Source organism: Pinus tabuliformis, chromosome 2_1, assembly GCF_031772625.1.
Source record: "Pinus tabuliformis cultivar Carrire ecotype Pingquan chromosome 2_1, CPIR1, whole genome shotgun sequence".
NCBI lineage: Eukaryota > Viridiplantae > Streptophyta > Pinopsida > Pinales > Pinaceae > Pinus > Pinus tabuliformis.
The window spans coordinates 434,029,863-434,101,951 of NC_142299.1; positions in this window are offsets into that span (position 1 = coordinate 434,029,863).

A 72,089-nucleotide genomic window follows, 5' to 3' on the forward strand; every position below is an offset into this window, starting at 1 on the left:
GTGTTCCAACCATAGATGCAACTTTTGAGATGATTGACCATACCTCCTGAGTAGCTCATGTATTTGTCTAAGAGGGCTTTGAAATGATGAGCTATTATATTGGAGGCTCCTCCCATTAACAAAGTATCATCAGTAAATTGAGAGTGATTTATGTTTTTAACTCCATTCCCAAACTTAATACCTGTGATAAGACCGACATGCCGATTGTAGTCCAAGGCCTTACTAAAGGACTCAGCCATCAAGATGAACAGGTAAGGAGAAAGGGGACAACCTTGTCTTAGCCCTCAAGAGGATTGAAAGGATGGCCCTGGTGTGTTATTACTGAGAGGAGAGATCCAAGGACCTGAAATGCAAGCTTTGATGAGGTCAAGGAAGGGCACAACAAACCCCATTTTTTGAAGAACAACAAGGAGGAATGAGTGTCTAACTCTGTCGAAGGCATTGGTTAAGTCCAATTTAAGAATGAACCCTTTTTCCTTTCTAGATTGGCTGGAATGGATAGCTTCTTGGATGAGGAGAATTGAGTCGGAAATTTGCCTATTGGCCAGGAAGCCTCCTTGATTTTCAGAGATGAGCGAGGGGAGGAGAGGTTTAAGACGAGAGGTGAGGATTTTGGTCAGAATTTTGTAAGATGAATTGCAAAGAGAAATAGGTCGAAATCGGGAAAAGGATGAAGGTCGATTCTCTTTGGGAAGGAGGGCAAGATGGGTGGCATTGGTGAAACCTCCAATTTTACCCTTGCATTGGGTCCAATTTATCATTTTGACAAGATCTTTTTTGATAATTCTCCAATAAGCGCAGAAGAAGCAAATGGGGAAACCATCTGGGCTAGGAGCTTTGTCAAGTTGGAGTGTCCAAATAACTCTTATTATTTCTTCTTCCTTGATCTCCTTGATCAGGCTTTCATTGATTTTCTTACTGATCTCAGTGGGGAAGTGTTGCAAAAGATCTGATTAATCTTCCACCTCTTTCGTTTCTGTTAAAAGATCTCTATAATGATCTGAGGCTGCCTTTCTAATAGTACCTTGAGTGGTTTGAAGATTTCCTTCAATGTCGATGATGGAGGTAACATTGTTCCTAATTTTCCTGACAGTGGCCTACTTATGAAAGAAAGCAGAGTTTTTGTCTCCTCCTTGCAACCATAGCTGCCTAGATTTAATTCTCCACTTTTGCTCCTCCGCTCTATTGGCACAATATAGCTAGACGTAGAGGTCGCCTTCAAGTGCTTTATATTCCTGGGAAAGCCCTCGTTCCTCTGTTATGCTGTGAATCTTTTCCAATTTGTTCTTAATCTCAATTTTTTCCTTCTCAGGGTCCGTGTAGTGGTTTTTTTCCCATTCCTTCAAGGCCTATTTGGTCCTTTTTAACTTGTTTTCCCATATGTATCCTGATGATCCTTCTATGTGATGACACCATGTGTTTTTGACAATCTCTTTGACAGTAGGAATGCTGCTCCACAATGGGTTGTATTTAAAAGGTATGGGCCCTAAAGGGCAATGTGCTTCAAGAACAAGAGTTGTGGGATAATGGTCAGATGCTGAGTATGGGAGAATGATGGCGTAAGCAGTGGAGTAAGATGAGAGGAGTGTGACATTCACCAAAATCCTGTCAAGCCTTTCCATGATATTACCTTTGCCCAATCTGTGATTATTCCAAGTGAATCTGTGATTTTTTGGAACAACGTCAACTAGATCATGATCCTGCATGATGGTCTCCAACTGTGATCTGTAGGGGTCATGAGAAAAATAGCCTCCTCTTTTCTCATTGGAGTGGAGTATGAGATTGAGGTCTCCACCGAGAATAATATTGCTACTTCCTTCTTCATCTATGTTTGTTTTGAGGGAAGTCCAACACTGCTCTTTGTCTCTATAGTGTATTGGTGCATAGATGTTATAGATGACAATCCTTTGGTTATCTGTTAATCTCTCTAGAGCGATTTTAATCCAGTACTGGCTGACTATATCTGTTATGTGTTTCCAAATGCTGTGATTCTAGAGGGTTGCAATTCCCCTGGAGGCACCCCTTGATTCGCTTATGCATCCATTATACTGCTTTAGCTGACCAATGATTCCTTTCATTTCTTGGTGTCCTTGTTTTGTTTCTTGTAGCAATAGGATTTCTGGTTTTTCATGTATTATTAGATCTTTTAGGGCAACAATTTTGGAGGGGTGCCCTAGTCCCCTGCTATTCCAGGATAGAACTTTCATCATTGAGTGTGAGGGGTACGGAGAGTTGCTCGCCCTCCTTGTTCCTTGTGCACTGCTTCTTTATTATTTTTCCCCAAAATGTAGGTTTCTATGGGGTTCTGCGTACCCATGGCAATATCCTTTTGAGCATTTTCATCTCTCTGTTGCTTTGAAGACTTCCTTCCTGGCCCTTGTTTTTTTGTGTGTCCATAGTTACACCGTGCTCTTTAGAAGAACTCCTGGTAGATCTAGAAGAGGGAGGATCGTGGGAAAAGGAGGAGGAGATAAGCAGGGGGGTGGGTTCAATGGCATCAGCTTGGGACATGGAAGGGGGGTTGTCTTCAGGGGGGGAAATGGCGAAAAAAGGATTGGATGAAGAAGGGGGAGGGAGTGGATGGGCAAGGGAGGGGGTGGAAGAGTTTAGGAGGGATGAGGTGGAGGGGATAGCTGTATTAGTTTTGGGAGGGGCAACTTCAGGGTTTGCCTTGGGGTTGGGGGCAGTCTTCTTTTTCTTGACCGTTTCCCATTGCTCATCTTTTGAAACATTTTCAACATCAACTAATTTAGAGCAGCGATTGGCAAAATGGCCATATTCATGACATACCTTGCATTTGAACGTGATCTGCTCATAGTCCAATTGTTGGATGTGCATCTAGTCGTCCACTTTGAGTTTGATGGCCTCAGGAAGGCCTTTGTCGAGATCAACTTCAACACATATGCGGGCACAAGTTTGCATGTTATCTTTTGGCTCACTACGATCTATAAATCTTCCAATAAAATTCCCAATGGCTCGAACCGATTTGTCTCCCCAACAGTGGAGAAGAAGGTGAAGGAGCCAAACCCAGATCGGAACTGCACTAGGGACATCCAATTCAGGGTCGAAATCCGGAGTCCATTTGTTGAGGTATAAGCCTCTGGAGTCCATGAAATATGGTTTGTTTCTAAATATTAAATCCTTATCTTCTCTTGATTCAAAATGGAAGGTGAAGTACCCTTTACCACATAAGCGGATGGAGATTTTGTCTTGGATTTTATTAGACCAGTTTCGTTCGACCCACCTTTGCACTGTCTTTGGAGAGGGCTAGAGACCAGTGAATTATCCGATGAGACCTTGTTCTGCTAATGAAAGAGTTGCCATGCGAGGAAGAGCTGGAGGAAGGATCACCTCTTGCAAAACATCTAGCTTCTTCACAAACTTAGAGATTGCTGGGTGAGGGCGTTGAGGGGGTAAGGATTTGACAAGGGCGGAGAAGGCCTGTTGAGTAGCAGTCGCCTCCGGGGTTGCATCCAGAGGGGCCATAGCTAAGGGCCAAGATCGAAGATTAGTAGCGGTGCGACCTAGTAGCGATTGTAGAGCTCAAGCCTCGAACTAGATTTTTTTACTGCCATTTTTAAAAAATGTTGAAAATGTACAAAAAAAATGTTATTCCAACATCAATACTTTTTGTTTTCGGTATGTTTTTTGGGGTTTTTGTGCTAGAGTACCTGTTTTGAGGTAATAGTTCTCGTTTGATCAGTAACTATGTTATAAGGAGGCATTTGATAGGACACAATGTTTTGACTACAAATATAAAGTAATTGGAGGGAACCATTCAACATATGCCAAAAGACAATAGATCGAGGAATATCCTAGAAACTATCTTTTTGAAACAGTGAAATGCATCATTTATGCTGGTTTAATAGAAACAGAGGCAAAGTTATTAGCATGGGATCATAATGCAGGTAATGAGTATAGAATGTCTATGACTTTCACCCAAAGGGTTAGATTTATTCATAATGAATTTGTAGAAAAATGTGGCGAGGATAAGACAAAGGTCATTTTAAGCTTTCGAAAGGAATGTTGTATGGAAACAAGTTATCAAATTGAGGATATAATCAAATCAAAAGGTGGAAAAGTAAATTCATAACTATTCAGAGGCATAGATAACATTTTCTAGTTGGCATTTAGAACAGGGGAGATATGGGAATTGATTGATGACATTTTCGACATGTGGGAGAATATTGCCATAAAAAATCAGAAGGTTAAAAAGTCTAAACCCATAATATGTACCAACAGTAAGACAGATCCTAAAATGAAGCAACTTCCAGATAATATGACTATCACACCTTGGAGAACATTGCAAGGAGTGAAGGATGAGAAACTAGTCAAATAGATATTATGTTGTGTGAAGTCAGGTGAATTATCATTGGCGGAAATGTGCTCAGAGTTTCAAAAGCAAGTTTGTTGAATACTTTTTATTTTTTCTTGGATTATAATTTTATTTTAAATATAACATATTGTTGTTGGTATTATTTGTTATACATATCACTATATTAACAATTTTTACTTTATTTATTCAGTCATAAGATTTATATGAAAATACAAGAACATATGGCTAAAATGTTGAATGAAGTGAGTTTGAATGATGTTGTACTCAACTACCCAGAATCAAGTTCTACAACAACACTTAAAGATTTTTATTTTGCATTAAAAAATGTATGTTGATTTTTACATTCAGTTTATTCATATCATTTTTTATTTTATTTTATTACTTATACTTATATTTGTTTATTTCATTAAAGATGTCGAAGAATGATGCGAATGGAGTACCAAATAATTTCAAAAGCTTCATTGAAAAAATTAAGTTGGAAAGGCTGAGAAAGCAACGTCTTAGGAATGTTGAACTTGATCCTACTCTTATTCATTTCATTTGGAATGGGATGGAAATATCCAATATCAAATAATACAAGGTGACTGTGAAGACATTGCAAAACTTATACCTAAAAGGGAATATGCCCTAGTTATTGCAGACATTACTCATGGTTTCAGTTTCCTAGACATTGGATATGATAGTGAGCCTTACACTTATCAAGCTTTTAATAAAGTGGTTACGGGATTTCAAGAAGTCACAACATCACCACTTTGGAGATTTGTAACATTTCATTAAGACACACAATTTGCAATGTTATTAACAAGCTTCAAGGGAAAATCAAATTCAAGGATGTAACTTACATGGTAATACATTGAAATTGTATGTTTGATTAAAGTAATTTTTTTTTAATTTTTTATGTACAAGTGGATTGAACTTTTACTAAGTCATGTTACATGCAAAAGTCAAATCTTATTTCCTCAAGAGATCAACCAATTACAAGTGATTGTGAGTTCATCTATGTTGAATGTTGGGCAAAAGATGTTAGCTATAAGTCTATTCTTCTGAACCAAGTAGATGGAAAGAGTCATAGCCAAGTATTGGTTCATGATGCAGTTGTAAAAAAGTTAACATATGAGGATAAAGATGCAAAAGGAGAGATAGTTAACATTTATTAAAAACTGCAAACATTGATTAACTATCTTATAGATTTATGTTCAAATGAAGGAGATTGAGTTTGGATTTATTTTTAGGTTCAGGTAAGTTTTATTATATAAAATTGAATTTTAATATTTTTTTTTGTTTTGTTTTTATGTGTTTATACTAATTTACATACTTAATTGTTTTTGTGCTTGATGATTAGGTGCAACACTAGTATGTTACCTACAAAAAAGAAGAAATTGCATTGCGATTGAAAGAGGCCCACTACAATGCAATTATATTCAACAAATAAATAATGCTCTTCAATTTCTTCCAGATGCAATGCAAGAACTTGGTTTGAGGAAATAAGATTTTAATGAATCACATGTGGAAAAAAGGCAAAGGAACCTCAACCACCATTATATTGAATGATATGAGAGATTTGTAGACATGAAAGATCCATTAGAAGAGGAAAATGAGGAAACTCAAGCAGGAAATATTGTGGAAGAAAAAAATAATGAAGTTGAAGAAGACAATGAACATGGATTATATGATATTGTTGATGACATTTAAGTTATGATTGCAAATCGAGCTCAATTTTGATAGATCTTCATTAATTTTACTTGTAATGTTTTGAATTTGAGATTTTATGAGAAGAGTGAGCATTTGATTATTTTTGTTATATGTTCAATATTTGTATTATCTAATTTTCATTTTAATTTTTATGTGAATCATTTTTGTTTTTGTAAAAAAACTGTGATTACTGTTAATTTTTAACATAAAATTCATAAAAAATGCTATTTTTTAAAGTTTTTTTTGTTAGGATTTTCCCATAAAAATCGTTTTTTTGACATGTCATTTTTGACAAAAGGTCTGAAAATGTGTATTTTTTTCATTATATTTATATTGAAAATGTGTTTTCTTTTGTCAAATGTTTAAAATTATTGTTTTTTTAGTGACAAATATTTAATGTCCATTGAAATATTAATTAACATTACATAAACATATAGAAAATACTAACTTTAAAATATTAACCATTTTTTTAACTTTTTTTTTTTAACTACGCGAAAAAATTAAGATTTCATTACATAAAAATTGAAAAGAAAAATGAAAACACACAAATACATAAATATACTTAATTTTTTTTTTTTTGGGAAGAAGAAGGCATTAGAAAATTGAAAGTGTCAAAAATCAACCCTCTAAAAAAAAGGGTTTGATGCTACATCAACACTTTTCAAAATCAGCATGAAAATCACTAACATCTAAAAAAAATGTGCATACTTGATACATAAGACAATTTAAAGTGCTGAAAATATGCTAAAAAAAGAAGAAGGTGTATTCTGCATGATCACTTTTCAAAATCAGGTGATTTTTTGCTACCTCAAAAAAACGGGTACTAGGTCATTTTCTCGTTTAATCGGTAACTATGTTGAGCCTGAAAAGGGCTTAAAGAGAACTCCATGGTTTTGCTTTTTCATAAATTTTAACAAAACTTTCGAAAAGGTGATAAAATGTACTCATCGCCAAAATGATTCATTTTCATAAATACCTGTGTTCTGCACCTTTAAACTCAAAAAATATTGCAACTACTCGAAAACATAGTAAAAACATTAAAAATTTGGATTTTTAGAAGCTAAAGGCAAAAAATAATATTTTAATGGGCCTAAGAAGCTTATAAAATGCCAAAGTAAAAAAAATGTTACCATTTGAGAGTGATTGAGAGAGCTTTTCACTCTGAATTTAGTTTTTTTTGGTGGTTTTATTAATTCAAAAATTGCCCTTGGTGTGCGTAGTTGCTCTTCGTCAAGTTTGCGTACACCGAACCAATTTTTTACATAGAAAATCAAGATTTGCACAGTGTTGGACACTAGAACTGTGTAAATTCGCTTTGTGCTTAAAAGGGACCCGCACACAACACTGTTGGCTTTGAAAAATATAAATAAAACACCCAAATTTCTTCACAAAAATTATCACAATGTTTTCTAATGATCTTCCATGTTTATTTGCAGGGTTTTGATCTACAAAAAGGGAGTGGAGGGAGAGAGAATATGAAGAACAAGATGCAACAGCTTTGAATTATCTAGAAACACTACAGGCTTTAAGAGGATGTGGCTTATACACATTTTTTGTGATCCCGGGCATGTAGGCCTAGCTAGATTTGCTGGAACGGATGGCGAGAAGATGGAATGTGCAGGAAGAGTGCTTCCATATTGGGGATCATAGAATCACCATAGATTTAAATGACATCTATTCCTTGATGGGGCTCTCATGCCATGGAGTTGACATTTCTTTGTATGGGTGCAGATGAGGTGATGAAACAATTTCCACTTACCAATTGAAACATTGTTTTCTAGGGTCCGAGCTCAAAGACGGACGAATTGACATCAAAACCATTAAGAGGTTCCCTTTGATGACTATTGCTTTTACTGTTGCATGATTTTGTGGGAGTGCAACACTTCATTTACTCACCAAGGCTCAAATTCAAATTTCTGTAGAGTGTTCACAACCTACCATATTTAACTGGTGTGAAGGGGTTGTTGTCAAACTCAAAGGGTAACTAACTAGAGTGAAAACTGGCAAACTCCAAAACTTTGGATATGATTCCATTGTGATCTCATTCACTCTAGAGAGGATCCCCCTCCTTTCTCCACATATATCCATATATGCAGGAAGACTGCGAGATCCTCGTATGCTAGAGTGGGTTATGTTGATGGCATGCCACAAAGGTGGTGATGGTCCAACTATTAGATATACTCCTGACTTATTTGGATGGTTGTAACGTTAGATCATCATGATCAAGGACTTTCCACATGTAGACATGGATTACACTAGTGATCCAGATATCCCACTTCCTGCTAGAATGCAATGGGGAGACCTAGGTAAAAATTTCACATTTTGGTTGTTTTGTGTTTTTCATTTTTGTTTTTTGGCATAAAAAACTAACTATCCAAAATAATCATGCATATGTGGGCCCGGTGAGACCAACAGGACTATGTTGATTCAACAGACGCGGTAAGCAGCCAAAAACTCCCACGGTACAGAACCCCGATGCAATAGAGGCTTTAAATGAGATGTAGCATAACCTGAAGAGGTTGTTTATGGACATCCCAGATGTTAGGATTAATGATTTTCCTCTTTGTTACCAGAGGCATATCATGGGAGTTCCTGGACTGATTAGTCACTTTCTATGATGAGTAGCTCACGCTATTGTCTATTACCATGATCATTATGCGTAGATTCTAGTCATAGGGATAGATTTTTTTGTTTTGTTTTTTTTTTTATGTATTAGCTTGTTCGAATGATAAAGGCCACGGGGCCTCATGTCTTGGATGACATTTTGTAAAGCCACACTTTTTACAGACATTTTAACTAATGAAAAATACTACTTATTATCTCAGTTTATCTTGTACAATATGTGGATGGATATTGTTTTTCCTTTTTACAGATGTTACAAATGCCAATTTAACACATAATTAGCCAATGCATCAGTTAATGTGCTTAAATGTATTGGAATGTGTTGATATTCGATGTAATCAAACTCTCTTTCCAAGTTACGAACCTGCAAAATCATTCTTAACATTGTGGAACTTCTTACTGAATAGACACCATTTAAATGTAATACTACGAGTTGAGAATCTAACCTAATGATCAATTGATGAATACCAAATGAAATAATGTCAAATAATATCTTAATAACTGCACTATATTCTGTGATGTTATTCATTGTTCAACCAAGACATATTCCATGGATAGAAACTAACTCATCAGTGGGTGAATAAATAGCCCAAGATGCGGAGGACAAATTCTGAGTACTACGACTAGCACCATCGATAAAGCCAATGTAAGTTTGAGGGAGCATCAACATCTGCAAATCAAGTGTAGCACAAGATAAGTAGGAGAAGTAGTAGAAAATCGTAAAAATATGTTAAAATTTCCAAACAAAAATATGATACAATAATATACAAATTCTTGAAAGAGTGAATTAAGCATAGTATTTCTTCAGGTAAATATTATTTCTAGGCTTCCTAAAGAAATGCTGTCACAATCAACTAGCTCATAAGCTCCTTTTGATAGTACACATTTTACAATATAAGGACCATGTCACATGGGCTCGAATTTACCGACACCTAATTTATCATGCTCTTGATCATAAACCAATGCTAGGTCACCTTCTGAATATGAGCGAGGATTTACATTTTGATCAAAATGCACCTTAACTCATTTCTTATGAGTCTCACTAACTAATGCAACATCACGATGAGTCTCATCTAATCGTGCTAAGTACAAAAAGCGTTCCTCCTCTGCAGAAGTGGCTGGTAATAATTCGATTGCCAATTTTAATGACGATATTTCACATTCAATAGGAAATACTACTTCCAGATCGTAAACCAACTAGAAGGGAGTAAAACCAGTTGAAGTTTTTGCTGAGGTATGATATGCCCACAAGGTTGGAAAAAGTATCAGATGCCAATTTTGTTTATGAATTCCGAAAATTCATTTAATCATGGTAGTAAATTTTTTTTTTACAACTTCTATTTGGCCATTTTCTTGCACGTAATATGGAGTAGAACTATCATGATGCAAGCCTAGCTTCACAGTAAGTTCGGTCATCATAAAATTTTGAAAATGGCTACCATGGTCCATGACGATGGCTTGTGGAACACCAAACCTAACAATCACATGATTGAATATGAAAATAATTGTCATTTCACCATCATCCTTATATGTAGGCATCACCTCGGCCCATTTCGTAAAATAATCCACTGCTGTGATAATATACCCATGCCCCCTAGCCGAGTGACGATTACATGTAAGGAAATCGATGCCCCATTTTGTAAAAGGAGCGACAAAAATGATTGGGTGAATAGAAGTTGGAGGTGCATGCATTTTGCGATTGTAAATTTGACAATTGTGGCATTTCTATATTGCAGTTATAAAATATTTGAACATTGAAGGTCATAAATACCCAACACGTAAGATATTTTGGGCAATGACAAACTGTGACATATCACTGCGACAAGCTCCAGAATGGTAGTCATTTAAATATTTTTTAGCTTCCTCGTGAGTCAAACATCGTTTGAAGATGGAATCAACACCATGACGATCAAGTATATCACCAACAATATTGTATTGTTGGGATTGGTACCGAATATGATGACAGTCGGTTCGAGTCAATTTTGGCCGAAAAGTTTGAGTTTGAAGATACACGATAATATCTCCATACTAAGGGTCTAAAGTACTGATAAGAAAGAGGGATTCATCTGGAAGAGAATCCTTTGCCATGGTTTCTGTCTCAGTATAGGGAAAGTCACATAACAATTTGACAAACACCAATGATTTCTTGGACTTAGATTTTATGAATTCTAAATCAAATTCTTATAGGATAACTATCCATTTAGAATATTTCCCCCCTAGAAATTGTCTCGTAAGAATGTAAACCATAGGGTTGCAGTCTGAAATCACTGTTGTTTTATGTAAGAGAATGTAGTGACAAAATCTTTGGACAACTTGAACGGCTGCCAAGGCCAATTTCTCCACATGTGCGTATTTTATCTCAGTTTTCGTAAGATTTCTGCTCAAATAATATATCACATGTTCATCATTCAACTTGTCTTCCTGAACTAAAACCATGCCAATGGTGACATCAAATGCAACTAAATACAAAAAGTAGTCTTGATGATAATCGAGAGGATGCAACAACGACGTATGAGTCAATGTGTGTTTGAGTGCATTAAAAGATTTTTGAGCAACTTCATCACATGTAAATGAGATGTCCTCTTTCAACAGTCGAGAAAAACCATTAGTTAGCTTAGCATAGTTCGAGATGAATCGAAGTAGAAAATTTGTGTTACCTTGCAAATTTTGGAGTTAGAGCAAGTTGGAAGGAGGAGACAAATTTAGAATAGCCTCTACCTTAAGTGGATCGAAACAAATGTCATCCTTTGATATGACAAATCCCAGTAATTGGCCAAATTGTACACAAAAAACACATTTGTGAGGATTCAAGCGTATGTTGTAGTTTCGACACCTGATAAAGATAGCTCTCAGATGCATTGGATGATCTTCCCATTTCAGTGAATGAGCTGGTAAATCATCCAAATAGGGTTGTGCAATATGTTTGATATTGTAAAATGCGTAAGACATGGTTTGTTGAAAGGTCTTGCCGATATTCTTTAATACAAATGGGAGGTTCCGATAAGGAAAAAGTCCCCCATGGATAGATGAATTCAGTTTTATGTTGATTAATAGGGAATATGATGATTTGGTTGTAGCTAGAAAATCTGTCCATGAAAGAAAATATTTCATTATCGACACAATTGTCAATGATTTGGTCGATATAGGGGGTAAGATAGTTGTCTTTGGGACAAGCCTTATTAACATATCTATAATCTATGCATAATCTGATGGTTCCTTGATTTTTGTTACCAAGAATAATATTGGAAACCCAATCATTTAAGGGAACATGATAGATAAACCCTACTTTAAGTAGTTTTTCAACCTCAGCTTTGGTAGCAACAGCCTTTCGTGGATACAATGGATGTAATCTTTGTCTAATAGGTTTAGCATTCGGGTAAGTCTTAATTTCGTGAACAACAATACTCAGGTCCCTATAAGAGGAAATTTCAACTAAAAAATAGCCACCTTAGAAAAAAAAGAAGTAAATAATAAAATAATACCAAGTAGAATTTTTTTTAATATATCATTTTTATTATTTTACTTTAATCAAAATTACCCAAACAAATGTCACGCTTATCGAAATAATTGTATATATATTTTATATTTAAATTAATTTATTAGCACAAGACTTAATACAATTTAAATTAAAAAGTAAATTACAAATTTAAATTAAATTTAAATTAGCCAAATAAACATCACTTTTATCAAAATAACCATATATATATATATATCTATTTTATATTTAAATTAATTTATTAACACAAGATTTAATAAAATTTAAATTACCCAAATAAATGCACTTTTATCAAAGTAATTGCATTTATATATTTTATATTTAAATTAATTTATTAACACAAGATTTAATAAGGTTTAAATTAAAAATGTTAATTTAAAATTAAAAAAGTAAATTTAAAATTTAAATTAGTTACACGTCATTAAAAATACACTCAACCCATATTTTACCCTTCATTAAAAATATTTTTGATATTACAACTTTTATAGAATAATATATTAATCTTATTTTTAATGTGGCTTTGGGTCACCTTGACACCATTCATGCTTAAGGTAAGTAAATTATATTATTAAAAAATTGTTGGTGCCTAGTCACACATGTATCTCTTTTGAATTTTAAAGGATTTTGATTGGCTTACACATTATGACATGGAAATTCAATGTTAACTATTTAAAATCAAATTTCCTCTAATTGGCAATTCTTGGCATTTCCTCATAGGACCAGGCAAAAATGTCATGAAATTCTTGAAATAGGGCTTTGTATGTTTGAATTTCTTCAAGTGAGCACGAAACACTTATGCGAATGTTCTTGATAATTCCTGATTTGATTGAGATATTAATTGAAATCATTGTATATTTCCTAAGTTCTTTTCAAATTTAGATTGAAGAACTGACATGGGCCATTCATGATTATCTACGATCTCAAGCAAAAATATGGTAGAAAAATCATTCTCGATTTTATCAAGGTTAGGAAGAAAAGATGAACAATTATGATAGTAATCCCATGGAATTTCATCCAAATTCATAATCTCCAAAAATAATTTCACCAGTTGGAAACGTATTATCGAAAGGATCAAGAAATGAAATTGGTTCTAACCAAGGTAATTGAGAATAGTCATAAGTGATCGCATTCACTAGATCAATTTCAAAAGGTGGTGGATTGGAAAATGTTTGAATTGCCCGATAAGTCAATTCAAGTGGATTTAAAGGAATATCATTCCCATACGAGGTCAATTCAGATTCTAAAGGCACAATCCAAGGATCAAAAGATTCCATAGTTCTTGATGAGATCATGTTAACCTGGGAAACATTAGAAGGAAAGTTCAGTGGAGGGAATGCAAAAGTTCCCATTAGTGATGAATCCTTAAGCAAACCAACACTAATACCCTCATAAGGAGTAATCATCTTCCCCAAAAAAGGTACAAGACCTGTAGAGTTAGGGTTAGAATTATAGTAAGACAACTGGTCTACTTTTACTATTCTCCCTTGATGAGGAAATAGTATCATGCGGAAAAGCAATGAGACGACTACAGACATAACATAGGTCAAACTTAGATCGAGTTGAAGGTTGTAATTAAGTTGGACATCAACAAATTCAACTTCGATTACCACTGTATCACGCTATAACTCTATGGGTAGTTAATTTAAGATCCCGTAAGGACGAAAACCTCTTCCATCAAAGGCTTTCAGAGTAGTAGGATATTGATTGATAGTTCGATAACCAAAAGCTTTCCAACAAGCAATAGAAATGATACACGTAGAGGCTCCTTCGTTAATAATTGTGCAAAACACTTGTTTTGTTTTGACAAAAACTGATATTAGGAATGCCAGTTGATGTGGGAGTCTAGGTGTATGAATCTAAAGATCATAGATGATAAGATTAGAATCCTCAGGGTCAATTTCCCTAATAGTTGACAAAAGTAACTTTCTTTGTGCTGGACATGTTTGCAACACTTCAAGAACTGATCTGATAATCACTCTGAGTGACCTTAGTTGAAGATTCATTAAACAAAAGGTATTACAGACTCATGTGCTAGTGTGTGTTCTGTGTTATTTAAGCAATGGATCGATCAGATTGCCAATACACAGACATTTTAAATGGAAAGACAGTAGAGAAATACAGTAAGCAACACAAAGACACAAACAATTTTTAATAAGGAGTTCACCCTATTCTCCAGGGTTACATCTCCGGTCTAGCTTCAGTGGTGGCCTAGTTTTATTGTGCCTTTCAGCAGAGAATTACAATACAGGGACTCAACATGAGTTCTCCTAAAGCAGATTTTGCTTGGTAGGGTGGTTCTTGGATTCCCTAAGCCACTAGGAGTACACAGACTGTTTTCTGCCTACCAGCTCTATGACTCTTGGTCTATAGTGGAAAAAGCAAACTATGATGCTCAATCCAGACAGATTCCTTGATGGTAAGGATTGAATCTTCAAGCTCTATGGTGCTCGATGCTGCCTGTGGTCAGCTCGGCCCTCTGTCTCCTCTGCTTGGTTTTACTGCTCTCTGTGTTTAGTCCTCCTCTCAGGGTTCACTGTCCACTGTCTCTCCTGGTCACTTGGATTCCTCCTAATTCGGGTTTCCAAAATCAACTCTGTTAATTCGACTGTCTCTGTTCATGGCTTTAGCCACTCGATCCTATGCCTGTTCGATTCTTCTCCTGCTGGTGTCAATTCTCCTTCTACAGCTGTGCTTGGCGTTCCCCTATTTGGCGTCAGCAAGAACGCTCGGGAAGTGGCCACGTGTCCCCATTTAACTAGTGCCAGCATGCTTGGTCGGTTCGTTCTTCGGTTGTCGTGGATACATTCTTTCTCCACCGTGGTGGTCAAACGGACTCCAAATCCCTTTAGGATGTAGCTTAATCCCCTGTCGATTCCGCTTCCTCCATCGGGCGCAATTTCAGCCTTTCAATCTGAGCTCCTCCAGATCCAACGTCATACACACGTCGAGCACGGTTGACTTGATCAACTGATAGCACACAATCCTTGTGGTTTTTCTCTCACCTCCACTGGCATGCGTCGATCGCTGAGTGGGATCGCTCCGCTCTCTTCCAAAACCTCTTACCGTTCAAGGGCGTCCCGGGGAAACCGCCGATTTTCAGAGCGTGGGTCTTGCCTTTGTACTTCAACGCCTTTACCTTTTTCTGCCCATGGTCCTCTGGTTCCCTCATGTGATTGAGTGCTTAAGGATTTTCCATTTTGGCCCTGTTCGCCCATCTTAAGCACTAATCGCGCATCAAAATCGCCTCCTTTTCCCGATTCGGGGCTCCCAGGGGCTATTTTGACCTCCTGCGCAATCTCCATGGGCCTCCATTAGCGCACTTTGACCGAGGTCCTCATCGTTCCACGTTGGCGGCGATTGCCACTGGTTCAAGGCATTTTTGATCACTATTTTGGAATTTTTAATGATTTGTTCTATCTGATTCAGTCATGGTTCTTGACAGTCTTTCTATGGATCCGATTTGGATCATGGCCTCCCAACTTAAAAAGCTTTTGGACCACCAAAAGTTGGTTTTCTTCAAGAATTGACTAAGTGAGGAAATTGCTGTCTCACCTGCCCAATCTCAATCCACTTCGCACTGCTCGGCTTCGAACCTTTAAGCCCAATCTTGAGGTATTCCACCTGTCCACTGTGCGTCATCCTTACCTTCCTATCCAGCACTGTATCTTCCTGCAACTCATTAAGATATTCAGGTAGCAGGTCATCAATAGAAGGTAATTGACTCTGCTCTTTAGGGTCCTCAATCATTGAGGGTTCAAACAACCTCAAGCAATCTGCGTTCATGACTGAGTAGATGTGCATGTAAGCTAGGAGATCAAGGCGAAAAGAATTTTCACCAATCTTCTCAAGTATCCTGAAGGGTCCATACCTGATAGGTTTTATCTTTTTACCTTCCCCTTGCATCCTGTCCTTGCTGATATATAGCCAGACTTGGTCTCCAACTTGAAAACTATGCTCCATCCGATGCTTATCATGCCTAGCCTTGTACTTGGCCTGGCTCTTCTCCAGCTATTCCTGTACTGCCTGGTGGATCTCCTGGATCTGTTCAATGAACCTAGTTTCCTTGTCCACATCATTGTGTACATCAACCATGGTATCTTTACCAAAGAAAAAATCCAAAGGAGACCTTGGCATGAAACCAAAACAGGTCTCAAAAGGAGATCTCTGTGTAGAAGAGTGTTTGGCTCTATTGTAAGCATGCTGCACATAACACAAGTGTTCATCCCAAAGCTTAGGATGTTTGCTGCAATATCCTCTCAGTAATTGGATCACCGTCCTGTTAACTACTTTTGTCTGGCCATCTATTTGTGGATGAAAAGCTGTGCTTTTCTTTAATTTGGTATCCATTAGTTCCCACAGACTTGACCAAAACTTCCCCACAAATCGGGTGTCTCGATAAGATACAATAGAAGTGGGTAATCCAAAATGAACCCATACATGTTCAAAGAACAATTTTACAGTTTGTTCAGCTGTAATCTGTTTACTACAGGGTATCAAGATACACATTTTGTTGAACCTATCCACAACAACATACAGATAATCACGACCTTTCCTAGATTTAGGCAGTCCTCCAACAAAATCCATGGAAGTGCTTTCCCAAGGGTGAGAAGGAAGTGGCAATGGAGTGTACAAGCCTAGTTTTCTATTGCTGGGCTTGCTTTTAGCACACATAGCACACCCCTTTACATATCTAGAAACTGTCTCACTCATTTTCAACCAATAGCAGAACCTTTGCAGCTGTTCAATTGTTTTTCTTACCCCAAAGTGACCTGATATCAGAGAAGTGTGTGCTTCTCTAATTATCTTTGCTCTCTCAGTTTGTGGAATGCAGAGTTTCCCACAATGATATAAGAGTTGGTCCTTCACATGATAGTCCAACTCTTCTACTCTTTTGCCTTGACTCAAAGTTGCATATACATCTTTAAAATCCATGTTCTGAGCATATTGTTCTATGTATCTTTCATGCAGCACAAAATTATGCTTAAGTATGGTAGATGAATTTATAATGGTCTAGATAACATGTCTGCAACCTTGTTATGTATGCCATTTTTATATCTGATGACCAAATGAAACTGTTGTAGAAAACCCATCCATCTGTAATGTCTTGATTACCGCAACTTAGTTTGGGAGTGTAAGTATTGAAGTGGCTGATGATCAATGTGTATTACTGTTTCTTTGTCCATTAGGTAATGTTTCCACTTTTTCACACTCTGAACTAATGCATACAATTCTTTATCATATGTAGGATTGTTATCTACTACAGGATTAAAAGTCTCGGAATGATAAAATATGGGTTTACCGTGCTATGTCAACACTGCTCCCATGGCATAGTCACTCGCATCAGTTTGGATCTCAAATGGTCATTGTAGATCTGGCAATGCTAGTAGAGGGGCTGTACTAATTTTTTCTTTCAAGGCGTCGAAGGCTTTTTGCTGTTTGCCTCCCCACTGAAACACCTTGTTCAATCCTGTCAAAGCATGTAAGGGAGCTGCAATTGAGGAAAAATTTGAAATGAACTTCCTCCAATACTGTGCTGCTCCTAAGAAGCTTCTCACTTTTGTAGCAGACTTGGGTTTAGGCCAGCTTACAATGACTGCCACTTTAGAGGGATCTATTTTCAATTCACCTCCCCCTACTATGTGACCCAAATAATTTAGAGAGGTTTTTCCAAATTCACATTTGGAGAGTTTAACATATAGTTTTTCTCTTTTCAAAACATCTAATGTCTGCTTAACATGCTTTAAATGTTCTTCCCATGTTTTACTAAAAATCAGAATGTCATCGAGATACACAATAACAAAATCATCAAGAAAAGGTCTGAGTACATCATTCATTAATCTCATGAAAGTAGTACGAGGAGCATTAGTTAAGCCAAAAGGCATAACCAACCATTCATACAATCCTTGCTTTGTTTTGAAAGCAGTATTCCATGCATCTTGCTCTGGAACTCTGACCTGATGGTATCCACTGTGCAAATGCAGCTTGGTGAAATAAACAACTTCCTTTAATTGATCTAAAAGATCATCTATGCGAGGAAGGGGATAACGATTTTTGATTGTTATATTATTCAGTGCTCGGTAATCAATGCACATTCTCCACGAGCCATCTTTCTTCCTCACCAAAATGATTGGTGACCCGCATGGTGATGTGCTGGGCCTGATGAACCCTTTCTCGAGCAACTCCTGCACCTGCTTCTTGATTTCAGCATTCTCTAAAGCAGACAACCTGTACATTCCAATGTTAGGCAAAGGAACATCTTGCTGCAAAATAATATCATGCACTATCCCATTTTTGGGTGGCATACCCTTAGGTTCTTGAAACAAGACATCATACTCTGAAACAATATTTTCTATATTAGCTTGCTGATCAGCATTACAACCCTCAAATACATTAGTTTTATCAAATTTCTTTTCCTTTACAACCATTAGTAAGAACTGTTTGCATGAATTTATCATTCTTTTCATCTGTCCTGAGTTTATGAGAGTATAATTATTCTTGTGCTTATGAGCTCTTACAAAGTATTCGATTCCATCTTTGATAAGTAGATACTTGTTCTCAGCTCTATAGAAAATAGCCTTTCTATCAAACAAGTAAGGGCTTCCTAAAACAATTCCACATATATCGAAAGGAATTACATCTAACTCAACCTCATCTACAAATGCTGACCCAAAAGAAAACTTGAGTTTGCACTGTCTAGTCACTTGTAGTTGTGCTTTATCATTTAACCATCCTAATGGGTATGGCTTCTTATGAGGTGTAGTTGCTAATCCCAATTTCTTTACAATTTCTTCAGAAATCAGATTTACTTGCGAGCCACTATCAAACAAACTATCAATCTTTTGATTTTTGGAAACAACTTGAATATGGAAAAGCTCATGCCTTTTTCTCTCATGTTCTTCATCAATAACAGATTGAGCAGAATTACTGGTAGATGCTTCAGAATTCTTACCTTTTATACCTGTGGCTGCAATGATTTTTTCATCTCCCGAGTTTGACCCCAAATATTTATGAATAGCTGCATCAGTATTTTTCTTCTTGCCCTCGGACTTCTTAGGTCTCATCTCTGGATGCAGAATCCAACAATGCTCGTCATCATGCCCCTCCTTTTTACAGTGGGTGCATGAAGCTTTGCCTTTTTGTGCAGTGTTAGCCTTCCTTGCTTTCCACTTATGCTTTCTTTTCTCCTTTCTCTTGCTTACAGTGGGTTGGGATGGTTCTCCAACTTCTGGATTTCCATTCCTTCCTCTAGCTTCTAGATGAGTAGCTTGTACAGATACCTCATCTATACTATTGGGATTAAACATGAGGATGGTATGCCTCATGTAGCTGTGTAGACCACCAATGTACTTCAAAAGAGTCTATGGTGAGTCTAATGAGATACCCAACATCAATGCTCTCTTTCTGAACTCTTGAGTATACCCTTGTACACTTTTCCCTTTCAATTGCTGAAGAGTTTGCCAACTCATCATGGCTTGTTGCATGTAGGCCAATGGATAGAACTGCTTTTTGATTGCAGCAACAAATTCACTCCAGACAGAGATGGCCTTACCATGTCTTTTCATATCAGCTTGGGTTCTGCCTTCCCACCAAACCAAGGCAGTGCCTCCTAGGCATAGGCTTGCCAGCTGAATCTTGCTCTTGTCTGAGTCTATGTTCTATACCCTGCAATACACATCAATTTGTCTAATCCAATTGTCCAAATTTTCAGCATTTAACTCTCCATCATATATAGGCAAATCAAATTTAACATCTAGTTTAATCAAAGATGCTTTCTTACTATGCACATGGCTATTTGGAGGTGTAGGGAAGCTTTCCTTTTTTCCCTTTCCCTTTGAGTAGTCATGGGAATGAGATTCACCTTCTTCTTTATCTTGTTTAGAGCCTGATGAATATTCATCCTTATGCTTTCTAAATTCTCTATACATTTATTCTACCATAGACTTTATAGCTAGGAAACTTTCTATGAATTGAGGGTTTGGCCCTATAGAACCTTCTTCTGACATTGTCTTCCGAGAATAGACTCTCCCAATTTCAGGATTAGTTTCCACCAACTCTCCTTCTCCTAATTTGAGCTTTGATCTAGTGAGCATTCATAGCTAAGACCAACACAAGCTTGTCTAACCTTACAACCTATGCTCTGATACCACTTGATCTGATAATCACCCTATGAGTGACCTTAGTTGAAGATTCTTTAAACAAAAGGTATTACACACTCATGTGCTGGTGTGTGTTCTGTGTTATTTAAGCAACGGATCAATCAGATTGCCAATACACAGACATTTTAAATGTAAAGACAATAGAGAAATACAGTAAGCAACACAAAGACACAAACAATTTTTAATAAGGAGTTCACCCTATTCTCCAAGGCTACGTCTCCGGTCCAGCTTCAGTGGTGGCCTAGTTTTATTGTGCCTTTCAGCAGAGAATTACAATACAGGGACTCAACATGAGTTTTCTTGAAGTAGATTTTGCTTGATAGGGTGGTTCTTGGATTCCCCAAGCCACTCGGAGTACAAAGACTCTTTTCTGTCTACCAGCCTTGTGACTCTTGGTTTACAGTGGAAAGAGCCAACTATGATGCTCAATCCAGACAGATTCCTCGATGGGAAGGCTTGAATCTTCAAGCTCTATGGTGCTCGATGTTGCCTGTGGTCAGCTCGACCCTCTGTCTCCTCTGCTTGGATTTACTGCTCTCTGTGTTCAGTCCTCCTCTCAGGGTTCACTGTCCACTGTCTCTCCTAGTCGCTTGGATTCCTCCCAATTCGGGTTTCCAAAATCAACTCTGTTAATTCGACTGTCTCTGTTCATGGCTTTAGCCACTCGATCCTATGCCTGTTCGGTTCTTCTCCCGCCAGTGTCGATTCTCCTTCTGCATCTGTGCTTGGCGTTCCCCTGTTTGGTGTCAGCAAGAACACTCGGGAAGTGGCCACATGTCCCCATCTAACTGGTGCTAGCATGCTTCGTCGATTCGTTCTTCTGTTGTCGTGGATACGTTCTTTCTCCACCGTGGCTGTCAAATGGACTCCAAATCCCTTTAGGATGTGGCTTAATCCCTCGTCGATTCCGCTTCCTCGATCAGGCATAATCTCAGCCATCCGATTTGAGCTCCTCCAGATCCAATGTCATACGCACGTCGAGCGTGGTTGACTTGCTTGACCTATAGCGTGCGATCACTATGGTTTTTCTCTCACCTCCACTGCCACGCATCGATCGTTGAGTGGGATCGCTCCGCTCTCTTCCAAAACCTCTTACCGTTCAAGGGCATCCCAGGGAAACCACCGGTTTTCAGAGCGTGGGTCCTGCCTTTGTACTTTAGTGCTTTTACCTTTTTCCGCCTGCGGTCCTTTGGTTCCCTCATGCAACCAGGTGCTTAAGGATTTTCCATTTTGGCCCTGTTCTCCCAGGTGCTAATCGCGCATCAAAATCGCCTCCTTTTCCCGACCCGGGGCTCCCAGTGGCTATTTTGACCTCTTGTGTAGTCTCCATGGGCCTCGGTCAGCGCGCTTTGGCCGAGGTCCTCGTCGTTCCACGTTGGCAGCCATTGCCACTGGTTTAAGGCGTTTTTGATTGTTGTTTTGGATTTTTTAAGGATTTGTTCAATCTGATTCGGTCATGGTTCTTGGCAATATTTCTATGGATCCTATTCGGATCAAGAGCTGACATTGCTGAAGGATACATCGCTAAGTCTTCGCACTATGGCCTGTGCACATGACTCAACATGGCCATAGTGTAAGACATAAACCACTTTTGCGCTGACTTTAATGGTCACTTCTGCGTATGCATAGAAACTGGCTAGGGAATTGCACATGCAATAAAAAATAGGATTTTGGGCCTTGTAATCCAGAAATTTCATTCTCTTTGGGATTGTTTAGATTCTAGTCTTGCAGGGAGATTCTTTGGAACAGTTTTATGGATAACGAAAGATCCAAACTGATGGTCATTTGCCTAATGTGACAAAATGACATGTAACATGGATCAAATTTGAAAATTGTGAAACATGGTCCATTGTGCTAAATTGAAGGTCGAAGCCTTTAGTGCAAGTGGTAGCTTACTGAGCAGGGTGTCAGGTGTTAGTTTTTGTAGCATCAAACATGTGTTCTAGTCTCGACTTTGATCAAAGAGGCTAAGAAACACAAGATCTTCATAAACCAGATTTCTTTTGGGAGAAAACACTTAGAGACAACTCAATTAAGTTAATTAATCAATAATTAAATATTTCCTATGTCTAACTTAAGAAAAGTGATTAATTAATAACACTTAATTGAGAAAGGTGAGAATGCTCTATAAACTCACAGGAATTGAGTTTGAGATGATATTATCCATTTATGGGAAAATAATAATGTTTGTTGGTTCACCAATGAGACATTATAAGAGAAATATGTTAGGTCGGAGATAGACATATTTGTGAGGTTGAGTTCCTTGGTAGATCGAGCTAACTAGTTGTAGAGATCAAGGAAGGGAGAGAAGTTCAATCCAGAAGGGGCAAAAATACCGAGAGGGAGCAGAGATAGTGATTCTAGAGGAGTTTCCAATTTCGGAGAGTAAATAGTAGGAGGAATGAGTTTTCCTTAGTGAGGTTGCGTAGGGACTCCACATGAAACTTCGGAGGGGGAGTTCAATTTAGCTGAAAAGAGGGTTGATTCAGTTGGTCAAGTGAGTCATTCTTAGAGGCTGAGTTGGGAAAAAAAACAACATCAAAGTAGTTTTGGAGGTAGTATGATGTGGTCTGCACAGAGGTTGATGCATGGGTGTTCGAGAACCCAAATTGAGACAGTTTCAGAGCTGAGATATGTGTCGGGTGAGACACAAATTGTCTCGCTAATTTTTGGCCAGATTATTTTGCTAAGGATTGCTAGTTTGGCATTCAGATTGTACTTAGAATTTTCATTGCTGCATAATAATAATATAACCCTCATCTGCTGCATTGATTTTTCCCACATTGGGTTTTTCAAGGGACATTCATCCAAAATAACAGTGTTAATTTTACTGTTTGCGTGCATCTATTTTTTCAGTTTCTAATTTATTTTCCGCAGTGTTTTTTGTAAATAAATTGCAATGTGATTTATTCATTATTATTCTATAACAAAATGGACTGCATAATTAATGAGCTAGAAGAATAACTTATAGTTAAACATTTTAAGGAATTTTTCACATGGTATCAAAGAAATTTTCATAATATCAAGAGTTCAGTAGAAAAGAGGGAGAAATTTCGCAGTTTAAAGGGAGTTTGAGCGAATTTCTTCTAGGTCTATGCAAAGGTCCAACCAGGCAATGCAAATTGCTTGGTAGAAGGGTTCTATTTCTAGTTGCAGGTGCAAGATCAAATATCCCAGGAGAAGTTCTAGTAGGTAGTGGTGTTGCCGGGAAGCAATTCTGGTGAGTAGATCAGAGATTTCGTTGAGAAGATATGGGTGCAATTGATTTGCATCTAGACCAACAATAGAAAATCAATAACAGACAAGGAATAAAATATAACATGAAATTATATTTTCTTTAGTAAATTTTCCATAAAACTCCAGTATGGCTACAATCAAATTTGATATTAAGGGGGCTACAAAATTATCTTCTAGATTGGAGGACAAAATTGCTTTCTTAACTAGCTCAACTTCACAGGGAGTCTGGTATGTAAACAATAGAGCGTCAACTCACATGACAAGAGTTAGAGAATATTTCTCCAGCTACAATGAGGAGGAGATGAACTTCCAAATAACAATGGGAAACAAGACAAAATGCACCCTAGTTGGGAGAAGTACCATTGACATTTAGAGGGAGTCAGGAACGAGCACCAATATTATAAATGTATTGCATGTGCTAGGATTAGGTATTAATCTGATTTTTGTCTCCTCGATACAAGATAAGAGATATGATGTCCACTTTGTAGGGAAGAAGGTGTTCATCAAACACCAGAACTGGAAGAAGGTGAAATAGATTGGGGTATGAAGCAACATATTATACAAATCATATTTTGACTCACCAATGGCACTAGTGAGTAATGACAATAATAATGAGAGAGACCTGAATGAGTTATTGCATAGGAGGATGGGACATTTACATCATGGAGCACTTAGAATTCTTAGGAAGACAATAACATGTGTTCTAGAATTAGGTATGGAACATGATGATGTATGTAAACGGTGGGTGCTTGGGAAATATTCTAAGGAAACATTCCCAAGAAGTGACAACAAATCAAATGGTGTGTTACAAGTTATACACTTATAAATTTGTGGTCCTATGTCCACTAGATACCTCAGAGGGTATGAGTACTTCGACACTCTCATTAATGATCATTCCAAGAATACCTAGATCTATTTCTTGAAGACCAAGGATGAGGATTATAGTTGTTTCAAGGTGTTTAAGGCTCTAGTGGAGAATGCGATAGGGAAGAAGATCAAGGTGCTTCACTCAAATAACAGAGGTGAGTACACAAATAGTGACTTCACAGGTTTCTATGTGAAGGAACACATCAAGAGAGAGTGGAAAACTCCATAAAATCCATAACATAATGGGGTAGTGGAGTGAAAGAACAGGTCTATAGTTGGGGCTGCAAAGGCGATGTTATTGACTTGCATTTTCCCAAGTTATTATGGGAAAAGGCATGTCACACGACTGCATATATACAGAATAGGAATCCTCATAGAGCAGTGAGAAAGATAACACTAGAAGAAGTCTTCTGAGGGAAGAAGCCAGGATTCAGTCACTTTAGGATCTTTGGTAGTATATCTTATTGCGATATACCAGATGAGAAGCACACCATATTGGATCAGACTACAGAAAATGAATTCTTCATCAGGTATAGTGAATCCTCTAAGGCATACAAGATCTATGTTCCTAGCAATAAGAATATTATTGGGAGATGAGATGTGAATTTTATGGAGGACACAACCTTTAATAAATCTCGCGAGATGCCAACAAGTGATCAAAGTGAGCTAGCATAAGCTCCATTAGTCCAACAATAGGGGAAACCACAGGGACAACTATAGGGATAACTGTAACCACATTCATAGGGATCTAGTACAGTTACTAGTACTGATCCAGATGGAGCTTTAAGGAAGTACCAATGGCATGGTAAAGGGCTAAAAAATTAAAGTGGAATTATTTGGATAAAATTAGCATTGGATCGAAGAGGTTGTCATCCTAATTCTAATGGTGCGAACGACACTCAAATCCGAGTTCATATGAAGAAGTTAGAGCAAGTCAAAGTTCATGTTTGACTTGTCCAGGTGGTAGGAGGAGATGACGTGGAAGACACTCTCAGCGAATGGGGGAGTGCCAAGTGGTAGCATTACATTGGTCCACATATCACATATCATAGGAGGAAGAGGCCATGACTTAAAGAAAATTAGCCCCAAGATAGTTATGGCTATGATGCGATCAAATCACAATCACCCATCGCAAAAAGGCAAAGTGTTTCTAAAGCGGCCCTCGACAGGATCCCAGTTGCGATTGCAATATTGCATATCGTGGATCAATTTTTATGAATCGGCCCTGAAATAGTCCAGTTGTGATGCGATATATCATAATTGCAGTTCGCATAAGGGGAGAAGTAGTATGGAGTGCCAACCTCGGTTCCACGCTGATTGCGATTTGCGATGGGGTTTCTAGACCTGATATTTTATATGTTATGTTTAATACTCCCTGTGGGTCTGCTGTATTGTAGGCCGCTTGATGTATAGGTTAGTCTGTATTCCAATGAAATGCCTATTGCGAGGAAATGCATATAGAAAAATGCCACCGAGTTCAACGCGCAGTTAAAGAGGTTTTTCCATGTTTGTAAAGGTTATTGCCACATACTATTTAGGGCCCCGAGAAACTCTATTGGAAAATTCTTGCTTGCTAAATTTCGTCGTTTGTTTGGAACTTCCTAGATATTAAGGGATTTTTTCGCCAGCTTATATAAAGGACCATCCATGTCAGAGAAAGGCAGAGAGGACTAATAGATTAGTTCAGAAGCTATTGAGTGCATCAGACCCTAACCTGGCAACAGTCCGAGACTTCACTTTGAGTAGTAGGGAGGCCTCGAGAAGGTGAAAATGGCCTGATTGTTTGAATTGGGTGTTCAGATAGGTGTTTTTTCACGATTTTTTGCCATGATTTCAGTGGTATGTTTGTTTTTGAAGCTCGGCTCTCCATTCTTCGTCCATCTTCCAGCTTGGAGGTAGAAGGATTGTAAATAATGTTGCTTGTACTTTTATCTCTTTTTATGCCACTTAATGAATGAAGGCCTCCCCATTATTGAGCAAGGCCCAAAGACGTAGTCCAAATTAGATGAGTGCTGTAATAAAATATTTGTGTCATGGTTTCTTGCTTATCGTTTTATTTCCACATTGTTTTATGTGCTTTTAAGTTCCTTGGTTTATAAGTTATGTTTCATGTAATTCTGATGCATCTATAAGCAAAAGATCGAGGGATCAAGTTTGGTATCAGAGCGTGTCTATTTTGATGCGAATTCCATGAGTATATGCTAGCTTGGAAAAAGATGTGAAAAGGAGAAGGAACGCTTAAGTCCTTTGATCTTGAAGTAGGACATGCACAACGAAGAAGAAACATGGCAAACATAGAAGCTCGTTGGCAAGAGGAACAAAATTTCCATAAGGTATCCTACAATATGGAAGAGAAAGTGGACAAGATATTTTTAGAGTATGAGAAGGCACTTGGGCACGAGAAGGAAGGCATCAATGATAATATATCAACAAATCATGAAGGTAGTGGAGAGGAGCCTCCTCCCTCTACTTCTTCAAGTGATAGTTCTCTTCACTCTAATTGCGATTCCAAACATACATCTAAGAAACCATTCTTCAAGCTAGATGTAAAGTTTGACTTGCCCATGTACAATGGAGAGTGTAGTGTAGAAAAAATTAATAATTGGATAAGACAAAAATAGAGGTTTACTGCCGGATCCAGTAGATTGAATAAGATGAGGCAAAGGTCTAGTCATCATATCTTCGACTGAGTGGCATTGCTCTTGTTTTGTGGGAGAGCAAGCTGCACAAGGGTAGCAAAAAGTCAGGTAACCTTATGTCCTCTTGGTCTAGTTTTATTTCTGCATTGAAAGACCAATTTTACCCTTTGGGTTATAAACAAAAGGCACTAATGGAATGGAAATATCTAAGGCAAGGTAAAGGCAAAAATGTACAAAGCTTCACTGAAGAATTTTGGAATCTCATTAGATTCACCCAAGATTGTAACTAAGTATGTTGGTGCACTACATAGTTACATAAGACACTCACTGTTATTGTTCGATCCTACTACGATTGATGTGGCCAGTGTAAAGGCAATTCATATTGAAAGTCAAGGCAAGAATGACAAAGATGATCAAGCCAAGAAAACACCGTTCAACCCTCAGCATGGAAAATTCCAGAAGAAAGGCAAGGGGAAGGATAAGAAGACCATCACAACCAAGAAAGGGCATGGGGCAACACCATCTTGTACACATTGCAAGAGAGAAGGCCATGATGAGGACCACTGTTGGAAGCTACATCCAGAGCTAAGACCAAAGAGATTCAGTTGAAAGGGAAAGCAGAAGACAGTGGCAACAACACAACATGACCTTGGATCAAATTCCGACGATGAGACATTATCACAGCCGTGGGCACAAGAGGTACTCCTTCTGTTAATAATAGTTCCGATTCAATTGAAAGTACTAGTTATTAGAATGAGCCTATAAGTAATGAGTGAAAGAGAATTGAACTATTCCACATTAGAGTTATTATAAAACACACCAAGGTGGAAACTCTGTTCGATTCAGGCTCCCAAGCAAATTTAATCTCATAGTCCTTAGTGAAAAAGTTAGGCCTCGAAACTAAGCCTCATCTGAGTCCATATCCACTTGGTTGGGTAAGTGATAAAGCAAATTTACAATTAACCAAGCAGTGTAGGGCCAGATTTGTTATTACTTCCAAATTAGTTGATGAGGTAGGGTTAGATGTTGTGCCTTTGGACATATGTGGAATTATCTTGGGAAGTCCATATCTATATGACAAAAAGGAAATTTTCTTCAGCATGAAAATAAATACCACCTCACAAAGGACGAGGTAGAATATATAGTTAGAGATCATCATACGAAAGTTAGTGCTAGCCTTGTCAGTGCAGGACAAATTAAACGACTAGTTAATTCCAGCAAAGGGTGCATTCTCATGGTAGTGAGAGCGAAAGAGGCCAAGATGTTTGACGCTTTCAAAGGTTGTGATCCTAATCATAAGAAATAATAGTTGAAATTATTTATGACTTACATGTTTTCTAATAAAATGTAATAAATATATAAATAAATGTATTGATTTTTCTTTATAATAATTATTTTATGTATCATTATTTTAATTAATTTATTAATATGATATTAATTTTTATAATAATAATAATAATAATTTCATAATAAGTGGCTTTAATTAGTGAATAAATATGATTAATTAAATATAATTAAATATATTAATTAAATATAAATAAATTAATATATTAATATATTAATTAAATATATTAAATAAATACAATTTATTAATATATTAAATAAATATAATTAAATATATTAAATAAATATAATTAAATATATTAAATTAAATATATTTAATAATTATAATTAATTAATATATTAAATAAATATAATTTAATATAATGAGATAGATATATATTTTAATATAATATAATATTTTAAATAAATTCAATTAAATATATTTAATAAATTTATTAAATAAATATAAGTTATTATAATTATATAAATTTATTTAATTAATGTATTAAATAAATAAATATAATTGATTATATTAAATAAATGTTATTAATTAATTAATATATAAAATTAATATTTTTAATATAATATCTACCTTGGGTAATCCATGATTATTTATTACAAAATAATTATTATTGATTTATATATTAGCCATTTTATTAAGATATAAATGAATATATTAATAAGTAATTATATTTCATTGTCAATAAAATCAAATATTTATTAATTTGGTTTATTTATAAATTAAAATAGTTGATCATTATCCTATTAACATTATATTAATTAATGTTTAAGTTATTATTATATTAATTTATTTTATTTTAAATGATAATTATTAATAATATATAACATTTAATAGAAATTAATTTTTCATAAAATTTAGGGTTCTAGCCGACTGTTGTTCTTCCATTTGAATTTTTCCTCCTTAGTATTTATTCTTCCTGTTTGCTCTTCTTTTATCATCATTCTTCTACCCTGATGATGGATCCCACTTGGGATTCGAAACGTTGGTTCGAAAATAATTCTACTGTGGATTCTCCGATCATTTCAAAAGGGAAATACATCATGAGATCCATTTACATTAGGATGCTCCTTTACTAAATATTGGCATGTATAGGATGATTTCTATCAAGATGGAGGAGATCAAGAAACAGGTGCAGGAGTTTCTAAATCAAGGGGTCATCAGATCGAGTTCTTCTCTGTGCGGCTCACCAATCGTGTTGGGGCCAAAGAAAGACGACACATGGAGAATGTGCGTAGACTACAAGGCGCTAAACAAAATATGGTGAACAATTGATACCATCTCCCTCACATTGATGAATTATTAGATCAGTTGAAAAATGTTGTCTATTTTACAAAACGGGATTTGCGTAGTGGATATCACCAAGTTAGAGTTACAAAACAAGACGTTTGGAAGACTGAATTCAAAACCAAACAAGGGTCGTTCGAATGGATGGTGATGCGATTCAGACTGTGCAATGATCTAGCCATGTTTATGAGGGTAATGAATGATCTATTTAGACATTTTCTTGATAATTTTGTGCTTTTATATATGGATGATCAAAATCTGGATTAGGGGCAAAAATTAGCTCAAAAATCAGAGTGATTGGAATCATTCGAAACCTAAACGATTGTGTCTGTCTTGGTGAAATGATCCCAATGCAACTCATTTCATTCAAAACAGAGTTTGTATGAGGAAGATAGAGCTCGATGACCACTTTTCCAAACTGAAGAAATTTTGAAAAAAAAATGTATAGTCACTGCCTAGTTAGCAGTCCTTATTGTTGACATGGAAGATAACTGGGTAGGGCAATGGATAGTTAACATCCAATCAAAGTTCTCCAAGTGTCAGATGGTGGTTAGTTTGAAGGTGGGTGACGTGGAATGTTTTCATTGGTTAATGAAGGGCCAATGAAGAGGGGACAAGTGGTAAACCCAGAGGCTTCAATGTGTCCCTCCCCAAAGTTCGGGTTATTTCACAGTGATAAAATTTTATGGCAGGCCGGGGGCTCGAACCTGGGACCTACTTCGAGTAAACTGACAGTATTACCACTATACCATCACATTGTGACTTAACCATTATCGGTCACCGCATATATTTAAAGTTCAATGGTTTTTCAGTTGGGCGTTAGGAGGGTTGGCCCACCCATGTGAACATTTCGACAGAATGACTAATGGCTAACCACCAGCCAGCTCAAATGGTAACAGAAACCACGACATCAAACCGTCAATAAACCATAACATGTGACCACACCATTGCATACACCAGAGTATAGAGGTTATCGCAAACAATGACATTCAATGCCATCGCATGGGTCCACTACGTGAGCCAACCGTTTGGAAACTGCGCGGGTATTGCGCTAACTGTCGGCTAATCACTGTTGCATATGTGACCACTATTGAGTAATCCACCAACTAACGGTTTACATAACTGCGCGCTTAAAGCGCTAAGAACGATTAATGATTAATTAACCCCAGTTTAGTTCAGCGAAATGTTTAGCAGACCCCTCCAAATTCGGCACCAACTCCAGTTTTAGCTGGATTAATTGGAGTTCCTCTAGTTTTAGTGGAGGTTTACTAGGAGAAACAATTTTTGTCATAAATTTGGCAAAATTTGACCAAATGAGGATAAAAAAAGGTGTTTCTAGATGATTTGGATGCTCTGAACACAATGGAATAGGTTGTAGAGGTAGAGAGGCACTTATGTATGTGATTTTTCCACGTTGAAGTTTAAGGAAGCCCATGGCCACCAAGAGAGAAGGTCAAGCCTAGATCAATAGTAGTCCAATTGCAGAGCTTGGAGAGTCATGTTTGGGGTTTTTGGATGCTCTAAGTCCATTGAGGTAGGTTTAAGGAGAAGTAGAGCATTGTAAAGATCAATTTTTTCCATTTTGAGCAAATACAGAGGCCCAAGCCATGGAAGCTGGACCAAGAAGATGTAGCCCAAGAGGGGTGAACTCTTTTATCAAAACACTGTGTTAAGTATTCTTCTTGATGGTTTGCTGTACATTTACTTGCTGTTGTTCAAAAATTGTCTTTCATGTTATTCTTCTCATGATTCTAACATCAAATTTGATATAAATTTACCTGTTTTGAATCACAAACACCATAAGGGAACCCATGCACAAGAAGCAATTGACAAGCATTTGTTTATAAATCTGAAGTTGAAATTAGCATAAAAAAACTAACATTCAATAATAGATCAAGTTGGTATCAGAGGTCAGGTTATTTGCTTGGTTTCTTGAGTTTTGTGCAATTAGGGTTTTAATGGTTGCAGATTTGTGAAGCTTTTTGATGCATTACAAATGTGATGGAAGCTTCAACAAGTGATGTTTCTAATCCATCCTCCTTAGCAAGATTCTTTGATGAAGAGATGTTGCAAGAGCTTTTCATCATGATAGATATGGTGCTAGAGCTATATGAAGATAGGAAGGAGAACACTATACTTCAAGAGCTATTAAAATTGACAACTAGGGCCAAACTCCATGTGGGTCATCTTATTCATGGCTGATAATATTTTTATTAGATTCCTCTCATCAAGAGGTGTAGGATTGATTTAAAGATCATCTGATTCCGATAAGTATTTATGGAGATATGAATTTATTTTGATTATGGAATAATTATCAAGCCGACCTACAACTCATGTAGGCTCAGAAGCCCAAGAGTTGCATCTATTCAAACATCAATAGTTGCGTATAAATATAGGAGGAATTTTCCTCATTTGTACTCGCTCATCTCATCACATCTCTATCCCTCTCCTACGTAGAAAAGATGATCTTCTCTACTGCACAGAAAAAAGACTCTCTCTCAAACATGTGGAAGGAAGGACACAGTTTTGGGGCAGCAACTGCAAAACCGAAATTTGACCAGCATTGACCAGAAGACTCCCTCCTCAGAACTACACTGTAGGTCCATTTGGATCTCCTCTGAAGGCCGCATTTTTTGGTGGTGGAATCAAGCCAATCCGACAGTCGGTTTGCGAGAAATTTTTTGCCCTAGTTTGGACTGATCTAAGTTTTGCTGCTACTGATGTAAATCAGATTTATGTACTATTTCTCTCTGCTAGATTATTGAAGATAAAGGAAGATTTGATCAAAGGGTTTCCCCACATTGGGGTTTGTCCCTGGCTAGCTGCCACATCTTGTGTCTCTTGTCTTGGCTTGTTTTCTGTCGATTGTTTAATGTTCTATCTGCACTTTACTTTATGTACATATGATTGCTAATCTGTGGATAATAATAAGAAAGATAAGTAAACTGTTATAAGAATAGAACATACCATAAATTAACATGGTATCAAAGTTGAGGTGAAGACAAAGCCCGAGCAAGAGCAAGAGCAATCACTGAAGAGAAGATTGGCAAGGCTATCCTAAAATAACTATGGGGTCCTCAACACTCTTCCCTGCTGAAGACAAGATCCGTGAGAAAGCTAACTATCACGGATGGAAGATGTCTATCGATCTAACCTTAGAAGATCAAGGAGTGTTGGACCATGTGAGAGGCAATATTGTTGAGCCTCCATCAAATGCATTCGTTGCTGCCAGGAACAAATGGAAAACCGGAGAAGTCAAAACAAAGAAGATCATCCAGGACTCTATCGACAAGTGCTTGGTGGTCTACATCTCCGACCGACACACCTCAAAGGAAATCTATGATATACTGGTGAGTTTATTTAAAGTTAATGATGAAAATCAAGTTTTGTTTCTCGAAAATAAGTAGGATGAATACTATCTACCAGCTACTCTATCTACCTCTTCTCCTTCGGACTCAATGGGAATTTGGCTCATTGATAGTGGTGCCTCAAGGCACTTCACTAGTTAGAAAGAAGTTCTCCATAATCTGATAGAGAAAGAAACTAACCTAGAAATTGTCCTTGGAGATAATATGAAATATCCTGTGAAAGGTGTAGGCAATGTATCTCAAATTGAATCAAGGTAATACGATCCACTTATAGGATGTATTATATGTACATGACCTCAAAAAGAACCTGGTGTCCATCTCAGCAATGGAAGACAAAGGCTACAAGGTAACCTTTAGCAATGGCAAGGTACGTATATGGGAAAATAATGTTAAAGATGCCTTACTCTTGGGTTTCGAGTTGATTCATTATATCAGGTTAGTGGAAGTCTGCTAGGTGTCATGTCTTGTGACACATCTCTTCAATCCAAACTTTGGCATCAGAGGTTTGCCCACCTTCATTACAAAGCTCTACCTGATGTAAGACAAATGGTAACAGGGATTCCCGAATTCTAAGTAGAGAAAGAAGGTGTATGTCCGGGATGTGCCGAAGGAAAGCTCAAAAGGGGACCATTACCCTCAAGCCAAAGCAAGATCTCTGATATATTACAATTGGTTCACTAAGACATATCTCGTATGATGCCTATAAACTCCTTGGGAGGATATTCATATTACCTTACTTTTACAGATGACGATTCTTGAAAGATGTGGATATACTTCTTGAAAAATAAGGATGAAGTGTTCTCTTGGTTTCGACACTTCAAAGCCTTGATCGAGAATCAAACCGAAAGAAGATAAAAATCTTAAGGACTGATAATGGGACTGAATATGAATCTAACGAGTTCCATGATTTTTGTAAAGAGGCTGGCATCAAGAGGGAGACTACTACACCATATACTCCTAAACAAAATGGTGTGGTGGAAAGGAAGAACCATATGATTGTGGAAGCGGTCTTTGCCATGATCCATGATCAAAGACTTCTAAAGTTTCTATGGGCCGAAGCTGCAAACACCGCCGTATATGTACAAAACCGATGCCCTCATCAAGAATTGGGTTCCAAGACTCCTGAATAAATGTTAACCGGTAAGAAACCCGATGTATCTCATTTTAGAATTTTTGGAAGCCCTGTATATTTTCATGTGCCGAAAGAGAAAAGGAATAAATTGGGTGCATCTGGAAATAAAGGAATCTTCGTGGGCTATGGAGAATATACTAAGGGCTATAGAATCTATGTAGCTGGTCAAAGGGAAGTTGTGATTAGTCATGATTTCACCTTTGACGAAGATATGGCTCTTAGTAAGGTGGACAATCTTTCAACTTTCTGGAGCTCTCAAGAAGCCGACACCAGGGAACTGAAAGAAAAGGATGATGAAACAATTTTTGATGTGGAAGAACCCATGGATCCGATTGATCTTCCTCCACATGAGCCTTCCTCTTCTAGGAAGAGGCCTTCATGGCTTAGGGGGCTACTTGATGATGCTGAAGGACATACTGCACCCCGAGGAACCTTCCGTTAAAGTAAGAAACCTAATAGGTATCAGGGATACTTGACCGTCATGAGCACGATCATACAAAATGAGCCTTCGTCATTCTCAGATGTCGTCAAGCATCAAGTATGGAAGGATGCTACGATCGAAGAATATGAGTCTATTATGAAGAATGATGTCTGGGAAGTAGTTCCCAGACCCTAGGACAAGACAATTGTCACTTCTAAATGGCTTTACAAGATAAAGCATGCAACATAGGGAAGTAAAGAAAAGTGTAAGGCTTGTTTTGTTGCTTGTGATTTCTCTCAAAAGGAAGGTACAGACTATGATGAGATATTTGCACTTGTTTCCAGATATACGACCATCTGCTTGATCATAGCCCTTCCGGCTTCACAAGTATGGAACCTACATCAGATGGAAGTCAATACCACGTTGTTGCATGGTTCGATCAAAGAAGAGGTCTACGTGGAGCAACTCGAAGGATTTGAGATTTATGATAAAAAATGTCATGTATGTAGGTTGAAGAAGGCTCTCTATGGGTTGAAGTAAGCACCCCGAGCACGGTATGAGAGGATCAATAGCTATTTGATGAAGCTGAGATTCACTAGGAGTGAAGCCGATCCTAACCTTTACTTTAAGGTTGAAGATGAAAAACCTCTCATACTGGTGATGTATGTGGATGACCTCTTTCTAATAGGTGCAGACCCTCTCATTCACACATGTAAGAGGGAGTTGGCTTCTAAATTTGAAATGAAGGACCTAGGATCGATGCACTATTTCCTAGGACTTGAAGTGTGGCAGAAGCAAGGGGAAATTTTCCTATCTCAAGGAAAATATGTGGTGAAGATATTGGAAAGATTCAGTATGGTGGACTGCAAGCCTATAACTACCCCGACGGACTTGACTTTAAGAAGTTAAGCGGTAGTGTTACTGGACCTGTTTTACGAAATGCCACCGAGTATCGGCAACTCATCGGAGCATTAATGTTCTTAGTGAACTCCCATCCAGATATATGCTTCGCAGTCAATACATTAAGTCAACATATGGTTGAACCTCACCACATACATTGGATTGGTACCAAGAATCTGTTGAGATATCTTCGTGGCACAATTACTTATGGGTTAAGATACTGCTACGAAACCAGCTCACAAAAAGATAGAAAAGATAGTTGAACACCTTAGAATTCAGCCTCTTTGAGGGGGCAACCTCCTTTACATTACACAAAAGAAAAATTCTTGGATGATACAAATGAAAAGACCTATTTTCTATATACAGGAGTCTAAGGGGTCATAATATAATCAGAGCTGACATAACAATAATAATGTAAGGGCACAATAATAACAATAGTGGGTTTCTATGGGGCATAATAGTAACAATATGGGCACTACATGGGTACATTAATATAATAAGGGGGTTGTGCTAATAACAATAAGGGGTTACACTAGTAGTATAGGGGCCTAACATGCCCCTCTCCTTCAAAAAGTGTTGTCCTCAACGCTTGAGTAGTTCTTGATGCTTCTGTATAAAATTCTTGTCCTCCCATGTGGAATCTTCAGCGGGTAAGTTCTTCCACTTGATGAGATACTCTGAAATTGATCGATTTCCTAGCTGCCGGGTTCTTGTTTCTGTGACTGTTCCAGGTTCCAATATGATTTTTCCTTCCTCTTTAATTTCTGGCAATATTGTTTGAATTGGTATCGTTTGCAACTTTTGAATAAGTGGCCATACTTCTTCATCCTTCTTCCATTCATCCCTTGCTTCGTTCATCCAATCTAGTTGGATAATAGAAATAGCACAAAACAATGCTTCCACATCCTCATCCTTTCTTGAGAGTGCATCTGCAACAAAATTTTTCTTCCATTTTCTATAGATGATGTCAAAGTGTCAAAGTCATAACCCAACATATTTGTGACACATTTTTTCTGTTCTTCTAAATGTAATAGTTGTTCTAAAAAGTATTTAAGACTATCAAGATCCATTTTTACCTTGAAGTGTCTTCCCATTTGGTAAGGTCACCATTTTTTAAGTGCATGTTGTATTGCCAAAATTTCCTTCTCATAAATAGCTTGCTTGAGATGTAGCAGTAAAAATACCCAATCACCTACATCAAAACATATTTCACTATGATGTTGATCTACCTGTTGTTTCATTCGATTTTGCACCAAAGTGGCGTTATCCTTTAAAAGTTGGAGAACATTTTGTTGATGCTCGATGTGATCTTTCACTGCTTGAACCTTTTTCTTCTTGATATGTCCTTCTATCTTTAGAGTTTGAGGAGTGGTAATTTATTCCAATCCTTTACAAGATATGGTCGGATTCATTTCATGATGCTCAATGTGATCTTTCACTTCCTGAACATTTTTCTTCTTGATATGTCCTTCTATCTTGATATTTTGAGGGGTGGTAATTTTGACCAATGAATTACAAGATATGGTTGGATTCATTTCTTCTTTCTCGATGTGATATTTCACTTCTTGCACCTTTTTCTTCTTGATATGTACTTCTATCTTAAGAGTTTGAGTGGTAATTCTTACTAATGCTTTACAAGATATGATTCATTTCTTCTTTCTCTGGGGTTGGGTCATGGCGTATATCCTCTTCTTTTGATGTTTCTTGATCCTTTTCTTCCTCCTCTTCATACTCTATGTAAAGTAATTTCTTCTCAGCACACTTGTGACCTTTAGTGCATTTTCTGTCACAATTGTAACAAAGCCCTTTTTGGCTTTTTTCTTCCAATTGTTGTGGTGTAACCCTTGTAGGTTGTGGAAGGCTAGGAGAAACAACACTTCCATATTTATAGTTGTGAGGGGTAGACTTCCTTGTTGCCATAATTTTACTTTCCACTATGTAACAAAGCCCTTTTACTATTTCCAATTGTTGTGGTGTTGCTCTAAAGAAGGTGTTGCTCTTTGTATCCTCATAATGTGCTATCATTTCCTCCGTGAAAATTGACCACGTAACAAGTTGTTTACGAGAACAAAGGCCTTTATACCTTAAAAATTGATCTGCTTCTAAATATGAAGATGCAATACATACCTTTTGTAACGGTGGTACATCATGTAGATCAAAATATTGCTCCATCTGAAGTATCCAATTTACTAGATCCTTGCCATCAAACTTCTTGATCTTTCTTTTTCTTAATTTTAGGTGATCGATCTTGAAACTATTGTAACTTTGTACTTTTGGATCTTTAAGTTCTGAAATTGCGACTTGCAGTAGCCCTTTTCATCCTCTTTCCAATTCCACCAGTCTGATCCAAATTGTATTCTCCAGGGAAGAGTTATGTCAAATGTCCCACAGTGACTTGATTATAAACTAGTTCAGTAGAGCGAACTTGTATGATGTTCCACATGTCACTGTTTCGGCCTTTGGCTCTGAAAAATAAACACAAGAAACTACAGTCCATCCTCTTTCTATACCTTCTTATGAAATTTCAATCCGATGCTTAGAGAGAAAGTTATGATGATTTTCCCTAGGTCACCTGTTTGGAATGTAATTCATGAGTATGCAAAAAGACCAACTTCCTTTGATCATATCTTCGAAAATATAGCATGAAAAGCTCTGAAATTCAGACCCGAGGTTCAGTGCGATTTCATCTCAAATGGGTTTTTTTTTTTTTTTTCGCTTCTGAAATGTCGTAAAAAAAATAATAGCGAAAATGCCACGGTGAACTATTTGGAGCAGCGAAACCCTATAATCCAAAACTCTGATACCAAATGTTATGAAACCAGCTCACAAAATGATGGAAAAGATAGTTGAACGCCTTAGAATTCAGCCTCTTTGAGGGGGAAACCTCCTTTACATTACACAAAAGAACAATTCTTGGATGATACAAATGAAAAGACCTCTTTTCTATATATAGGAGTCTGAGGGGTCATAATATAATCAGAGCCGACATAACAATAATAATGTAAGGGCACAATAATAACAATAGTGGGTTTCTATGGGGCACAATAGTAACAATATGGGCACTACATGGGTACATTAATATAATAAGGGCGTTGTACTGATAACAATAAGGCGTTACACTAGTAGTATAGGGGCCTAACAGATACACTGCCGGAGATGCGGGACTACTTGGATACACTAATGCTGATTGGGAAGGCAATGTGGAGGACTGTAAAAGCACTTTCGGGTGCTGTTTCTCCTTGGGATCTGCTTCAATATCCTGGATGACCAGGAAGAAGAAGTCGGTGGCTTTGAGCACCACCAAAGCAGAGTATATTGCTGCTAGCATGGCCTCCTGTGTGGTAGTCTGGTTGCAAAAGCTCTTTAGTGAGTTGTTTGGATTTACATTGGATACCAACATGATCCTATGTGACAAACAGAGTGGGATTCGTTTGTCAAAGAATCCCGTATTTCATGATCTCTCCAAGCATATCGATATCAGGTATCACTATGTTCGAGATATGGTGCAGCAAGGAGCTATAAGACTCCAACATATTGGTACAGATGAATAGGTCATCGACATTCTAACAAAGTCCCTAGGGAAAGTCAAATTCCTAACTTTCCCAGAACAAATTGGTGCTTTTCAAAGACCCTTTGATGAGGGTCCTGTATGATGTATTGAGCATTGGGATCCCCCAGGGGAGGGGGGGGGGGGGTGTAGGGTGCTTCTTGGAGTGAAATATGACCACATACCCTGGTAGTATACATGTACACCCCGTGGTGACTATGTAGCAGGATGATTGGTTCTCCTGTGAGGTCTGGATGATGTGTTCTCCATGACAACTGTTATCACTTAGAACTATAATTTTTTTTTATGCATATAGTTGTTTTTCCTAGTCCAATTGCAAAGGTCTGTGTCAAGTTGATTTCGTTTTATATGTCTTACTTAGGATTCGGAGTTTTAAAGTTTTTGATTTAAACTATACTCAAATCCTATTGGTTCTCCTCTACCATCATTGTTCCATAGTCATGTCTTGTCTCATCCGAGTCACCGAGTCTTTTAGTAATTTCGCAGCGTAATCCTATTGGCCAGTTTCGCAGCGCAATCATGGTTTAGTAATTTCGCAGCGCGTTATGATTAGGCCGTTTCGCAGCGCATCATTAGAATTTAAAACTAACAGCGCTGCGAAATCGTGGATTCGGGCATTTCGCAGCAAACCCTTCCCGAAATGTCAAGTCCGTAGCTGAGTCATCAGTTGTGTCCACTCATGTCAGTTTATGTGCCTCTCCTATCACGTTTGAGCGCTCATTTGCCACTACCCCACTAATAGATCTGTTGATATGCACAGAAATATCATTCCCAATAGATTCTACCGTGCATAGACCTTTATGATAGTCGTAAATGCTGCATGAGTGACCTGTCTGTTTGATTATGTATGGAAGTGTTTCAATAAAAAATTTGAATTTCAAGCGAGCCTGATTACAAGCGAGCCTGATTACAAGCGAGGCTGAATTAAAAAGAACTGAATTACCATTGAAACTGAAGCTGTTAGACTCTGTGTGTGTGAAGATTTTGAAAGGAAAATGGAGAGAAAAGAACACAGATCCGGTAAATGCCAGAGGACTGAACCTGAGGGCTTGGATATAGCATTGAGGGATGAAGGTGTGAAGAAAGCGTTCAAAGATGCCGGCTGCTGGAACTTTTGCAAGAAGCTACAAGGAGGACATGCGCAGGTAACCAAAGAATTTGTGCTAAACTTCACTGGTTTAAATTCAAAGATTGCTATGCTAGAAGTCCAAGTTTCTCCATAAGCCATAGCTGCTGTGACAGAGATCCCAAGAGGACGGGAAGAATGGTTTAAAAATTTTAAATTTGATATGAACCCTTGTAAAGAGTTTTTAAAGGAGGCATATGTAAATGTAGACTTAACAAAAGCAGTGCCCAGAAATTATGTCAAAGAACATTATGCTCTTCTTCTCACCTGCATTCAAAAATACTTGACCTGTGAAGGAAGGTACAATAAGGTCTATTCTTACCATTTCAAATTGCTTTTACATTTCACTGGGAAAGTTTCCATAGACATTCCTTTTTACCTATTTCGCAGTTTGAGTAAGATGTGTGACAAGGTGCAGTTAAGGAAAGAGGACTGTGAAACCTCTTTATTTCATCATGGTTTGGTTAAGTTGTTAGTTTTAGATGGCCTCCAAAAGATAGGCAGAGACTGGAATTCGTTTATTTTCATGGCTGGATTCCAAAGCAAGACTGGCCTTACTCCACAACCAGTCAGAGAACTCACAATAGCTGAACTTCAGAAAGAAGCAAGAGCCAAAAAGCAAAACAAGTCACAGCCAAGAAAACCAGTGAAGCCACTAATCATTCAAGAACAACCTCAGAAATCAACAAAGGAAAAAACTCAGGATAAGAAGACTGCACCTGAAACAAGCAGATCTGAAGCAGTCTCAAGGGTAAGGACAAGAGGTCAAATAAATAAGGAAAAGGGTAAAGCCATAGCTGTGGAAGAGAGCCCAACATCCAAGGCAAGCTTGAATGATTTATTACAGGCCATTGAATTCGAGCAGTTTGAACCAGTCCATATTGATTTGACACAGTCATCACCAGAAACTGCCAAGAAGTCTAAAGCCTCAAAAAAGCTCAAGTTCGATGAGCCAGGTGAAGAATTCATTTTAAAACCCAGAAGACCTATTACAAGGAAGCAAGTAAAAGAAGCACTGTCAAAGATAGAGGCAATCGAGAGAGTTAGGCAAAATAATGCAAGCAGAACAATCATCACATCTCAAGAAGATAATATAGCAGTCATGAAGAGCAAATTAGAAGCAGCCCAATATGAGATTGCCAAACTGAAGCAAGCAGTTAGAAAGCATGCAGATGTGTATACAAAATATCGTAAAGCTCTGTGGGGTGGAACTGAAACCTTTCAAAACCAGTTGAATTCAGTAGTTGATGGCCATGCACAATTTCACACATGGACAGTACCAGCCATCAAAGAGGCCCAGTTCGTTAGAAAAATAAATATGCAATTAAGAGCTGAGAATAAAGCTCTGAAGAAGAAGATTGAAGACCTGAAGGTACAGCTAAGCCAGTTAGCTGCCAAATGAATTTTCTTTTTCAAAGGGAGGTTTTGTTCCAAGTTTTTGTCAAATTTGCTTAGTCTTACTGTTTTTGAAGACATGTAAATCCCTGCTATTATATGAAAAGTCGAAGGGAGTTTTGGCAATCAAATGTTTCGGTGATAAAGGTCTCGGGTAAAGGCATGCTGTTTTAAATAATTCAGCAGTTTCGTAGCGCGCTACGAAACTGCTGTAGGTGATGATTTTAACGCAGACAGACAGTTTGGTATGATGAGCGGGAATTTTGAAAGGGAGACACCTAAAGGATATGCAAGGTATCAGATGAAGCTACAACAACCGTTCAGATCAAGACATGTGTACATTAAAAAAAAAGTGGAATATTTTAACCTAAGTTTCTGTTATAAAGCCACTTTATCACCGTTCAAAGGGTATTAAATGAGTTGCATACAAAGAACTTTTGCTTGCACCCATATCCATCGAGGCAGCCTCCAACACATCAGGAACGTGGCAGTGTTCAATATTTTGGGTTATTAAAAGCTAAAGACATGCTGCTGTACATTTGAGAAATTTGAGGAAACTGGAACCGAAGGGACATCTCCCAACACTACTGAGCAGTTAAAGGATTTAGCGTTCAAGGTCGATATGGAGTATTAAACATCCAGCTCAGCCACATCAAAAAGGGGACCAGGTGTCAAAGAACAAGGAGAAGTCATTATGCATGGAAGATAGAGTTAGAGTCATAGTTACTTTAGAACTCTTTAAAACTCCAGTCAGCACTTTATTGTATTTAATAGTTAGTTAAATAGCTGATAGGTGTCATTAGAGGCAGTTATCGAATTCCCCTCATGCTGGAGGAGGAAGTTCGAATTAGTTAAAATAAGGATTCTATATATAGCTGAGACAGCGATGTAATGAGGGTTGGATATTTTATAAAACAGAGTACTGTTTTGGCTTATGAAAATACAAAATTCAGTAATATCAGTTGACTGTTTTTCTTCTCAGGATTCATGAGGGATTTCCATGTTTAGAATGTGTGTTTTATTCCTTCCTTAATGTCTTTTACAGTTGCATATATGTGTAATCACTCAGAATTCATTGGTCATGCTATGACTTCCTGTATGCATGTATGAACTGTGGTTTTGTATGATTTGTGTTCTGAACATCTAAATGCTAAATGCCCTGACTTCTATGTAAAGGCAGTCTCATTATTTACTGAAGTATGATTGACTCCATAGGCCCAATGGAAATTAGTTTAATGTTTGTCCAGCCTTCATATTTGTCAATGTTATTCCACAAGAGTTAGCCATCTTATTAATAGTCAAAATCAATAACCCTTTTTGAGAGAGCCCTCTCAAGCTAAGGAGGCTAAGCCTTAGTCAAAAGATTGGTTTGAAACAGTTACTTGAAATATTCCTGGTTTGCAGCCTTCCAGGGCCTGATTTTGAGATAACATTTTGGTGCGTCTGCCGGGAGTCTGAAGATTACTCATTCCCGAAATTATGAAGCTGAACTTCTGAAGGTAGCAGGAGCTCAGAAGGTTTTCGAGGCTGCATTCTACCTTGGTGACTCCATTCAATCTTAAAGTTTAAAAGGTGGCTTCGAGAGGAAGATATACAAGGAGTAATCCTGACCCAAACCCACCTAGTCCTGTGGAAAATCCCAACATTATCTCAAGGAGCAAGCAAAGATTTTCTGATATACCAGGTACTTCAACCATTTCAAAATCTTTGTTTCCTGAATTTTCTAGAAGTCTTGAAGATAAAATTGTTGATGAAAAAATTCAAGAGGTATTGTTGAGGTCTGAAAATGAAGAAGAGCTTATTGGAATTATTTTAGATTTACAAAAAAGAGGCATTGATACTTCATCTTTAGTGTCATAAAAAGATAAGGAAGAGTTTTGGGAGGTTGTTACTTCGGAATTGCTATTAGAGGAAGAGGACTTAAATCATCTCAAGGAACTTGATCCTTTTGAAGTTTTGCTCAAATCTAAAACTGGTTTACCTCTCCCAAATTGGAGTTCTTTTGTCAGTGGTTTGCAAAGTCCAAACAACCCTTTTCGTACCAATACTTTATCTTCTGCCTCTGTTAGTCCAAATAGTCCTCAGACAATATCTCACACAAAATCTGCTCCCATTGGTCATACAATACCTGTTGTCACTGCTCCTCCATTCATTATGGCTATACCTGCTAGGTATGCTCCTCTAGCTCTCCCTGCTATTTTACATGATCTTCCTAGTAAATATGCTGCTAGGATTCCAACATGGGGAGGTGATGAAGATATTACAGCAGAGGAACATGTAGATAGGTTCAATGATTTTGTTGACAGGGAGGAGGTGGATGATGAAGATGTAAAACTAAGATTGTTTGCTCAGACTTTCATCGGGGAAGTCAGAAAATGGTTTAAAGCCCTTAGAGCTGGAAGCATTCATAGTTGGGTAGAGTTTGAAGACAATTTTCTAAGGAAATGGGGAAACAGAACTAACCCTGTCCAAGCACTTACTGAATATAACAATCTCAGGAGAGCTCCAGAGGAAACTGTTCAAAATTTCTCTAAGAGATTTAACAAAGTATATATTTCTATTCCAGCTCATTTGAAACCTCCTGGAGCTTTGGCACAGTTGAGGTATGCTGAATCATTTGATTCAGATTTTTCTCTTTTACTCAGAGAAAGGGAGTCTGCCTCTCTTGCTGACATGCAAAATGATGCAATTAAGGTAGAGGTGAATATGCTTGCTGCTAAGAAATCAAAGATGGAAAAATCTAAGCTAAAGGAGGAAGAGAAGCCTTCTACATCTGCTCAAGAAGATAAGTTTGAAACAATGATGAAAACCATGGAGAAATTGATGGACAGATTAGCTCTTGGGAATGCTTCTGCCCCTCCAGCACAGCAAGAACCTCAGTTTAGGAACCCTTAGTTCAGAAGACCTCAAAATCAGCAAAGGCCAAGAGACAACCGAAATCAGCAGGCGGATCCTCCAGTGAGACCTCCTTTCCAGCAAAATTTGGTAGATGAAGAGGATGAACCCGAAGTCCCTGAGGAATCAATTCATTGTTTTGATGAAGAAGGGTCAGGAATTTTCTTGACCAAGGAGGAACATGATGAGTCCAGCATGATAAAGTCAGAAGAGGAGCCTTCAGATTTTTTAAAGGGCTATCAGCATGCTATTTTTGAGATGCAAAAGCAGTATAATCTTAGGAATAGAGATGTTCCTATTACAGCAAACAAAGCACAGTTCAAGAAGAATACCTCAAGGACAGCTGATGATAAAAAGGAAAAAGCAAAGGTAGTTGAAAGTAAAGATGATCCTCCTCTTGACAAAAGGGACATTCAAATTCCTTCTCCTCCCAAAGAAATTGACAAGACTACTTCTGTTTTTAATATTGAGAATGAGATTGCCAAAATTAAAATATCAGTCCCTTTTAATGAAATTCTCAAGGTAGACAAATACAGGAGTAAAATTGTTGAAATGCTTAATTCACAACCAGGAGTGGCTGATATCCTAAATGTGCAAGAAGATAATCCTATTATCTGTTTGGGTCCAAGACTTGAGGATGAACAAAATGAAGAATTTCCTCCTTTCTACATAAGCATTACTATTCATGATATGACTCTACATAATGCTATGTTAGATTCGGGGGCATCACATAATCTCATGCCTAAGGTAATCATGGAAAGACTGGGGTTAGAGGTTACTAGGCCATATAAGGATTTATTTTCCTTTGATTCAAAGAGAGTCCATTGTATTGGTTTGATAAAAGATGTTGTTGTGGGGCTTACACAAATTCCAGCAAAAACAACTGTTATGGACATTGTTGTTGCAGACATTCCACCGAAGTTTGGAATGCTTCTTTCAAGGTCATGGGCAGCGAAAATCAAGGGCACAATGCAGATGGATCTTACATATGCTACCATTCCAGTGTTTGGTGAACAAAGGAGGTTGTACCGTGAAACAAGGATGGCCTACATGGTGAGCAGCAAAGAAAAGCCTCAGAATTTTCCTATTTACTCATGTGATACTGGTCTTGGTTCAGCTATCCTTTTCAATGAATCAGTTGGGAGAGAATTAGAAGATAAACCTGCAGAAAATCAGAGTCAAGAAGGACAGCAAGGAGATGAAAAGGACATCATGGGCTGCTGGTCATTGTACTTTGATGGATCAGCAGGAAAAGAAGGGGCAGGAGCTGGCATTTGGATCACTAGTCCAACTGAAGAAAGTAAGTTTCTCTCATACAAATTAAACTTTGATTGTACCAACAATATGGCTGAGTACGAGTCTCTAGTTTTAGGTTTGGAAGCCTTGATAAAGTTGAAAGCCAAAAATATTGCTGTTTGTGGAGATTCAGAATTGGTAATTAAACAAATAGAAGGTACATATCAAACCAAGGATGCAAGAATGAGAGCATACAGAAATTTAGTGTTGGAGATGTTAGAAAAATTTCAAACCTATTCTTTTAGCCTCAAAACTAGAGACCAAAACTCTATTGCAGACTCTCTTGCTGTTTCAGCCAGCCTATTTATCATTCCTAAGCACTCTTCTGATGGTTATGAAGTAGAGGTTCGACATAGACCAATCATACCAGATAATATCATAAATTGGCAAGTTTTTGAGGATGATCAGCATGTAAGAAATTTCATTGAATTAAAAGAAGAGTTTGAGAACAATCAGATAGATCAGCGAAACATGTTAATAGAGTCAAAAGAAAGTTCTGAAGTCTTACAGCTACAAAATAATTTAATCCCTAAAGGCCTCATTCCTTTGGAAAAATTATTTGATCAAAATGATGTGTTCAAAGCACCAAGATTGCAAGCTAATGAGGAGGAAGTGGAAAACTGTAATTTAGGTGACTCAGTTGTGCCTAAAATAGTAAAGATTTCAAAGTTCCTTTCAGCTGATATGAAGACCAAATATGTTGAAATGATGAAAAGATTCATTAATGTTTTTGCATGGAGCTATGCTGATTTGAAACAGTATGATTCTTCAATCATACAACATACCATCCCTATTAAGCAAAATGAAAATCCCTTTAAGCAGAAGCTAAGGAGGATTAATCCTCTTCTAATGCCACTGATTGAAAAAGAAGTGAAAAATCTTTTTGATGCCAAAATTATTGTTCCAATCAGATTCTCAAATTGGCTTGCTAACTTGGTACCAGTCAGGAAAAAGAATGGGGAGATCAGAATTTGTATAGACTTCAGGAACTTAAACAAAGCCTCATTGAAAGATAATTACCCTCTCCCCAAAATGGATTTCATTCTGCAAAACATTGTTGGTTCACAAAGGATGTCTATGCTTGATGGTTTCTCAGGGTACAATCAGATTCTTGTGCACCCAGATGATCAGGAGAAGACAACTTTCACTACACCATGGGGAACATTCATGTATGCAAAAATGCCCTTTGGCCTCATGAATGCAGGAGCAACTTTCCAGAGAGCAATGGATATTTCTTTTGCTGAAGAAAAGGACAAATCAGTGGTGGTTTATCTTGATGATATCACAGTTTTTTCAAAGAAGGAAGAAGACCACTTAAAGCACCTTGAAAAGGTCCTACTGAAGTGTAGGAGGTTTGGTATTTCCCTAAACCCAACCAAAAGTATTTTTGCTTTAACTTCTGGCAAACTGCTTGGACATATTATTTCTGAAGAAGGAATTAGGATTGATCCTAATAGAGTTAGTGCAATTCAAAAGTTAGATTTACCAAGAAGTAAGAAGGAGATTCAATCCTTTCTTGGGAAGGTTAACTTTGTTAGAAGATTCATTCCTAACTTTGCTGAAGTGGTTAAGAACATAACAAAGATGTTAAAGAAAGGAGCAGATTTTAAATGGACAGCTGAAGCAAAGAAATCCTTTGAAGAAATCAAGAAAGCACTTACTCAAGCACCAGTCCTCATCAGCCCGGATTTTACCAAGGAGTTTCTGATCTTCACATTTGCTTCTGAAGACACAATTGCTGGAGTTTTATTGCAAAAAGGAAGTCAAGGTACTGAACATCCCATTTCTTTCTTTAGCAAGACATTGGCTAATGCTGAATTGAAATATAATATCTTAGAAAAACAAGCCTATGCATTGGTGAAAGCAATTAAGGATTTCAGGATTTATGTTTTGCACTCTCACATTGTTGCATACGTGCCAAATGCTGTTATAAAAGACATTCTTACACAAGCTGATCCAGATGGAAAAAGGGGGAAGTGGATAGCAAAACTGTTGGAGTATGACATTGAGATCAAACCCACCAAGTTGGTAAAGGGTCAAGGCCTAGCCAAATTGTTGACTCAGTCAAATCTGGACTGTATTGAAATTAATTTAAGCACAGAAATCTCAGAAATTTCTGAAAATGAAGAAGAATTGGTCCAAATAAATGAGAAATTCTTGATCTCAGAATGGTATAAGGATATAGCGTTTGTGTTGCAGCATAATAGAGCTCCTGATAACCTTTCAAAATCCAAAGCTCGGTTTACCAAGTTGAAATCTCTCAGATATTTTGTGTATGACCAAAATCTGTTTTGGAAGGATGCAGGAGGAATATTATTAAACTGTCTCATTGAAGAAGAAGCTGATAAAGTGATTGATGAGTTTCATAAAGGGGATTGTGGAGGACATCACTATTGGAAAGCCACTGCAAACAAGGTTTTGAGAGCTGGCTATTTTTGGCCAACTATGTTTAGATATATCTATAGAAAGATAGCCACATGTCATGAATGTCAGCTGTTTGAGGGAAAAAGAAAGCTCATGCCAATGCCCTTGGTCCCCATTTATGTTGAAGCACCTTTCCAGCAGTGGGGATTAGATTTTATAGGGGAAATCCATCCTCCTTCATCAGGACAACATCGCTGGATTCTCACAGCCACTGATTACTTTACAAAATGGATAGAGGCAATACCCACAAGGCAAGCAAATGATTCTGTGATTATTTCTTTCTTAGAAAATAACATATTATCAAGGTTTGGTTGCCCAATCAAGATCATTACAGATAATGCTCAGGCTTTCAAGTCCAAAAGAATGATTAATTTTTGTCATCAATATCACATTTCCCTTGGACATTCCACTGCTTATTATCCACAGGGAAATGGTTTAGCTGAAAGCTCAAACAAGAGTCTTGTGAGAATCATTAAAAAACTGCTGCAAGAGAATAAAAAGGCTTGGCATTTGAAACTAAAATATGCCTTGTGGGCTGACCGGATTTGCACAAAGAGGTCCATTGGAACATCACCATATGAGCTTGTATATGGGGCAGAGGCTATATTTCCAACATCTCTCGGAGTACCAGTAATGAAGCTGATTCAAGGATTAGAAGAGGAACCAAATGCTGTACAACGCAGGATTAATCAGCTAATAGCTTTGCAGGAAAAAAGAAATGAGGTGTTTGACAGTCATCAACAAAGCCAGAACAGGATCAAGAGAGCATTTGACAAAAAGATCAAAGAGGTTACATTCCAGATTCATGATAAAGTCCTGAAATGGGAAGCTAGAATTGAAGAGAAAGGTAAACATGGTAAATTCGAAAATTTGTGGAAAGGGCCATATCAAATTTCTGCTTTCCATGGGAATAACACTTACATTCTGCAGGAGATTGATGGAACACCATATGCTGGAGGACCTGTTAATGGCAGGTTCCTAAAGCATTACAATTGATTGAATCTCGGCCAAGTGTCTCACAAACATTGTATATAACCGTTTTATTAGTCTTTCTTGTTAAAAATAAATGACAAGCTGAACAGGAAGCTTAAGCCCGAGGTGAAGGCCCACAAAGCTAGAAAGGAATGCTTGTCAACTCCGTTTATGTTTTCAGAAATTGAACAAAGCACTGGACCTACGAGTTCTTAGTGTACTACAGGAGCACACTATCCCAAGTGGAGCCACTGTTATCACTTAGAACTATAATTTTTTTTTATGCATATAGTTGTTTGTCCTAGTCCAATTACAAAGGTCTGTGTCAAGTTGATTTCGTTTTATATGTCTTACTTAGGATTCAGATTTTTAAAGTTTTTGATTTAAAATATACTCAAATCCTATTGGTTCTCCTCTATCATCATTGTTCCATAGTCATGTCTTGTCTCATCCGAGTCACCGAGTCTTTTAGTAATTTCGCAGCGTAATCCTATTGGCCAATTTCGCAGCGCAATCATGGTTTAGTAATTTCGCAGCGCGTTATGATTAGGCCGTTTTGCAGCGCATCATTAGAATATAAAACTAACAGCGCTACGAAATCGTGGATTCGGGCATTTCGCAGCAAACCCTTCCCGAAATGTCAAGTCCGTAGCTGAGTCATCAGTTGTGTCCACTCATGTCAGTTTATGTGCCTCTCCTATCACGTTTGAGCGCTCATTTGCCACTACCCCACTAATAGATCTGTTGATATGCACAGAGATATCATTCCCAATAGATTCTACCGTGCATAGACCTTTATGATAGTCGTAAATGCTGCATGAGTGACCTGTCTGTTTGATTATGTATGGAAGTGTTTCAATAAAAATTTGAATTTCAACCGAGCCTGATTACAAGCGAGGCTGAATTAAAAAGAACTGAATTACCATTGAAACTGAAGCTGTTAGACTCTGTGTGTGTGAAGATTTTGAAAGGAAAATGGAGAGAAAAGAACACAGATCCGGTAAATGCCAGAGGACTGAACCTGAGGGCTTGGATATAGCGTTGAGGGATGAAGGTGTGAAGAAAGCGTTCAAAGATGCCGGCTGCTGGAACTTTTGCAAGAAGCTACAAGGAGGACATGCGCAGGTAACCAAAGAATTTGCGCTAAACTTCACTGGTTTAAATTCAAAGATTGCTATGCTAGAAGTCCAAGTTTCTCCAGAAGCCATAGCTGCTGTGACAGAGATCCCAAGAGGACGGGAAGAATGGTTTAAAAATTTTAAATTTGATATGAACCCTTGTAAAGAGTTTTTAAAGGAGGCATATGTAAATGAAGACTTAACAAAAGCAGTGCCCAGAAATTATGTCAAGGAACATTGTGCTCTTCTTCTCACCTGCATTAAAAAATACTTGACCTGTGAAGGAAGGTACAATAAGGTCTATTCTTACCATTTCAAATTGCTTTTACATTTCACTGGGAAAGTTTCCATAGACATTCCTTTTTACCTATTTCGCAGTTTGAGTAAGATGTGTGACAAGGTGCAGTTAAGGAAAGAGGACTGTGAAACCTCTTTATTTCATCATGGTTTGGTTAAGTTGTTAGTTTTAGATGACCTCCAAAAGATAGGCAGAGACTGGAATTCGTTTATTTTCATGGCTGGATTCCAAAGCAAGACTGGCCTTACTCCACAACCAGTCAGAGAACTCACAATAGCTGAACTTCAGAAAGAAGCAAGAGCCAAAAAGCAAAACAAGTCACAGCCAAGAAAACCAGTGAAGCCACTAATCATTCAAGAACAACCTCAGAAATCAACAAAGGAAAGAACTCAGGATAAGAAGACTGCACCTGAAACAAGCAGATCTGAAGCAGTCTCAAGGGTAAGGACAAGAGGTCAAATAAATAAGGAAAAGGGTAAAGCCATAGCTGTGGAAGAGAGCCCAACATCCAAGGCAAGCTTGAATGATTTATTACAGGCCATTGAATTCGAGCAGTTTGAACCAGTCCATATTGATTTGACACAGTCATCACCAGAAACTGCCAAGAAGTCTAAAGCCTCAAAAAAGCTCAAGTTCGATGAGCCAGGTGAAGAATTCATTTTAAAACCCAGAAGACCTATTACAAGGAAGCAAGTAAAAGAAGCACTATCAAAGATAGAGGCAATCGAGAGAGTTAGGCAAAATAATGCAAGCAGAACAATCATCACATCTCAAGAAGATAATATAGCAGTCATGAAGAGCCAATTAGAAGCAGCCCAATATGAGATTGCCAAACTGAAGCAAGCAGTTAGAAAGCATGCAGATGTGTATACAAAATATCGTAAAGCTCTGTGGGGTGGAACTGAAACCTTTCAAAACCAGTTGAATTCAGTAGTTGATGGCCATGCACAATTTCACACATGGACAGTACCAGCCATCAAAGAGGCCCAGTTCGTTAGAAAAATAAATATGCAATTAAGAGCTGAGAATAAAGCTCTGAAGAAGAAGATTGAAGACCTGAAGGTACAGCTAAGACAGTTAGCTGCCAAATGAATTTTCTTTTTCAAAGAGAGGTTTTGTTCCAAGTTTTTGTCAAATTTGCTTAGTCTTACTGTTTTTGAAGACATGTAAATCCCTGCTATTATATGTAAAGTCGAAGGGAGTTTTGGCAATCAAATGTTTCGGTGATAAAGGTCTCGGGTAAAGGCATGCTGTTTTAAATAATTCAGCAGTTTCATAGCGCGCTACGAAACTGCTGTAGGTGATGATTTTAACGCAGACAGACAGTTTGGTATGATGAGCGGGAATTTTGAAAGGGAGACACCTAAAGGATATGCAAGGTATCAGATGAAGCTACAACAGCCGTTCAGATCAAGACAGGTGTACATTAAAAAAAAAGTGGAATATTTTAACCTAAGTTTCTGTTATAAAGCCACTTTATCACCGTTCAAAGGGTTTTAAATGAGTTGCATACAAAGAACTTTTGCTTGCACCCATATCCATCGAGGCAGCCTCCAACACATCAGGAACGTGGCAGTGTTCAATATTTTGGGTTATTAAAAGCTAAAGACATGCTGCTGTACATTTGAGAAATTTGAGGAAACTGGAACCGAAGGGACATCTCCCAACACTACTGAGCAGTTAAAGGATTTAGCGTTCAAGGTCGATATGGAGTATTAAACATCCAGCTCAGCCACATCAAAAAGGGGACCAGGTGTCAAAGAACAAGGAGAAGTCATTATGCATGGAAGATAGAGTTAGTCATAGTTACTTTAGAACTCTTTAAAACTCCAGTCAGCACTTTATTGTATTTAATAGTTAGTTAAATAGCTGATAGGTGTCATTAGAGGCAGTTATCGAATTCCCCTCATGCTGGAGGAGGAAGTTCGAATTAGTTAAAATAAGGATTCTATATATAGCTGAGACAACGATGTAATGAGGGTTGGATATTTTATAAAACAGAGTACTGTTTTGGCTTATGAAAAGAAAGAATTCAGTAATATCAGTTGACTGTTTTTCTTCTCAGGATTCATGAGGGATTTCCATGTTTAGAATGTGTGTTTTATTCCTTCCTTAATGTCTTTTACAGTTGCATATATGTGTAATCACTCAGAATTCATTGATCATGCTCTGACTTCCTGTATGCATGTATGAACTGTGGTTTTGTATGATTTGTGTTCTGAACATCTAAATGCTAAATGCCCTGACTTCTATGTAAAGGCAGTCTCATTATTTACTGAAGTATGATTGACTCCATAGGCCCAATGGAAATTAGTTTAATGTTTGTCCAGCCTTCATATTTGTCAATGTTATTCCACAAGAGTTAGCCATCTTATTAATAGTCAAAATCAATAACCCTTTTTGAGAGAGCCCTCTCAGGCTAAGGAGGCTAAGCCTTAGTCAAAAGATTGGTTTGAAACAGTTACTTGAAGTCTTCCTGGTTTGCAGCCTTCCAGGGCCTGATTTTGAGATAACATTTTGGTGCGTCTGCCGGGAGTCTGAAGATTACTCATTCCCGAAATTATGAAGCTGAACTTCTGAAGGTAGCAGGAGCTCAGAAGGTTTTCGAGGCTGCATTCTACCTTGGTGACTCCATTCAATCTTAAAGTTTAAAAGGTGGCTTCGAGAGGAAGATATACAAGGAGTAATCCTGACCCAAACCCACCTAGTCCTGTGGAAAATCCCAACATTATCTCAAGGAGCAAGCAAAGATTTTCTGATATACCAGGTACTTCAACCATTTCAAAATCTTTGTTTCCTGAATTTTCTAGAAGTCCTGAAGATAAAATTGTTGATGAAAAAATTCAAGAGGTATTGTTGAGGTCTGAAAATGAAGAAGAGCTTATTGGAATTATTTTAGATTTACAAAAAAGAGGCATTGATACTTCATCTTTAGTGTCACAAAAAGATAAGGAAGAGTTTTGGGAGGTTGTTACTTCAGAATTGCTATTAGAGGAAGAGGACTTAAATCAGCTCAAGGAACTTGATCCTTTTGAAGTTTTGCTCAAATCTAAAACTGGTTTACCTCTCCCAAATTGGAGTTCTTTTGTCAGTGGTTTGCAAAGTCCAAACATCCCTTTTCATACCAATACTTTATCTTCTGCCTCTATTAGTCCAAATAGTCCTCAGACAATATCTCACACAAAATCTGCTCCCACTGGTCATACAATACTTGTTGTCACTGCTCCTCCATTCATTATGGCTATACCTGCTAGGTATGCTCCTCTAGCTCTCCCTGCTGTTTTACATGATCTTCCTAGTAAATATGCTGCTAGGATTCCAACATGGGGAGGTGATGAAGATATTACAACAGAGGAACATGTAGATAGGTTCAATGATTTTGTTGACAGGGAGGAGGTGGATGATGAAGATGTAAAACTAAGATTGTTTGCTCAGACTTTCATCGGGGAAGTCAGAAAATGGTTTAAAGCCCTTAGAGCTGGAAGCATTCATAGTTGGGTAGAGTTTGAAGACAGTTTTCTAAGGAAATGGGGAAACAGAACTAACCCTGTCCAAGCACTTACTGAATATAACAATCTCAAGAGAGCTCCAGAGGAAACTGTTCAAAATTTCTCTAAGAGGTTTAACAAAGTATATAATTCTATTCCAGCTCATTTGAAACCTCCTGGAGCTTTGGCACAGTTGAGGTATGCTGAATCATTTGATTCAGATTTTTCTCTTTTACTCAGAGAAAGGGAGTCTGCCTCTCTTGCTGACATGCAAAATGATGCAATTAAGGTAGAGGTGAATATGCTTGCTGCTAAGAAATCAAAGATGGCAAAATCTAAGTTAAAGGAGGAAGAGAAGCCTTCTACATCTGCTCAAGAAGATAAGTTTGAAACAATGATGAAAACCATGGAGAAATTGATGGACAGATTAGCTCTTGGGAATGCTTCTGCCCCTCCAGCACAGCAAGAACCTCAGTTTAGGAACCCTCAGTTCAGAAGACCTCAAAATCAGCAAAGGCCAAGAGACAACCGAAATGAGCAGGTGGATCCTCCAGTGAGACCTCCTTTCCAGCAAAATTTGGTAGATGAAGAGGATGAACCCGAAGTCCCTGAGGAATCAATTCATTGTTTTGATGAAGAAGGGTCAGGAATTTTCTTGACCAAGGAGGAACATGATGAGTCTAGCATGATAAAGTCAGAAGAGGAGCCTTCAGATTTTTTAAAGGGCTATCAGCATGCTATTTTTGAGATGCAAAAGTAGTATAATCTTAGGAATAGAGATGTTCCTATTACAACAAACAAAGCACAGTTCAAGAAGAATACCTCAAGGACAGCTGATGATAAAAAGGAAAAAGCAAAGGTAGTTGAAAGTAAAGATGATCCTCCTCTTGACAAAAGGGACATTCAAATTCCTTCTCCTCCTAAAGAAATTGACAAGACTACTTCTGTTTTTAATATTGAGAATGAGATTGCCAAAATTAAAATATCAGTCCCTTTTAATGAAATTCTCAAGGTAGACAAATACAAGAGTAAAATTGTTGAAATGCTTAATTCACAACCAGGAGTGGCTGATATCCTAAATGTGCAAGAAGATAATCCTATTATCTATTTGGGTCCAAGACTTGAGGATGAACAAAATGAAGAATTTCCTCCTTTCTACATAAGCATTACTATTCATGATATGACTCTACATAATGCTATGTTAGATTCGGGGGCATCACATAATCTCATGCCTAAGGTAATCATGGAAAGACTGGGGTTAGAGGTTACTAGGCCATATAAGGATTTATTTTCCTTTGATTCAAAGAGAGTCCATTGTATTGGTTTGATAAAAGATGTTGTTGTGGGGCTTACACAAATTCCAGAAAAACAACTGTTATGGACATTGTTGTTGCAGACATTCCACCGAAGTTTGGAATGCTTCTTTCAAGGTCATGGGCTGCGAAAATCAAGGGCACAATGCAGATGGATCTTACATATGCTACCATTCCAGTGTTTGGTGAACAAAGGAGGTTGTACTGTGAAACAAGGATGGCCTACATGGTGAGCAGCAAAGAAAAGCCTCAGAATTTTCCTATTTACTCATGTGATACTGGTCTTGGTTCAGCTATCCTTTTCAATGAATCAGTTGGGAGAGAATTAGAAGATAAACCTGCAGAAAATCAGAGTCAAGGAGGACAGCAAGGAGATGAAAAGGACATCATGGGCTGCTGGTCATTGTATTTTGATGGAGCAGCAGGAAAAGAAGGGGCAGGAGCTGGCATTTGGATCACTAGTCCAACTGAAGAAAGTAAGTTTCTCTCATACAAATTAAACTTTGATTGTACCAACAATATGGCTGAGTACGAGTCTCTAGTTTTAGGTTTGGAAGCTTTGATAAAGTTGAAAGCCAAAAATATTGCTGTTTGTGGAGATTCAGAATTGGTAATTAAACAAATAGAAGGTACATATCAAACCAAGGATGCAAGAATGAGAGCATACAGAAATTTGGTGTTGGAGATGTTAGAAAAATTTCAAACCTATTCTTTTAGCCTCAAAACTAGAGACCAAAACTCTATTGCAGACTCTCTTGCTGTTTCAGCCAGCCTATTTATCATTCCTAAGCACTCTTCTGATGGTTATGAAGTAGAGGTTCGACATAGACCAGTCATACCAGATAATATCATAAATTGGCAAGTTTTTGAGGATGATCAGCATGTAAGAAATTTCATTGAATTAAAGGAAGAGTTTGAGCACAATCGGATAGATCAGCAAAACATGTTAATAGAGTCAAAAGAAAGTTCTGAAGTCTTACAGCTACAAAATAATTTAATCCCTAAAGGCCTCATTCCTTTGGAAAAATTATTTGATCAAAATGATGTGTTCAAAGCACCAAGATTGCAAGCTAATGAGGAGGAAGTGGAAAACTATAATTTAGGTGACTCAGTTGTGCCTAAAATAGTAAAGATTTCAAAGTTCCTTTCAGCTGATATGAAGACCAAATATGTTGAAATGATGAAAAGATTCATTGATGTTTTTGCATGGAGCTATGCTGATTTGAAACAGTATGATTCTTCAATCATACAACATACCATCCCTATTAAGCAAAATGAAAAGCCCTTTAAGCAGAAGCTAAGGAGGATTAATCCTCTTCTAATGCCACTGATTGAAAAAGAAGTGAAAAAGCTTTTTGATGCCAAAATTATTGTTCCAATCAGATTCTCAAATTGGCTTGCTAACTTGGTACCAGTCAGGAAAAAGAATGGGGAGATCAGAATTTGTATAGACTTCAGGAACTTAAACAAAGCCTCATTGAAAGATAATTACCCTCTCACCAAAATGGATTTCATTCTGCAAAACATTGTTGGTTCACAAAGGAGAAGTCATTATGCATGGAAGATAGAGTTAGAGTCATAGTTACTTTAGAAGTCTTTAAAACTCCAGTTAGCACTTTATTGTATTTAATAGTTAGTTAAATAGCTGATAGGTGTCATTAGAGGCAGTTATCGAATTCCCCTCATGCTGGAGGAGGAAGTTCGAATTAGTTAAAATAAGGATTCTATATATAGCTGAGACAGCGATGTAATGAGGGTTGGATATTTTATAAAACAGAGTACTGTTTTGGCTTATGAAAAGACAGAATTCAGTAATATCAGTTGACTGTTTTTCTTCTCAGGATTCATGAGGGATTTCCATGTTTAGAATGTGTGTTTTATTCCTTGCTTAATGTCTTTTACAGTTGCATATATGTGTAATCACTCAGAATTCATTGATCATGCTCTGACTTCCTGTATGCATGTATGAACTGTGGTTTTGTATGATTTGTGTTCTGAACATCTAAATGCTAAATGCCCTGACTTCTATGTAAAGGCAGTCTCATTATTTACTGAAGTATGATTGACTCCATAGGCCCAATGGAAATTAGTTTAATGTTTGTCCAGCCTTCATATTTGTCAATGTTATTCCACAAGAGTTAGCCATCTTATTAATAGTCAAAATCAATAACCCTTTTTGAGAGAGCCCTCTCAGGCTAAGGAGGCTAAGCCTTAGTCAAAAGATTGGTTTGAAACAGTTACTTGAAATCTTCCTGGTTTGCAGCCTTCCAGGGCCTGATTTTGAGATAACAACAACTATGTAGCAGGATGATTAGTTCTCCTGTGAGGCCTAGATGATGTGTTATCCATGGCGTTTATGTAGCAGGATGATTAGTCTCCTGTGAGGATAGGATTGATAAAGTTCTCCTATTAAGGCATCCTACCTATGCAGTCTGGGACTCATGGGAAGTACCTCTCATCTGATCAATGAGCAGGGAAATGAAGATAGGGACCATAGTAGTACCGATGGACGCATCATTGTATCTACCATACTCCCTATGCTAGGATGACCTTCATTGATCTGGGATCAATGATACTGGTCTAGGACCAGTGGTAGGAGTTGTACCCACTATGACGTTGACTTCAGGTTGGTTGAGACTGGTCTGGGACCAGTGGTACATACTCTGAGATTGACTTTGGGTCAGTGAAGGACTGGTCTGGGACTAGTGGTAGGAGTGGTACATACTATGACGCTGACTTCGGGTCAGTTGAGACTAGTCTGGGACCAATGGTACGCACTCTAAGACTGACTTTGAGTCAGTGGAGGATGATACTAGTCTAGGACCAGTGGTAGGATTTGTACCCACTATGACACTGACTTCGGGTCGGTTGAGACTAGTCTGGGACCAGTGGTACATATTTTGAGACTGACTTTGAGTCAGTATGATACATCCTCGATCATTTCTTCCTCTTCATAATTCAGACAAAGCAGAGCAGAGAAGAACAGAGGAGAGCAGAGTAGATCAGAACAGGGCAGAACATAACAGAGCAGAGCAGGTAGAACAAAGAAAAGTAGGTAGGATAGAATAGAGTAGAGTAGGGGTCAAGCTGTACAGGGCAGTGCATTTGATGGATGAATAATAGCGTCTGACAGACATATTGCAAATGGAGTTCTCCCTAGTTGAGAGGGAGTGTTAAAATTGGCAACTAGGGCCAAACTCCATGTGGGTCATCTTATTCATGGCTGATAATATTTTTATTAATCGTCGAGAGGTGTAGGATTGATCTAAAGATCATCCAATTCTGATAAGTATTTATGGAGATGTGAATTTATTTTGATTATGGAATAATTATCAAGTCAAACTACAACTCATGTAGGCTCAGAAGCCCAACAATCACATCTATTCAAACATCAACAGTTGTGTATAAATATAGGTGGACTTTTCCTCATTTATACTCACTCATCTCATCACATCTCTCTCCCTCTCCTGTGTAGAAAAGAGGCTCTTCTCTACTGCGTAGAAAAAAGACTCTCTCTCACACATGTGGAAGGAAGGACGCAGTTTTGGGGTAGCAACTGCAGAACCAAAGTTTGACCAGCGTTGACCAGAAGACTCCTTCCTCAGAATTGCGCCGTAGGTCCATCTGGATCTCCTCTGAAGGCCACATTTGTTGGTGGTGGAATCAAGACGATTCGATGGTCGGTTTGCGGGATATTGTTTGCCCTAGTTTGGACTGATCTAGGGTTTGCTGCTACTGATGTAAATTAGATTTATGTACTATTTCTCTCTGCTAGATTATTGAAGATAAAGGAAGATTTTATCAAAGGGTTTCCCCACATTGGGGTTTGTCCCTGGCTAGCTATTATGAAACCAACTCACAAAAAGATAGAAAAGATAGATGAACGCCTTAGAAATAAGCCTCTTCGAGGGGGCAAACTCCTTTACATTACACAAATGAACAATTCTTGGATGATTCAAATGACAAAACCTCGTTTCTATATATAGGAGATTAAGGGGTCACAATATAACCAAGCTGACCTAACAATAATAATATAAAGGCACAAACATAACAATAGAGGGATTCTATGGGGCACAGTAATAACAATATGGGGACAATAGGGGCACAACAATATTAATAAGGGATACAACTACAATATTAATGGGGGAATCACTAGTATTATAGGGACCTAACATGCCCCTCTCCTTCAAAAAAGTGTTGTCCTCAATGCTTGAGTAGTTCTGGATGCTCCTGTATAAAATTCTCATCCTCCCATGTGGAATCTTCAGCAGATAAGTTCTTCCACTTGATGAGATACTCTGAAATGGATTGATTTCGTAGTTGTCGAGTTCTTGTTTCTATGACTGCTTCCAATTCCAATATAATTTTTTCTTCCTCGTCAAGTTCTGGAAATATTGTTTGAATTGGGAGCTTTTTTCCTATAACCTTCTTTAAACATGAAACATGGAAAACTGGGTGCACTCGAGAAGCTACAGGAAGCTCCAATTTGTATGCCATAGTACCAATCTTTTGCAACACCTTGTACGGGCCATAATACTTTGGTCACAATTTGTTATCCTTATTAGCTTGCTTGAGGGACATCTGTTTATATGGTTGTAGCCGTAGGAATACCCAATTACCTACATCAAAACTACTTTCGTTGCGATGTTGATCTGCCTGTTGTTTCATTCTATTCTGCATCAACACGAGGTTATCCTTTAAGAGTTGGAGAACTTGTTGTTGATGCTCAATGTGATGTTCCACTGCTTGAACCTTAGAATTTTCTCTTAAATATGATGTGATGAATGGTGGCTGATATCCATAAAGTGCCATAAATGGGGTCATTTTTGTTGCAGTATGGAAGGAAGTGTTATACCACCATTCAGCCAAAGGCAACCATTTGACCCATTGTGTCTGTTTATCAGATACAAAGCAACGAAGATATCCTTCCAAACATTTGTTTACTATCTCCGTTTGCCCATCAGATTGAGGATGATAAGATGAGCTTTGAGCTAACTGAGTACAAAGATAAGAAAATAATTCTGCCCAAAAATTTCCTATAAAAATGGGATCTCTGTCACTTACAATAATCTTTGGGTTTCCATGTAGCTTTTGAATTGTTTCCATAAATGCCCTAGAAACTGTACTGGCTTTAAATGGATGTGATAATGCACAAAAGTGTGCATACTTGGTAAGTCTGTCAACTACCACCATGATGACACTCTTTCCCTCAGACTTGGGTAAACTTGTGATAAAATCCATTGAAACCTCCTCCCAACGTTGGCTTGGAATGGATAAAGGTTGTAATAGACCTAGTGTCTTAATTGTTTCAGCTTTATTTTGTTGGCATAACAAACATTCCGCCACAAACTTTTGAATATCCGATCTAAGGCCATCCCAAAAAAATTCCTTCTTAACCCTGTGGTAAGTTTTTAAAAATCCTGAGTGCCCTCCTAAGGGAGAAGCGTCCAATTCCAGAAGAATCTTTTGTTTGAGTTGGGAATTCTTACAGAGGTATAAGCGATCTTTGTACCATAACGAATCATTTTTCCATCTAAATGTATCAGATGTACTGGAATCTTGTTGTAACTTTCGAATAAGTTCCCACACTTCTTCGTCATTCTTCCATTCCTCCCTTGCTTCGTTTATCCAATATGGTTGGATAATAGAAATGGCACACAACACTGCTTCCACATCTTCATCCTTTCTTGAGAGTGCATTTGCCACAACATTTTTCTTCCCTTTTTGTATATGATTTCAAAGTCATAACCCAACATCTTTGTGACCCATTTTTGTTGTTCTTCAGAGGATAATCTTTGTTCTAAAAAGTATCTAAGGCTATCATGATCCGTTTTTACCTTGAAGTGTCTTCCCATTAGGTAGGGTCGCCATTTCTTAAGTGCATGTAGTATTGCCAACATTTCCTTCTCATAAATAGCTTTGTGTAAATACTTTCCCTTGATTGGATGACTTTCAAAAGTAATGGGTCTTTCATCTTGCATTAAAACAACACCAATTCCATTTCCGGAAGTATCACATTCCACAATAAAGGTTTTTGTGAAGTCTAGTGTAGCTAAGACGGTGCTTGGCACATTGCCTCTTTAAGATCTTTGAAGGCCTTTGTTGCTTCTAGAGTCCATGAAAATGCATCTTTCTTCAACAATGTTGTTAGAGGTGCTGCTATTTTCCCATAATTCTTAACAAGCTTGCGATAATACCCTGTCAACCTGAGAAATCCTCGCAAATGCTTAATGGATGTGGGGATTTACCATTCCTTAATGGCTTTAATTTTGCTACGGTCTACCTTAACTACTTCATGAGATACAATATGACCTAGATATTCCACCTCTTGTACTCCAAAGAAACATTTGGATCTTTTTGCATATAATTGTTTCTCCTCCAATAGTTGTAGCACCCTATCTACATGTTCAACATGATCCTTCCAAGACTTGCTGTAGATTAGTATATCATCAAAAAATACTAACACAAATTTTCTAAGGAAGGGTTTGAGAAGGGAATTCATTAAACCTTGAAATGTAGAAGGTGCATTGGTAAGGCCAAAAGGCATGACCCAAAACTCATAGTGACCCTCATGAGTTCTAAATGTTGTTTTCGGAATGTCTTGAGTCTTCATTCTGATTTGATGATATCCTGAATGAAGATCTAACTTGGTGAAGTAAATTGATCCATGCAATTCATCCAATAATTCATCGATGACAGGAATGGGAAACTTATCTTTAATAGTGAGCTTGTTGAGCTCCCTATAATCCAGACACATGCACCATGATCCATCCTTCTTGTGCACCAATACTACTGGAGCAGAGAAAGAACTTTGGCTAGGTTGAATTATACCAGCCTCAAGAATTTCTACAATCATACGTTCAATTTCACTCTTTTGGGCATAGAGATATCTGTACGGCTTGATGTTTGGAGGAGCACTTCCTGGAATCAAATGAATAGCATGATCATGATCATGAATAGATGGGAGACCTTTGGGAGTCTCAAATGCCTTGGAATGATTGTCTAAGACTTTTTGGAGATCTGGAGCAATAGATGACTTCGATGTGGAAACATCTAGCGAACATAATTGTGCAATTACACCTCATTGTTCCTTTTTTAGAAGCTTTGTCATACCATTAGAGCTTATTATCTTTCCCGGTTTCCCTGCAATACCCCTTAATTCAACTTCCTTTCCTTCAGCATAAAATTTCATGAAAGGTTCTTGAAAGTTAAAAGCTATTGTACCCAAGGATTGTAGCCATTGGACTCCTAGTACAACATCAACACCTTCCATTGGAATGGAAAGCATTGGGCTTTTCAATACATATTCTCCCATGGATATCTTGATATTATGGCACTTTCCAGAGCAATTTATCGTTCCTCCATTTGCAACCATCACTTGACACTCTGGTGCTGGATATAGGAAGAAATTCAATTCTTTTGCTATCTTACAATGAATAAAATTGTGGGTACTTCCTGAATCAATCAAAACTATTACCTTTTTCTTCTTGATTTGTCCTTCTATCTTGATGGTCTGAGGAGTGGTAATTCTAGCCAATGCATTACAATATAAGGTCAGATTCATTTCTTATTTATCTAGGCTTTGTTCCCGGAGTATATCCTCTTCTTTTGACCTTTCTTGCTCCTTTTCTTCTTCCTCTTCACAATCTATGTAGAATAATTTCTTCTCAGCACACTTATGACCTTTAGTGTATTTACTATCGCAACTGTAACAAATCCCTTTTGCTCCTTTTTCTTCCAATTGTTGTGGTGTCAACCTTATAGGTTGTGGAAGGCTAGGGGCAACAACACTTCCATCTTTATAGTTCTGAGTGGTATGCTTCCTGGTTGCCATAATTTTGCTTTCCATTTTTCTTGCTAACCTGAATGCCTTCTCTAATGAATCAGGTTCCCAAAGGTGACATCATATTGGATATTATCCTTTAAAGTCCCTATGAACACATCAATCCTATGCTCCTCTGGAATATTTTTTACCCTTATGTTCAATTTTTGAAACTCCTCAATGTGCTCCATTATTGAACCCTTTTGTTTGAGACTTATCAATTGGATAAAAAAAGTGTTGCTTTTTGTATCCTCATAATGTGCTGTCAATTCTTCCGTAAAAATTGCCCAAGTGATAATTTGTTTACGAGAGCAAAGCCATTGATACCATACAAATTGATTTGGTTCGAAATATAAAGTTGCAATACATACCTTTTGTGTGTTTTGCACATTATTGAGATCGAAAAATTGCTCCATCTATAATATCCATGTCGCGGGATCCTTGCCATCAAACTTCCTCATATCAATTTTTGGAATATGGTGGGTCTTCGATCCAACATTAGAGTCTATGGAATCATGATTAACATTTCTTTTGTTCTCATCATGAGTTTCCTTTACTACCCTTTCACCATTAGTGACCATTTCTTGTAGCAACTTATTCATATTTATCTTCAATTCTTCCATCTTATCATCCATGCCATCCATTTTAGCGTCCATGCCATTCATCTTAGCTTCCATGCCATCCATCTTAGTTTCTACGCGTTTCTTTAAACAATCCATCTTAGCTTCTACATCTTTCTTTAAACCATTCGTCTTAGATTTTGTTACTTTTTGTGCAAGTGACACTTGTTGCACTTGGTCTCGTAATTTTGATATATCATGTTGCATTTCTTCCTCTTCTTCATGAGTCATGCTAGAGCTTTCCGGTTGCTTACTAGGTGTTTGCATTTTCTTTCCTCGAGGCATCAATTACCGATAATAATGCTTTACTATTCCCTTTGAATTCCTTCAAACTAACTTTTCAAACCAAGCTTATGCACAAATTTTAAAAAAACTACACATCTTTTTTCACTTTGTAGGAGTTTGATATTGAATCTGATGTATCTCTATAATTTCGGATCATCTAGTTCTAAAATATTGATTTGTTGTAGCCCTCTGCGTCCTCTTTCCAATGCCACCAGTCTGATCCAAATTGGATTCACCAAGGAAGAGTTATGCACAATCTCCCAAGATGACCTGATTATAGACCTTTCTAGAAGAGCGAACTTGTATGAAGTGCCACGTGTCACTGTTTTGACCTTTGGCTCTGAAAAATATATACAAGAAACTAAAGTCCGTCCTCTTTCTATACCTTATTACAAAATTTCAATCCAATGCTCAGAGAGAAAGTTATGACGATTTTCCCCAGGTCACTTGTTTGGAATGTAATTCAGGAGTCTGCAAAAAGACCAACTTCCTTAGATCATATCTCCGCAAATGTAGCACGAAAAGCTCTGAAATTTGGACCTGAGGTTCAGTGTGATTTCATCTCAAGTGGGTTTTTTTTTTTTTTTTCTTCTTCTTCTTCTGAAAAATTGCAGAAAAAATGTGATAGCGAAAGTGCCATGATGACCTATTTGGAGTAGCGAAACCCTAGAATCCAAAGCTTTGATACCAAATGTTATGAAACCAGTTCACAAAAAGATAGAAAAGATAGATGAACGCCTTAGAAATAAGCCTCTTCGAGGGGGCAACCTCCTTTACATTACACAAATGAACAATTCTGGGATGATTCAAATGACAAAGCCTCCTTTTTATATTAAGGAGTCTAAGGGGTCAGAATATAACCAAGCCGACCTAACAATAATAATCTAAAGACACAAAAATAACAATAGAGGGATTCTATGGGGCACAATAATAACAATATGGGGAAAATAGGGGCACAACAATATTAATAAGGGATACAACTACAATATTAATGGGGGCATCACTAGTATTATACGGACCTAACACTAGCCACCACATCTTGTGTCTCTTGTCTTGGCTTGTTTTTTGTCGATCGTTTAATGTTCTATCTGCACTTTACTTTATGTACCTATGATTGCTAATCTGTGGATAATAATAAGAAAGATAAGTAAAATATTATAAGCATAGAGCATACCATAACTTAACAAGAGTAGTCGATGGCCATGAAGGAGGAAAAGCAAGAGCTTATTGAAAAGATACATGAGATGGAGATTCAACTCCATGATGCCAAGGAAACCCTAGCCAAGTATGTGCATGAAAATGAGGCATGCAATTCAAGTTTATCTTAAATTTCCTCTAAAAATGAATGTTTTGGTGCTTTTAAAAGACACACTAGAGGAATAGGCTCCAAATTATTGATGAATATGGGCCATGAAGGTAAAGGGTTAGGCAAACATGCACGAGGCATAGTTGAGACAATTGTTGTTGAGGAAAGGCCTAGGTATTCGAGTCTTGGTTATGGACAACATGATGGAGAATTCTCCAAAGCCAAGGAGGCACATGAAGGTGTTTCGAGAAGGACTTTCATTACATGTTCATTACCTCAAGCTTGTGACGTTTGTGTTCATGAGGAATGCAAAAGTTTTATTCCCACTTTTCAAGAAGATGCTCATAAGCATGCAACTAGTGGAAATGGAAAACAAGAGGATGTTGAAAGCTATAAGGTCATTGAAACCATTGTTGGTATTCCAAAGAGAGCCACTACCTCATCAAATTCACCTCTTCAAGAAGGCGACAAAGGTGAATGTGCAAGGTATAAATCTGCCTTTAATCAAGTTTCTTTTGATTATGATAAACTTGGTAAATATTCACATAAGGTTTGGAGAAAATTTACATGTTCTTTTTGTGGTTTGAATAACCATACCATTTCGAGGTGTTGGAAGAGGATAGCCATACACAGGAAACTTTCAAAACAAAAGAGATAAAAAGCCAAAGGTCCATTGGATAATGGAAACCATGTTGAAAAGAAGATGCAATTATTTTGCACTCATTGCCATAAGCAGGATCATCTTGTAGACAAGTGTTGGAATTTACATCCAACAATTCATCCAACATTTGAAGAAGGTGGAGATAGATTTTGGCAAAGATGGAAAAGAGGATTCCATAATTGATGTCGATCAGGATGATACACATGATGAAGTGCAGCTGAAAGTAGCGCCATTGAAATGGTTTGGAAAGAGATGGTTAGATTTCTTAACCAAATAAGGATTTTCATTTATTTTGAAAATTGATGCAAATAAGGCAAGATTTGCATTTCCTTATTGATGAATTTCCTTGTTATTTGGAAGCATTTATTTTCTCCTGAAAGTATGCTGCATATTGCATGAAGCAAGATGTTGGAAAAGTAGAGTTCTGTTGACTCACTTAGATGCAGCAAAGATGGCAATTTGCAACTACAAATTTGCATGCATGTTCCATTCTTGAACTTGCATGTTTACGCCAGGAAGATGTTCGAAATGGAAAAAGTTGACTCACTTTGTTGCAACAAATTTGGTCATTTCAACTCTTTAAGTACTTGTACATACCAATGGGATTCTTGTACTTGTGATTGTACTTGTGAGAGAGCTGAGAATTGTTATACATGCATGAGAGTTTGTGTGTGTGAACAATGAAATTTTTGATAGTTTCATTGCGCTTGAACATGCATGAGTGTTTGACTTGTGCTGGTTGATTGTTTTGTTAACATGTATGTTGTCAACTTGAGAATGCTGATTATTTGCACATGCATGAGTGTTGGCTTGTGTGGTCGATTGATTGTACATGTATGTTACATCGACTTGGAAGAGTTGATTTTGTCTCCAAAGATGAAAAGCGAGATGTGATGAATTGTTTCATGAGAATGTGGAATTCTTGCTATAAATTATGAAGTTGTTGTACATGTTTTGCTTGACTTGAAAGTCAATTGTTTGAAGAAGCATGTTTTGTCGACTTGTGTTTATTCGATGTCTTATAACATCTTGGTGTATAAAAATATGTAAGAGTATATGGCGATGTTCACATGGCGTGACATTTGTTTCTTTGAAGAAGCAAAAGGAAGAGGTCGTCAAGTTATATTCTTGCATGAGTGTTTTTCAAACACCATTAACCTTGAAATGTGTTTCTTGTGATAAGATGTTGTAGGATTTTGGAAGGTCCATGCTTGAGTAAGAGGCTCATGATTAGTCTTCATTCTCAAATCATGACATGAGCAACATGTTAATACTGGAGGATGATGGAATCAAGAAGCAAAAGTGGACAAAAATTCCAAAAAATTTGAAACCATTGTATGCGATTTGATGTGTTGACATCAATAAGTGAAAGAGATGGCGAATGCATTCTTCCAGATGTGTAATTTGGAACCATGGAGGTAAAATAATGGTCATTTATTTTCTTGTTATTATTGATATTCAAACTCATTGCTGTAGTTCACTCAGATGGGCTTAACTTAGAAAAGTGGTTTCAAAGGAGAAGCTTGAATCGAATGCAAGTGTTGCAAAGGAGGAACATGATTCTCAGTGGGAAGGCCATCAATCAGCCTTCCAAGCACTAAGGGATTGCTTTAATACAATAGGGTAATCAACAAGAAACCATAAAGTGTTGGATTGGGTCAGTAGCAAAAGGAGAACACTGGTTGAAGTGCCAAGTAATTTGCAAGGCAAGGCATCTCAGTGAACCCAAGTGGTTGGCATGGAGATTTTTCCAAGTAGAATCAGTTGATAGAACTTGGGAAGGAGAAGAGTATTCAACTCTCATTAGATAACCAAATTTGTGGGTCCAAAATCCTGCCAATGGGAAGGAGTGATCGAAATCTGGATTAGGGGCAAAAATTAGCTTAAAAATCAATGTTCTTGTAATAATTCGAAACCTAAACGACCACGTCCATCTTGGAAAAATGATCCCAACGCAACTCGTTTCATTCAAATGAAGTTCGTATGAGGAAGATAGAGCCCACTGACCTCTTTACTAAACAGAGGAAATTTTGAAAAAAAAATGTACTGTCACTGCCTAGTTAGCAGTCCATGCTGATGACATGGCAGATCACTGAGCAGGGTCAATGGATGGTCAAAATCCAATCGGAGTTCACCAAGTGTCATATGGTGGTTAGTTTGCAAGTGGGTGACGTGGCATGTTTTCATTGGTTAATGAAGGACCAATGAGGAGTGGACAAGTGGCAAGCCCAAAGTCTGCCACGTGTCCCTCCCCAAAGGTCAGGTTATGTCATAGTGATAAAATTTTATGGTAGGCTAGGGGGTCGAACCCAGGACCTACTCCAAGTAAACCGACAATCTTCCCACTATACCATCATATTGTGACTTAACCATTATGGGTCACCGCATATATTTGAAGTTCAATGGTTTTGCACTTGGGGGTTAGGAGGGCTAGCCCGAGGGCCATCCCTCCCATGTAAACACTCCGGTGGAATGACTAGCGGCTAACCAATGGCTAGCTCAAATGGTAACAGAAACCGCAACATCAAACCGTCAACAAACCATAATATGTGACCACACCATCATATACATCGGAGTCTGGAGGTTACCACAAACTGTGACATTCAATGCCATCGCATGTGTCCACTACATGAGCCAACTATTTGGAAACCATATAGGTATTGTGCTAACCATCGGCTAACTTTTGACATTCAATGCCACATATGTGACCACTATCGAATAACCTGCCAGCTAACAATTTACATAACTGCGTGCTTAAAGCGCTAAGCACGATTAGTGCTTAATCAATCTGCAGTTAATGATTAATTAACCCCAGCTTAGTTTGGTGGAATTTTTAGTGGACCCCTCCAAATTCAGCACCAACTCCAATTTTAGCGGGATTAACTAGAGTTCCTCCAGTTTTAGTGGAGAATTACTAGGAGAAACAATTTCTGTCATAACGTTGGAAAAATTCGACCAAATGAGGATAAAAAAAGGTGTTTCTAGATGATTTGGATGCTCTAAACACAATGGAATAGGTTGTAGAGGCAAAGAGGCACTTATGTACATGATTTTTCCACGTTGAAGTTTAAGGAAGCCCAGGGCCACCAGGAGAGGAGGTCAAGCCTAGATCAGCTGTAGTCCAACTGCAAATCTTGGAGAGTCATCTTTGGGGTTTTTGGATGCTCTGAGTCCATTAAAGCAGGTTTCAGGAGCAGTATAACACCGCAAACAAATTTTTTTTCCATTTTGAGAAAATACAGAGGCCCAAGTCATGGAAGCTGGACCAAGGAGATGTAGCCCAGGAGGGGTGAACTCCTTCATCAAAACACTGTGTTAAGTGTTCCTCTTGATGGTTTACTGTACATTTACTTGCTACTGTTCAACACTTGTCTTTCATGCTATTCCTCTCATGAATCTAACATAAAACCTAGTATAAATTTACCTATTTTGAATCACAAACACCATAAGGGAACCTATGCACATGAAGCAATTTATAAGCATTTGTTTATAAATCTAAAGTTGAAATTAGCACAACAAAACTAACATTCACTGGATGATATTATTTTGTATAGTAGGACATGGGATGAACATGTATTTCATGTGAAGAAAGTGCTTAATGTTCTGAAAAAATAAAAATTGTATGTAAAGTTGTCAAAGTGTGAGTTTTGGAAGACCTCTCTGGTTTATTTAAGTCACATAGTTGGTAATGGGAAATTGAAAATAGATCCCTCTAAGGTGGATGCGATTATGAAATGGCCTGAGCCCACAAATGTTACAGAGGTTCGAAGCTTTTTGGGCATGGTACATTATCAGAGAAGGTTCATTGCAAACTTCTTTGTTATTGCAACTCCCTTACACACATTGACAAGTGTGAAGCAGGCCTTTCAGTGGGGAGGAAAGCAATAGAAATCCTTCAACATACAGAAAGAGAAGATCAACACAACACGAGTGCTAGCATTACCAAACCTTCAACAACCTTTTGAGATAGAAACATATGTCAGTGGATATGCCATGGGTGCTGTATTGATGTAGCAAAGGAAGCCTTTATATTACCATTTAGAGACTTTCTCCCAGGATGTTGTGAATTATCCCACATATGACAGGGAGTTGTACGCCTTAGTTCAAAGTGTAAATAAGTGGAAACACTATGTAATCGACAAGGAGACCATCATCCATATCATCAGCCCTTGCAATGCCTTCAGTCACAGACCAAGCTTCATCAAGCTCGTCATTTCAGATGGATGTGATTCCTCCAACAGTTTCATCTAGGAATAAAATACAAGAAGGGTGCCAACAACAAAGTAGCATATATTCTTTCTTGCCCTCCTATTTCTGCATCTGTAGTTTTTCAGAATGTTTCTTTATCGTTAGAAAGTTATCCTGAACAATATGCTAATGATGATGAATTTAAAGAGATTTATGCAAAACTGACTCATGGATCGCAGGTGGAAAATTATTATTTGCAGGGAAAACTATTGTATGACCTTGGAAAACTGTGCATACCCATTGATGAAAGGGTACATGTAATTTGAGAGGCTCATACCTCTTTGGTGTCTGGTCATTTGGGGTTGAAAAAACTTTATGTCATTTACATAGGTTTTGTTTTTTCCCTTATAAGAAAAACATTGTGACTCTCTTTGTAAAGGGTTGTATGTTGTGTTCTGTTTCAAATACCTCTAATAGAAAACTTTGGCTCTACACACCACTCCGTATTCCGAGTCGACCATGGGAAAGTGTGTCCATGGATTTTGTAGGAGGTTTGCCTATGTCTAGGAAAGGTCATGATTATTTATATGTCGTCATGGATCGTTTTAGTAAAATGTGTATTTTAATGCCTTGTAAAAAGCAGGTCAGTGCTGAGAAGTCTACTTATCTTTTCTTTCAGCATGTCTGGATCCATTTTGGGTTTCCCACATCTATTGTGTTAGATCGATATTCTCACTTTCTTGGAAATTTTTGGACCATCTTGTGCAGAATGATGGACACTAAGCTAAAAGAAGTAAAACATTTCATCCATATACTGATGGGTAGGCAGATGTTGTCAACCGCACTATGGTACACTTGTTATGAGGCTATTATGGAAAACATCCCAAGTTGTGGATGAACAACATCCTTATGTGAATCACGCATATAATTGAGCAACAAATTCATCCACACATAGCTCACCATTCGAGACATGTTTTGGTTATCTACCAAGGGATCCCTTAGACATGGTATTTGGGAAAGATGAGGATGGAAATGGACGAGATGATAGGGACAAAGCACATAAGTTTATTCAACAGATACAGGTGATTCATCAGGTAGTACAAGAGCAGTTGGAGAAGAGTCAGGCTCGGTATAAAGCTCTACATGATAAGCTCCAAGTTTACCATCAAATTCAAGTTGGGGACAATGTATGGCTTCACATCAACAAGGATAGAATGAAAGGAGAAGGGAAGAAATTGAGACCCATTCGATATGGTTCCTTCACCATATTAGAAAAGATTGGAGACAATGATTTTCATCTTGACTTGCCCGCTTATATGCAAATGTACTCAGTGGTAAATGTTGAAAACTTGAAGCTTTATGAACCTCCATTGATTATGCATACCGAAGAGGTTGCAAATATTCCTATAATGGATTATTTTCCACCAGAGTATCTAGATAAGTTTCCTGAAGATATCATACTCAACGCGAAAACCAAAAATTCACGATGGGGAGATGTGGAGTACATTCATGTTGGTTTCAAAGGAATGCATCTGAGTAAATCTAAATGGATGGAGAAAGAGAAAGTGAGGGGGAAATTTCCTCACTTTCCAATTGACTGATTTTGGCCTGATGGGCCCTGACCCTGGTTCAACGTTAGTAAGCCAAGAAAATCCCTACACTACTGGCCCTTTTGGCATCATCTCGCAGAGTGATGACTGAAGCCTCACCCAAAGCAGCATGGGGGGATGCAGGAACCAAGTTTCCACACCATGAGATGGTTTTGATGTCGGTTTTACACTTTAACTCTGCCTTCGCACAGATCGATAAGCCTTTAGGG